The 72089-nt window shown below is 40.1% G+C and overlaps 1 protein-coding gene and 1 long non-coding RNA gene across 3 annotated transcripts; one reads left to right on the forward strand and one right to left on the reverse strand.

Annotated features, from left to right (window-relative positions):
• Window positions 1-22377: 22377 nt before the first annotated feature.
• Window positions 22378-28481, reverse strand: LOC109241650. 2 transcript variants are annotated; one of them, XR_002070265.1, is made up of 3 exons: window positions 28174-28481; window positions 26841-26950; window positions 22378-22579 (listed from the first exon to the last, which is right to left on the reverse strand). It is a non-coding gene; the product is annotated as an uncharacterized LOC109241650 (long non-coding RNA). The 2 variants fall into 2 exon arrangements; XR_002070266.1 differs by lacking the exon at window positions 22378-22579 and adding an exon at window positions 26371-26455 and having other exon boundaries at window positions 26871-26950.
• Window positions 28482-53846: 25365 nt separating this feature from the next.
• Window positions 53847-54541, forward strand: LOC109241651 (auxin-responsive protein SAUR50-like). Its single transcript, XM_019408408.1, has one exon. It carries the CDS (start codon window positions 53953-53955, stop codon window positions 54277-54279), a length of 327 nt encoding a protein of 108 aa, XP_019263953.1. The 5' UTR covers window positions 53847-53952; the 3' UTR covers window positions 54280-54541.
• The last annotated feature ends 17548 nt before the right edge of the window (window positions 54542-72089 follow it).

Consider the following 72089-nt stretch of genomic DNA (forward strand, 5'->3'; position numbering starts at 1 on the left):
CGCTTCCACTTCCACTCAGGAATCTCAATCTTGTAGAACAAACCATCGGGCCTCTGATGCTCGTACTTAACCTGCTGACAATTCAAACACCGAGCCACGTATGCAACGATATCCTTTTTCATTCTCCTCCACCAATAATGTTGCCGCAAATCCTAATACATCTTAGCGGCGCCCGGATGAATAGAGTACCGCGAGCTATGGGCCTCCTCTAAAATCAACTCTCGAAGACCATCCACATTAGGCACACAAACTCGACCCTGCAATCTCAAAACTCCATCATCACCTAAGGTAACCTGCTTGGCACCTCCGTGCTGCTCCGTGTCTCTAAGGACACACAAATGGGGATCATCATACTACCGATCTCGGATACGCTCCAACAATGAAGAACGAGCGATTATGCAAGCTAACACACGGCTGGGCTCAGAAACATCCAACCTCACAAACTGATTGGCCAAAGCCTGAACGTCCAAAGCAAGCGGTCTCTCACCGACCGGAATATAAGCAAGACTGCCCATACTGGCTAACTTCCTACTCAAAGCATCAGCCACCACATTGGCCTTTCCCGGATGATATAAGATGGTGATATCATAGTCTTTCAACAGCTCCAACCATATTCTCTGCCTCAAATTCAACTCCTTTTGCTTGAACAAATACTGCAGACTCTTGTGATCCGTGAACACCTCACATGCCACGCTATACGGATAATGCCTCCAAATCTTCAACGCGTGGACAATGGCTGCTAACTCCAAATCATGTACTGGATAGTTCTTCTCATGAATCTTCAACTGCTGCGAAGCATGGCAATGACCTTGCCATCCTGCATCAACACCGCACCAAGCCTAATACGAGATGCATCACAATAAACTGTATAAGGCCCTGAACCTATGGGCAAAACCAACACCGGTGTCGTAGTTAGAGCTGTCTTGAGCCTCTGAAAGCTCGCCTCACACTCGTCCGACCATCTGAACTGGGCACCCTTCTGGGTCAACCTGGTCATCGGGACTGCGATAGACGAAAACCCCTCTACAAACCGACGATAGTAGCCTGCCGAACCCAAGAAACTCCGGATCTCTGTAGCTGATGCTGGTCTAGGCCAGTTCTTGACTGCTTCAATCTTCTTCGGATCAACTTGAATACCCTTTGCTGACACAACATGACCCAGGAATGCAACTGAACTCAACCAGAACTCACACTTCGAAAACTTGGCTTACAATTGTCTGTCCCTCAAAGTCTGAAGAACCACTCTAAGATGCTGCTCATGCTCCTCCCGGCTGCGGGAATATATCAAAATATCATCAATGAAGACTATCACGAACGAATCCAAGTAAGGCCTGAACACTCGGTTCATCAAATCCATAAAAGTTGTTGGGGCATTTGTCAACCCAAATGACATCACCAAGAGCTCATAATGCCTGTACCGAGTGCGGAAAGCTGTCTTAGGGACATCGGATGCCCTAATCCTCAACTGATGGTAGCTAGATCTCAAGTCAATCTTTGAAAATACCTTGGCACCCTGAAGCTGATCGAACAAATCATCAATCCTCGGCAGCGGATACTTGTTCTTAATTGTAACCTTGTTCAATTGCCGGTAATCTGTACACATCCGCATCAATCTATCCTTCTTCTTTACGAACAACACCGGCGCACCCCAAGGCGACACACTAGGTCTAATGAAACCCTTTCCAATCAAGTCTTGCAACTGCTCCTTCAACTCTTTCAACTTCGGCGGGCCCATACGATACGACGGGATAGAAATGGGCTGAGTGCCCGGAGCCAAATCAATGCAAAAGTCGATATCCCTGTCGGGTGGCATACCCGGCAGGTCTGAAGGGAATACCTCAGGAAACTCACGAACAATGGGCACAAAATCAATAGAAGGAACCTCAGCACCAGAATCACGAACATAGGCCAAAAAGGCCAAACACCCCTTCTCAACCATACGCCGAGCCTTCATATAAGAGATAACACTACAGGTAGAATGACCAGGAGTCCCTCTCCACTCCAAACGAGGTAAACCCGGTAAGGCTAAGGTCACACTCTTGGCACGACAGTCCAAGATAGCGCGGTAAGGTGATAACCAGTCCATCCCCAATATGACATCGAAATCAACCATGTCCAGAAGAAGCAAATCTACACGAGTCTCAAGACCTCCAATCACAACTATACAAGAACGATGGACTCGATCTACCACAATAGAATCACCCACCGGTGTAGACACATAAACAGGAACATTCAAAGAATTACTAGGCATGACCAGGTACAGTGCAAAATAAGATGACACATACGAGTATGTAGACCCTGGATCAAATAACACTGAAGCATCTCTATCACAAACCAGAACAGTACCTGTAATAACTGCATCGAAAGCCTCAGCCTCGCCTGGCTGGAAGAGCATAACATCGGGGCTGGGCCCCACCACCCTGAACCACATCTCGGGGATGGCCGGCTGCTGGCTGGCCTCCACCTCTAGCGGCCTGAGCTCCACCTCTAATACCTCTACCTCTACCTCTACCTCCACCTCTAGCACCTCTACCCCCACCTCTAGCTGGCTGGGCGGGCTGTGGAACACTCGGTGCCTAAACCATGGCACGGGCACCCTGATGCTGAGAGCTACTCGGTGCTCGAGGGCAATACCTAGCAATGTGCTTTGTGTCGCCACAAGTAAAACAAGTCCTCGACTGCTGGGGCTGACGACCCTGAAAACTTTGAAGCGGTGGTGCACTAATAGGAGCTGGTGGTGCACTGTAGGACTACTGATCAGAATACTGCATATGGGGCCACGGTCACCTGAAGCGTTGTGAGAAACTTGAAGTGCTGACTGAAAAGGCCTAGGAGGATGGCCTCTACCATGCGAATCCCTACCTCCAGATGAGGTACCACTGAATCGGCTTGGATGATGGGGCCTCTTGTCCGACACATGACCACCTCCCTGCGATAGAACCATCTCAACTCTCCGGGCCACATTGGCCGCCTCCTGGAAAGATATCTCACTCCCAGTCTCCCTAGTCATCTGAAGACGAATCGGCTGAATAAGTCCATCAATGAACCTCCTCACCCCCTCTCTCTCTCTCTCTCTCGGTAGGAAGTATGATAAGAGCATGACGAGCCAAGTCGATGAATCTGGTCTCATACTGAGTAACGGTCATAGAACCCTGCTGGAGACACTCAAACTGCCTCCTATGGGCCTCTCTCTGAGTGATAGGGAGAAACTTCTCCAAAAATAGCCGTGTAAACTGCTCCCAAGTCAAGGCTGGTGATCCGGCTGGTCTAGCCAAACAATAATCTCTCCACCAAGTCTTGGCGGATCCAGACAAGCGAAAAGTAGCAAAATCAACCCCATTGGTCTCAACTATCCCCATGTTCCTGAGAACCTCATGACAGCTGTCTAGATAATCTTGGGGATCCTTAGAAGATGCACCGCTAAACGTAGTAGTGAAGAGCATGGTGAAATTGTCCAATCTCCACAAAGCATTGGCAGACATAGCTGCTCCATCACCGGTCTGTGTGGCTGCTCGGCTGAAGAAGCGATACGTGACCTCGCCATTCGCGAAAGAATAAGAGTAGAGGTTTCAATTTAGTAGTGGGAGAATAAAATCGCACGATAAGAAAGAATAGATGTGAAGTTTTTCCTAACTCTGTAGCCTCTAGGATAAATACAAACGTCTCTGTACCGATCCCTCAGACTCTACTAAGCTTGTCTGTGGACTGTGAGACCCATGTAACCTAGAGCTCTGATACCAACTTGTCACGACCCGGATTTTCTGCCCTCGGGAGTCGTGATGGCGCCTACTAATGTGAGCTAGGCAAGCCAATTATTGAACAAATTACCTTTATCAATTTTTATACCTTTTAGCAATTAAAAATAATAATGTGAATACAGCGGAAAGTTTTAAATAAGCGGAAGGGATGCAACAAAATATTTGAACATGTATCCAAAACAATTTGTTTGAGCCTCTACTACCCAGAACTGGTGTCACAGTTTCACAAACGATCGAAGAATACTACATACAAGGTCCGAAAGAAATAATACAATGCACTATTTCTGAATTAAGGAAATGAAACAGGAATAAAGGGGCAGAGGGAGACGCCAGGGCCTGCGGACGCCTGCAGGTCTACCTTGGATCTGCGCGTGGACTGAAGGTAACCACTCAATCTACGGTCCGAAGTCTACAGCACTGGGATCTGCAAAAAGAGTGCAGAGTGTAGTATCAGCACAACCGATCCCATGTGCTGGTAAGTGCCTAGCCTAACCTCGGCGAAGTAGTGACGAGGCTAGGACGAGACTACCAAATAAACCTGTGCAGTTATATAATATATAGCGGAAAGTAAAACAGAAATAAACAAGTAAAGATGGGAGGGGGAAAGCATGCTTCGGGGAATAACAGGTAAAACAGAATATCAAGAGAATTATAAAGGAAACCAAATCCAACTACTAACAATGATAAGGAAAACAAAGACAGAATTCACTTTCATTTCTCATCTTGTTGCAGGCGTGCAACCCGTTCCCATTTCATGTATCTCGTTGCAGGCGTGCAACCCGCTCTTGTTTCATATATCTCGTGGCAAGCGTGCCACCCGCTCCCATTTCATTTATCTCGTGGAAGGCGTACCACCCGCTCCCATTTCATTTATCTTGTGGCAGGCGTGTCACCCGCTCCCATTTCATTTATCTCGTGGCAGGCGTGCCACCCGCTCCCATTTCATATATCTCCTAGCAGGCGTGCCACCCGCTCCCATTTCATATATCTCGTGGCAGGCGGCCACCTGCTCCCATTTCATATATCTCGTGGCAGGCGTGCCACCTGCTCCCATTTCATATATCTCGTGGCAGGCGTGCCACCCGCTCCTATTTCAGATATCTCGTGGCAGGCATGCCACCCGCTCCCATTTCATTTATCTTGTGGCAGGCGTGCCACCCGCTCCCATTTCATATATCTCGTGGCAGGCGTGCCACCCGATCCCAATTACAATTCAACAACAACCACAAAGAATCCCGGCAAGGGAATAAGAGCAATATAACAACATCCCGGCAAGGGAAAGAGCAATATAACAACATCCCGGCAAGGGAACAATAATATTTCAACAACATCCTGACAAGGGAACAATAATATCAAAACAAACATCCCGACAAGGGAACAATGATGATAGTAACATGTGAGGCACAATAAACCATAACGGAGTCATAACAATTATAATACAAGACTCACGGGCATGCTTGACACTGACGTATAGATACTCGTCACCATGCCTATACGTCGTACTCCACAATTAACACGTAGAAATTAAGACACGACTCCTAATTCCTCAAGCTAAGGTTAGACCAAACACCTACCTCGATGCCACGAACACAATTCACGATTCAATTATAGCTTTACCCCTTGATTCCACCACCAATTCGCTCGTATAATTGATTTGGAGGAGAAGAAACCTTTGAAAAATTGCCTTAGTGTGTTTATGTTTTGAGAGGATATGAAAATAGGTTAAAAATTTGGCTAAGTATAAAAGTTGCACGTCTCAGATGTGGGAATTGCGAACCCCGACCTCTGCTAGCTTGGGAATTGCGAAACAGGGCTCCCATTTGCGAACCCTTCGGGAAAATTGGACTTTCGCATTTGCGAAAGGGACCCTCGCATTTGTGAGGTCGGAATTGCGAAGAACAACTCGCATTTGCGAGATAAGGCAGCCCTGGGCTGGTTCGCATTTGCGACCAGGCTCTCGCATTTGCGATATCGCATTTGCGAGCCAGACTTCGCAAATGCGAAGCCTGCAGGCCTGATCATACCAGCAATGAAACCTGCAATTTTCTAAGTTCAAAATGCACCCCGTGGCCTATCCAAAACTCACCCGAGCCCTCGGGGCTCCAAACCAAATATACACCCAACCTCAAAACATCCTACTGACTTATTCGTGTACTCCAATCACCAAAATAACATCATGAACATCGAATTAAACCTCAAGATCAATAAAATTTCTCAAAACTTCTCTAAACATCAAATTTGCATTTAAGGTCCGAATCACGTCAAAGGGACTCCGTTTCTTACCAAACTTTACCGACAACACATATAAATCATATTAAACCCGTACCGGGCTCCGGAACCATAATACGGGCCCGATACCACAGGTCTCACATAACATTTCACTTTCAAAACCCTTTATATTTTTCAGAAAATAATTTTCTTTAAAAATTTATTTCTCGGGCTTGGGACCTCGGAATTCGATTCCAGGCATACGCCCAAGTCCCATATTTTCCTAGGACCCTCCGGGACCGTCAAATCATGGGTCCGGGTCCGCTTACCCAAAATGTTGACCGATGTCAAATTAATTTATTTTATAGTCAAAATTTATCATTTTTCACAGATTTTTACATATAGGCTTTCCGGCTACGCGCTCGGACTATGCATGCAAATCGAGGTGATGCTAAAAGAGGTTTTTAAGGCCTTGAAATGCAGAATTCAATTTAAAAACAAGTGATGACCTTTTGGGTCATCACAATATAGCACTGTTAAGATAGAGAATGCTCAGTTCATACCAATTGAAAAACCCACACCAAAATTTTTTCAAGATTGCGAGTTACTTGGGACGCCCATGGAAGGCATGCATGGTCTACCACAGTGTTCATGGTCGTATCCCTAACGGATGAAACAAAGCCTACAAGAAGCTACACGTCCTTAGCCCATGAAGCAACTAAATACATCGTTGCCACTTGAATGAGATACTGGTGCACCTACTTTTCAATATCTCTATGTATATATGTGATTCGTCTCTATTGGAGAAGAATGTATAGTATATTTTGAATATATGGGAAAAAATCTTTCATTTATTTTGGTTAATGTATAATGGATAGAAACACAATAGTTTAATTATTATTTTTTGTTTAATATTATTTACATATTTCATTGTCCTTCTATCTCCCTATTCTTTTTAATTGCGTGTCAAAAGTCATCGAATGACATCGAAAAATAAATAAAATAATAGCTACTATATATGTAACCACTTATTTTTTTATTGGTGATTGAGATGATCACGACAAGAATAAAAATTTGAAAACTTAAAAGAAAAAGAAAGATAATATCAACAAGATAAAGAGTTAGAATTAATGCATAGAAAGCAATTAAAATAAATAATAATATGGTAAGGAACTAACAGAAAAGTTTATATGCATTAAGATGCAAGTAAATATCAATCATTAAAAATATGCATTTGGAAAGAAAAAATATATATTGATATGTCGGAGTTACAAAGGAAAAGGTTGTGTATGTATATAACCGATATAGAATTTATAGGAAGGGAAAGGTTTAAAATGTAAGGTAATCTTTTATCTTTGCAGAAAGAAGGTTTTGAGATGATGTAAAAAGCAGAACATTTAAGTCTATGCCACATTGTAAGTTTTAAAATTATTTACAAATATGTAATCTATCTTTTGTTGCTTATTTTAGTATTTTACATGTACCCTCAAAGAAAAAGATTTCATCGTGCAAGTTCTAAATTTTTGTGTTGCAAAGGGCAAGAGGTGATCATCCTAACGATGTCTTATCAATAATTGAAAAGTTTGTATTTCATCTTCTCAAGTTTCTGGAAAAAAGTCTTCTCAAAGTTTCATTTAAATAAACTTTCATCTTCTTGGTATATAACTAATTATAACTTAAGAGTCTTTTCGTATAAGTTTTAAGATGAAAGTTATGTAATATTAATTTTAATTTTTGGTTTTAATATTATTTTATTTAATCTTCCTTAATTAAACAAAGCTTAAATAAGCTTCCGTCGTAACATATGATATATTATAATTTATATTGAAGTATATATTCTAACTAAACCAAAATTATGAATTAATCCAAAAGTATGTTATTTATACTCCTAAGTGTTATCTTTTTCATAAAAAGAGATATATTGTAGTACATAAATTCATTATACTCTCTACTAATCTTTCTTGAAATTTACTATGCATTGTAAACCGCGCGAAGCGCAGATAAATTTACTAGTTAATATCTAAAGTTCCCACTTCTAGACCTACTCTACTACTCATATCGAAACTAAATTAGTTCCAATATTTTTTAGTAGCAAGTCACAAGGTATTCCAGCAATCTTCAATAGCAAGCCACAAGGTACTTTCCTCTCGTTTGATGTAGATTTCTCTTGTTGGATACTAATCTTCTAATAAGCTATACTTTTTAGCCCCAAGTGATTAGTATTTTTCCACTAATATGATTTATATTTTGTTTGTCGTTGCTTATTTGTTTTACGCTACCATAATAGTGGGATAAATCTCTATTCTGAATATCTTTCATATTCCTTTGATCATCACTTTTAAAAAATTAAAAATATAGAGAGTTTTTCCGAAAGTCCTGTGCAAGTATACATTTGTCGCATTCTAACTTTGACTAGAGACTCTTGCATGACATATTTTAAAAAATACCGAAAAATTACCGAACTGTACCGATACCGAAAAGAAACCGAGATGATTGGGAAGCTTTTGAAAAGTCTAATTTTTGTTATACAAAGTAGAATAACCGAAAAATTGATATGATACAAATTTTAAAAATAACCGACCAAACCGAACCATTTACACCCCTAGATATTGACACGACCCAAAATCACAGATCTTGATGACACCTAACTCAACCCGCTAGGTAAGCCAACTAACAGAAAATACAATTCAATTGAGATTATAAGAGAAAAGAGAATAGATAACTGAATATTTACAAGTTTATCCAAGATCTGGTAGTACGAATCACGAGCTTCTAAGATTTTGAAATTTCAAAACTGATACAAATAAATACACGTTCTGTTTGAAGGTTACATAAACAGATTAGCCATAACCTAAGCTACCAAGGACAAGTGGCAGCTACAACCAAACGCACGAACATCTTCCAAATCAACACCCGACGTCACCAGCAGCTCCGCTCAAAAAATTTGCACGCAATGTGCAGAAGTGCAACATCAGTACAATCGACTCCATGTACTGGTAAGTATTTTGTCTAACCTCGTCGAAGTAGTGACGAGGCTTTTAGTTAAAAGATGCTTATTATTATAACATGTACAATGGACTAACAGTAAAGCAGTCCAAAGCATAACAGATAAAGTATCATATACAACTCGGCGAGACAGTCAATAATTACTTAAAGGAACCACAGTAGAATATTTACGATCTCTCCCGGTATGAGAAGTATGCCCAAAATGTCAAAATGACAAATCACATGGCACGGTAACACCCTTCGTGCTTTTATCTCATTCTCACCATGTATAAATAAATTGTTGTACAATTCAATTAGCACGGCAACACCCTTCGTGCGTTCATCTCATTCTTCCAAATGAACGTATAACAGAACCAAACATATGACATAAACACAATAATAGGAATTACAAAGTAGGAAATACGCAAGTAACAACAATGGACAAGGGTATACATGTGGGCCATAGTAAAGTAATAAACGGAAGCACGTGAGTAATAACAACAATTGGAAAGCAAGGGATATCAGCGTCAATTAACTAATATATATTGGGGCCTAAGTACAAATATGACAGATAAGGGGGAAACACATGATCTGTACAAGTTAGCAAGTAAGGGCATGAATAACTAACATGATGGAATGCTTAACTAGAGTGCGACTGAATAGGTATGACATGAGTATAATTTCAAAAGCAGGAAGTAGGCATGGCATATGCAAATTAAGCAAGTAAAAGGCATGGAAAACGCAACAACAATTGAGATAGAGGTCAGTACGGGACAATAACAACATATCACTCAGAATATTTAATTGCGACAATAACAGCTCAAGATAAAGGCGAAAATATATACACGGAAAATATATATTACATCATAATGCATGTCCCTCGTCCTCACTTGCATGGAAATACCCTTCGTTCCACGACCTCACAATATTAAAAGCATAACAATATAAATGAAATGGCACGACATCACCCTTTGTGCTTTACATTCTTTCTCACATGATAATGTATATGAAATGGCACGGCATCACCCTTCGTGCTTTACACTCTTCCTCACATGATAATGTATATGAAATGGCACGGCATCACCCTTCGTGCTTTATACTCTTCCTTACCAAGAATATGATATCAATAAAATGACAAGGCAGGAAGTATAAATAACATCGAGGAAAGTGTTCAAACGAATATTCCAACAAATTCTCAATCACAGAATTTCCAAGCCAACAATGATTCAATGAGCCCTCAAGGGCCGTACAATTTAAGTACTTCCACAAATCTCATAGTTTATCAGCAACACAAGTATATAATCCAGCATTTCAAAACATCGACCGTAGCAACGTAGTAGTGATTACGCCTAGAGATGACCAAACTAGACCCATCAATATATTCCGAGAATTCTATCAAATTTGATCAAGTTATATTAGGTTAAGTCTTGATTACTATCATGTTATTCTACGTTCTTAATATCGGTACATCAAGTGGAGCATAAAGCAAGGAAGCTACGTAATTCTACAAGACACAATTATAGCTTAATCAACCCCCGGACATGATTAACCCCGGCACATACATATACGCTCATCACCTCATATATGTATCACCCCTAATTGTAGCAAACAATGACAAATAGGAGGAAAAATTCCCTCAACAAAGTTAGGCAAAACACTTACCTCAATTCGGCTAACTCAACACTCACTCTAGCCTTTTCCTCTACAAATTCACCTCCGCTAAGCTCAATCTAGCCAAAGACGACTTGAATGCATCACATAATGCAAGAGAAAACAATTTCAATTAATAAAGCTGTGATTTTTATCCAATTTCTAAAAAGTCAACAAAAGTTAACTCCAGGCCCGCCCAGTCAAAACCCGGGTCCAAGGGTAGGTCTTGACTACCCATAACCTCACGAGTCCAAATATGTGCCTGGTTTTCAAATCCGAGTCCTATTCGACTCTCAAATCTCAAATTTTCATGTTTCAAAACTTTGACAAAATTCCCAAAATTTTCCATAGATTTCTCATGAATTTGATGTAAAATCTTGTATAAAATCATGAAATATAGTTGGAAATTGATTAAAGATACTTACCCAATATTTTGGTATGAAAACCCCCTCTCAAAATCGCCTCATCTCGAAGCTAGGGTTCAAAACTATGAAAAATGAAGCAAAAACTCGGAATTTTCAGCATTTAACAGGTCGCGGATGTCGCATTTGTGACAGGGGGTTTGCAAATGCGAATCCCGCAAATGCAAAGGATTCATCGCATTTGCGAACCTGAAGAATTTCTGCTGAGGTCGTATTTGCGATAAAGACTTCGCAAATGCGAAGACCAGCCTTCGCAAATGCGAAGACCAGCCTTCGCAAATGCGACTGAGCAATCGCAAATACGAAAAGCTGCCCAGGCATCGCAAATGCGAGGCTTCATCGCAAATGCGATGGCCGCATTTGCGACCAGAACATTGCAAATGCGAATATACCAGAACCAGAAATCAAAGTTCATGAAAACCATCCCGAAACCAATTCGAAACTCACCAGAGCCCTCGGAGCTCCAAACCAAACATGCACACAAGTCTAAAACACAACATGAACTCGCTCGCGTGCTCAAATCATCAAAATAACTTCTAAACCCATGAATTGGACGCCAAAACGCATGAAAATCAAACTAATCTTCAAGAACTTATAGAATCGCAACCATGCATCCGAACCATATCAAATCAACTCTGAATGGCGCCAAATTTTACAGACAAGTTCTATATGACAAAACGAACCTACTCAAAACTTCAAATCACGCATCACAACCTCGAACGACGGATCACACCTCAAGTCAAAATCAATGAACTTTGAAACTTCAATTCCTACTACTGATGCCGAAACCTATCAAATCCTCTCCGAGTGACCTCAAAACTTGCACACAAGTCACATTTGCCATTACGGACTTATTCCAACTTCTGAAATCCGAATTCAACCCCGATACCAAAAAGTCCACTCCTGGTCAAACTTCCCAAAAATCCAACTTTTGCCATTTCAAGACCAATCCAACTACGGACCTCCAAATTACAATTCGGACGCGCTCCTAAGTCCAAAATCACCCAATGGAGATAATGCAACTGACGAAACTTCGTTCCGAGGTCAAATGCTAAAAAGTCAAACTTAGTCAATTTTTCCAAATTAGAACTCAAATCTTGAAGTTCATTCTTTCAAATCGATTCCGGATAACTTGAAAACCAACATTGACGATTTACGCAAGTCATAATACCTCATGCAGAGATACTCGAGCCCTCCAAATACTGAGCGAAGTGCAGATTCCCAAAACGACCAGCCGAGTCATTACATATATACATTCATATTCCTTACTTAAAATGGAAACGTACTTGACTATAAGTCAAGAATATAAGCCCTTTTGTTGACAGTTGAGGAGTTTAACTTATGTGAGTGTGTAAAAGCTCCATCATTTCTTTCATTATTTGTTAAAGTGTAATATTGAGAAGTATATGATATTGTTTTGTGTTCCGCTATGGTGTGTGATTATGTAATTTTTTGGCCGAGTTGCACTTGGTTTAAATGGAAGGAGAAATTTTTCTAGCGATTTGGATGGAATATATTATCAAAACTTTTCAAGATTTTATTTGTCCAAATAAATGAATATAAAGACTAGTCATAAATAAAACATACAAACCAAAACAATGCACAAAACTCCATTGTTCTATATATTTGATTATAATAATTACTAGCGAAACTCAATATTGGGTTTATAAACTCCTCAAGTCTTGTGCAAATTTTTCTAAAAGCAAAGGGTTGCATAATTTTGGGATGAGAGATAGTATGCTTCTTATATAGCTTAATGCTCAACTATCTTTGCATATGTTCTTCTATGTTATTTGGTTGATTTGTTATTTTATGATAATAGCTTATTATTCATTTTACAAGTGGATGTTCTATATCACTTATGTCACTTACAAGGGTTGCATAATTTAGGGATGAGAGATAGCACCTCTATTATTCAGAAGAAGACTTGAAACCTAAACTTGTACTGCGACGACCCAAAGGGTCATCACCTGTTTTCTCTTTCATTCCGTGCTTCTGAGGCTTTGAAAACCTCACTTTTACTTGCCTTGATTTGCGTGCGCAGTCCGGGCGCGTAGCCGAAAAGCTTAAATACGAATTCTGTGTAAAAATTGATGAATTTTGATACTAATATGATTAAAGTTGACTTTGGTCAACATTTTGGGTAAACGGATCCGGACCCGTGATTTGACGGTCCCGAAGGGTCCGTAGGAAAATATGTGACTTGGGCGTATGCCCGGAATCGAATTCCGAGGTCCCAAGCCCGAGAAATGAATTTTTGTGTGAAATTTTTTTCTGAAATTAATTAAGGAAAATGGAAAGGAAATTTGATCAGAAGACAACGGTATCGAGCTCCTATTTTGGTTCCGACGCCCGGTACAAGTCTTACATGTGATTTAAGCGCTTTCTGTAAAGTTTGATTGAAAACGGACGTCATTTGACGTGTTTCGGACTTAAAAATGGAAAATTTGTGTTTTATGAAAAGTTGGCAGAAATCATGCGATTTGAGGCTTGATTCTATGTAAATGATGTTATTTTGGCGATTTGATCGCACGCATAAGTCCGTAGGATGTTTTTGAGATTGTGTGTATATTTGGTTTGGAGCCCCGAGGGCCCGGGTGAGTTTTGGATAGGCCACGAGGTGAAATTTTGGACTTAAGGAATTGCAGGTGTGCAGGTTTCGCATTTCCCAAACATTTTTCGCAATTACCAAGACTGCTCGCATTTCCCAAACTTTCTTCGCAATTCCCAGGTTCGCATTTCCCAAACATTTTTCGCAATTCCCAAGCCTGTTCGCATTTCCCAAACTTTCTTCGCAATTCCCAGGTTCGCAATTCCCAAACCATTTTCGCAATTCCCAAGCCTGCTGGGTTCGCAATTGCGAACCCATATTCGCATTTCCCACATATGAGACCTGCAATTTTTCATACTTAGACAAATTTTAACCCTCTTTTCTTCATTCTTTCAAAACCCAAACTCCATAGGCGATTTTCCAAGAAACCTATCTTCTCCAAATCATTTGTAAGTCAATTTTTACTTAACTTCTTCAATCTTTAACATCATTAGACATGTTTTCAGCTTAAAATCAAGGATTTCCATGGGTGAAAATGGGGATTTTGGGTAGAACTTAGGTTTTCTTAAAATTGGGGATTTGGACCTCCATTTGAGGTCCGATTTCAAAATAAAATATAGATATGAACTCGTGGGGGAATGGGTAACCAGGTTTTGGTTCGAACCTCGGGTTTTGACCACGTGGGCCCGAGGGCGTTTTGGGAATTTTTGAGCAAAACTATGGGAAAGTCATTTTCATGCATTCAAATTGATTCAATTAGCATTTGTTGATACATTCAAGTAATTTGTGACTAGATTCGAGCGGTTTGGTGGTGAATTCGAGGGGTAAAGCTATACTAGAGGTTTGAGTTGAGTTTGGAGCATTCGAGGTAAGTGCTTGGTCTAACTTTGGCTTGAGGGAATAGGAGTAGAGTCTTATTTGCTAATTGCTATTTGTCGGGTACGGTGTATAGGCATGGTGACGAGTATCTATACACTAGTGTCTAGCATGACCGTGTGTCCTTATATTGAGATTATCCTGAATTGTTGTGACTCTTCCATGCTTATTTGATGATTTCTATATTTTGTAAAGAGCATGAGACAGAGATTATGAAATAACTCTTGGAGCGATGGCTCGAATGTTAAAGTGAATTATAAGTGAGAAGTGCAAGAAAGTGAAAGAGTTGATTTTCTCCCTTGCCGGGACGTGTTATTAGTTTTGTTGATTTTCTCCCTTGCCGGGATTTAGTTGTGTTGTTATATTTCCCCTTGCCGGGATTGCTGTCACTAGTTGTTACCCCCCTACCCCTTACTTGTGATTGTTGATTGGGTGAGGTTTTGTTACTTATGTATGGATCGGGTTGCACGCCGCAACAGTGATAATCGTGGATCGGATTTCACGCCGCAACAACACTATACATTGTGGATCGGGTTGCACGCCGCAACAACACTATATAATTGTGGATCGGGTTGCACGCCGCAACAACACTATATAATTATGGATCGGGTTGCACGCCGCAACACTATATAATTGTGGATCGGGTTGCACGCCGCAACAACACTGTATATTTATGGTTCGGGTTGCACGCCGTAACAGTGATGATTGAGGAACGGGTTGCACGCTGCAACAGTATTATATGTGATCGGATCGGGTTGCGCGCCGCAACAAATTATAGCTTAAGTGTGTTTACTCCGGATTTAAGTTTCTGTTGGATGTTCTATCCTTAAGTTTAGACTTCTTGTTTTAATTGTTGCCTCCCCACAGCATGATTCCCCCTCCTTGTATAAACTGCTTATTTCCTGTTTATTTTCCGTAATATATTTCATAACTGCACAGGTTTATCTAGTAGTCTGGTCTAGCCTCGTCACTACTTCGCCGAGGTTAGGCTAGGCACTTACCAGCACATGGGGTTGGTTGTGCTGATGCTACACTCTGTGCATCTTTTTGCACAGATCACAGCGCCGGAGCAGCAGCTTTTGGACAGCAGTAGGAGCGTTGGGCGTTGACTTCAGTCCAGAGATTCCGAGGTAGCCTTGTTGACGTCCGCATAGCCCGGAGTCTCTTCTATCCTTATTTCATTTGTTGTCCTTGTACCGGAACAAACAGTATTGTATTTTATTCAGACTCTGTTTTTAGTATTCTATAGACGTTCGTGAGTTAGTGACTCCAGTCTTGGGTAGAGGTTGTAATTGAATTTCCGCACTTGTTTTCCGTTTATTTATATTTAGAACTTCCGCTTTTATATTAAATGTCTCATTGCCTTAATATTGTCGAGGTTTGCCTAAAAAGTTAATGATTAATTGGCTTGCCTAGCTCCTATTAGTAGGCGCCATCACGACTCCCGATGGTGGAAAATCCGGGTCGTGACAAGTTGGTATCAGAGCACTAGGTTACATAGGTCTCACAACTCACGGACAAACTCGGCAGAGTCTGAGGGATCGGTACGGAGACGTCTGTATTTATCCCCCAAAGGCTACAGAGTTAGGAAAATTTCACTTTTGTTCTTTCTTATCGTGCGATTCCGTTTCTCAAATACTGCTTGTCTTTCTACTCTGTTCTTTCGCAGATGGCGAGAACACGTGCTTTTCTTCTACCGCGCAGCAGCCCGAGCCCCCAGCAGCAGCTCCTACGAGGGGCAGAGGGCGAGGCCGAGGCCGTGCCAGAGGCCGAGGCAGGGGCAGAGCTCAACCCCGAACAGCAGCCCCAGAGGTGGAGCCTCAGATTGGTTATGACGAGGAGATCCCAGCTCCAGCAGCTCCGGTGGGCCCAGATCAGGTCCCAGAGGGATTCATAGCCACCCCAGTTCTCCAGGACGCTTTGGTCATATTGGTAAGCTTTGTGGAGAGCGTCATTCGAGCGGGTTTGCTTCCAGGAGTTCAGCCAGCGGTGGCAGGTCAGCCGGGTACAGTGGCTCAGGCCGGGAGTGAGATCACTTTTCAGGAGGCGGCCAATATGGGCCGTAGAGTTGAGAGGGTTCTGCCACAGAGAGGTGGTCATGGGTCGGGTAAGAGGCCCCGTCATGCAGGCAGATTCAGTGGTACCTCGTCTGGAGGTAGAGGTTCTTATGGTAGAGGCCATCCTCCTAGGCCCTTTCAGTCAGCTCTCCTGGTCACTCATGGTACTTCAGGTGGTCATTCAGGTCGACAGGGTCAGCCTCAGTTTCTTCAGCTGCAGCGTTCGTGTAGATGTTATGAGTGTGGTGAGTATGGTCACAACAGGAGGCTTTGCCCGAGGTTGAGGGGTGCTCAGCCGCAGCAGACGAGGTCTTGCCATGCTTATGGTGATCCGAGGCACATTGTCAGATATTGCCCTCTAGTTTATGGCAGCTCTCCGCATCAGAGTTCTCGTGCTATGGTTCAGGCACCAGAGGTTCCACAGCCTGCCCAGCCAGCTAGGGGTGGTGACAGAGGTGTTAGAGGTGGAGGTAGAAGTCATAGAGGTGGAGTTCAGGCCGCCAGAGGTAGAGGCCAACCAGCAGCCAGGCCAGAGGCTGAGTCTTCAGGTGCAGACATTACAGGTACTATTCTGATTTGTGATAGAGATGCCTCAGTTCTATTTGACCCTGGGTCTATGTATTCGTATGTGTCATCCTATTTTGCACCCTACCTGGTTATGCCTAGTGATTCTTTGGGTATTCTTGTTTATGTATCTACACCGGTGGGTGATTCTATAGTGGTCGACCGAGTTCATCGTTCTTGTGTGGTAGTGTTTGAGGGTCTTGAGACCCGTGTTGATTTATTGCTCTTAGACATGGTGGATTTTGACGTTATATTAGGGATGGATTGGTTGTCCCCGTATCATGCTATCTTAGACTGTCACGCAAAGACCGTGACCTTGGCTTTGCCAGATTTGCCCGTTTGGAGTGGAGAGGGACCCCAGGGCATACCACCCGCAGAGTGATTTCATATGTGAAGACTCGACGCATGGTCGAGAAGGGGTGTTTAGCTTATCTGGCGTATGTTCGTGATTCCAGCGCAGAGGTCCCTTCTATTGATTCTGTTCCTATTGTTCGGGAGTTTCCCGAGGTTTTCCCTTCAGACCTGCCGGGTATGCCGCCCGACAGGAATATTGATATTTGTATTGATCTGGCTCCGGGCACTCAGCCCATTTCTATCCCGCCGTATCGCATGGCCCCGCCAGAGCTGAAGGAGTTAAAGGACCAGTTGCAGGATTTGCTAGAGAAGGGTTTTATCAGACCTAGTATTTCTCCTTGGGGTGCGTCGGTGTTATTTGTGAAGAAAAAGGATGGTTCGATGAGGATGTGCATTGATTACCGACAGTTGAACAAGGTAACAATTAAGAACAAGTATCCACTGCCGAGGATTGACGATTTGTTCGACCAGCTTCAGGGTGCGAAGGTGTTTTCAAAGATAGACTTGAGATCTGGCTACCATCAGCTGAGGATTAGGGCGTCTGATGTCCCTAAGACAGCATTCCACACTCGGTATGGGCATTATGAGTTTTTGGTCATGTCATTTGGGTTGACCAATGCCCCAGCAGCATTTATGGAGTTGATGAACCGAGTGTTCAGNNCCAGCCGCTAGAACTAATATCAGCCGCTAGCCACAAATTACAGCATGATTTATAGCCAAACTATTAAAAGGCTAGCTACCGATTCAACTATCATGGAAACACACTGTCGCTGCCATCAACCCTTCTCTCTCTCTCTCTCTCTCTCACACTCACTCACACACACATTCTCTCTCTATTTTCCTTCCTTTCTCTTTCAACCTAGCTCTATATATCTATATGTGCATGGATTGAATCAAATTGATACATGTATAGAGATTTGGGGGGTTTGAAATTAGGGATTGGGAGAAAGGGGGAAGAAAAATGGGTCCGCGATCGAAGTGAGAGGGGGAAAGATGGGAGAAAGAGGACTCGAATTTCATCAATGGTTATGAGTTTTCTTCATTTGAAGCCCCTTTTATTTTCTTCCAAAATTTTCATTTGCTGGCTGAAAATGAAATTGGAGATACTTTGAAGCTAAGAAATCCTAGATTTTGAGAGAAGAGCAAGGAACTATGTGTGTGTGTGTGTATAGAGAGAGAGAATCGGGTAGACGAAGATAATTAGGGTTTCGGCTATAATAGAGAAAGAGGAAAGTGGGAGAGAGGACACAAAGAGAAGGTTTTGTTATTGTTAGATCTTTTCTTTGTCATCCTTGTTCTTGTTTTCTTAAAAGTCAATTAGTTTTCTTTGGCAGTTAATTATACTCCATTATTTACCTCTTTAATTATTCACTAGAGTAAAAACTTAAAATGAGAAGAAGAGGAGATGAAAACAAGTGATCTGCATTTTTTTCCCTCTCAATATTACTATATTAGCAATAAACAGTTTATATTTTCATCTTGTTGGGTTGTGTTTGATGCAAAATAGACTGTCACTGTACAAAATAGACTGTCATTATACAAAAATATACTAAATAGACTGTCACTATACAAAATATATATAAAATAGACAATCACTATACAAAATAGATTGTCATTATACAATTTATATACAATAGACTGTCACTATACAAAAAATATACAAAATAGACTATCACTATACAACAAATATACAAAATAGACTGTCTCTATACAAAAAATATACAAAATAGACTTTCACTGTACAATTTATATACAATAGAGTGTCACTATACAAAAATTATACAAAATAGACTATGACTATACAAAAATATACTAAATAGACTGTCATTATACAACATTATATAAAAATAGATTGTCACTATACAAAAAATATATAAAATAGACTGTCACTATACAAAAAATATACAAAATAGACATTTCGGGCTATTAGATGTAATATGTTTGGGCCGAAGGGCCATTTTGTGTAAGTGGAAAAAAATGGGCTATTAAAATTTTGAGGGGCTATAGAGGGTAGTTTTCTCTTCTTTAGAAGCTACCTTTAAGTTTCCAGCCCAAAATACTATAAACGTTGGGCGAAAAGATCCTGCTAACAGCTCGTTTGGATGGTTGTTACATATCGTTTCATAATGTATCGTATTGTATTGTATTGTACTGTATCGTTTGATGAATACAATGTTTGGATGGATTATGTCGTTTTGTTGTCGTTTCATGGTATCACGCACTAGTAATATGATAAATAAACTTGGAATATTATTAAAAAAAAAATTATAATACGGTATATAAAAAGGTAGGGTAAATGGTAAAATAAAATTATTTAATAATAGTGAAGGGTGAGATTGAGAGAAAAAGACAAGGTAACGACGCGACCACACCAAATCGGTCGTTACATAAAGTGGTACATTTCATCATTACGTAATAACGGTTTTAACGATACGATACAATAAAATTTAAGTAACAATCAAAACAAACATTGTATTTAAAGTAACAATACTATACAATACAATAGGCAACAATCACCCAAACAAGCTGTAATGGTATACAGTTAGACCTATGTATAACAATAGAGGCAGAAGTAGAGTATTGAGTATAGGTTCGGCCGAACCCAATATCTTTTGTTTAAATCCTGTATTTGTATTAAAAAATTCATCAAATAAGTATAATATCTAATTGTGAATCCAGTAACTAAGACGAGCTATGTGTTTAATATCTAATTGTATTTGTATTAAAAAATTCATCAAATAAGTGCAATATCTAATTGTAAACCCAATAACTAATACAGGGCTTTGTGTTTAGTGGCTAGTTCAGAACCCATAAACTTCAAATTCCGACTCCGCCGTTGTATAACGACATCACTATATAACAATCATTCACTGCAAAAGGCAAGTGTTTATGGAACCAATTTTTATGCTATGTTACAATATATGTTCTTTATGACAACACTTCACTATAATAACAAAAAAAATTCGGAACAAATGAAACTAGTATAAAGAGGTTTGACTGTAGCATACTTAGTAGAAATAACTGTTTTTGTTGGGTAATTAATAATTGCATCAAGCAAAATAAACCAAAAATTAACTCGGATTAATAGTTTACTGTTAGAACTTATAACTAATGATGGACACCATTAGCCATAAAGGGGTAAATTGAATGCTTCAAATACATTATGCATCATATTATAACAAGTTTTTTTTTTTGATAATAACGGGACATATATTATAAAAAATAGAGAACGTTCAGTTTGTTACAGATAGTAGGAAAATTACCACACATTGGTGGATTGTCACATGCAATATTTTGATTGCCTAAAGTTCTAAGCATATTACAAGCATCGGTTGCTAAAGTTTTTACAAAAAGACAGGTTCCATTTTCTTCCATAGTCAGTTGTTGCTTCACAAAAAGAGGAGGTGTTGCATGGAGTTTTGGATTATGAGGAGAAAGCTACTTGTAGTTTTTTTGGTGGCTTCTTTTACAAGGAGATGCGCCACTTGGTTGCCTTCACGAAAGTTATGTCGAAGTAGAGGTCCTTCTAGTGGTGCATTAATGATCTGCATGCATAAATAAGGTTAGAATAAACTAAATGGCCCTGCTGTATTGCATTGATTGCTTCAGTTGAGTCAGTCTCCACTTCAAGAGGAAAGAGTTGGAATTTTTTTGCAATTTGGAGACCCTCGTGAATTGACTGTAACTCCGTATGAAGTGGAGAAATCGTCGTGTGCTGCATTTGGAAGCCAATGATCCACTTACCCATGTGAGTTCTGATCACTCCACCTAAACCTGATATTTTTGCACCAACTTTGCATGCACCATCAGTGTTTAGTTTATACCAATGTTTTTGAGGTGTATGTCAAGTTATATTAACAGTCATTTTTGATTGAGGTGGGCCACCCTTTGTGTTTAGGAAATTGAATTCTCTGGCTTGACCCATTAAGGTTTTCAGTATTGGAGGGAAGTTGGTGTTGTTGTAATTGTTTTTGTTCCTGTTAGTCCTAACACCCCATAAAGGAAAGGAAATAGATTACCCCATTCGACTATTGGAGACTTAGTTATGATGTTCAATTCTTTTAAATTGATCAGCCAATAGTTATATCCAATGATGTTTTGGACGCTGATGCCTAAAGATTTCCAAATATTTTCAATTTAGGGCATGTCAGGAAGATGTGTGTAATATTTTTATCTCTACGGCATATAGTACATTGTGGATCAATATTAATACCAATGTGATAAAGATACTGACGGCTAGGGACTCTACCATGGAGACATTGCCAAAGGAAGAATTTTATTTTCTTTGGGCAGTGTAACTTCCATATCCAGTCGAAGTCATGAGCCACCGGATTGGTGTTATTGATTAACTGGTAGCAACTTTTGGTGGTGAAGTGCCCGTTGTTATTAAGGCTCCAAAGAGGTTTGTCAGAATTCCCATCACTACAACATTTTAGGTCTTTAACTACACCTGAAAAGCGTGACTTAAACTACCAAAAGTGTGGCATTTGACCAAATGCCACACTTTCGGACCTAAGGCAACGCTGTTTGAGGGGTGGCCTAAATGAGCGTAACCTTTTCCCTAAGACAACGCTTTTTTAGTGTTGCTTTAGAAGCCACACTTGAAAAATGTGGCTAAAATTAATAAAGGCCACGCCTGTAGTTCCCTCTATGGTAACACTTTTCGGCACTATAACAACACATGAAAAATGTGGCCTTTGTTACTCTTTAGATCACGCTTGAAAGCGTTGCTTTTGCTAGTATATAAGCCACAAATTTTCCATTCCCTTGCTAGTATATAAGCCACAAATTTTCCAATCCCTATGGCCACACATTTGAAGTGTGGCAATTGTGTCTAAGCTATGAAGTAATTAGTTTTCAATAAAATATATTTTTGTATATATCCCATAATCACGTACGAAGATTTCAAACACTCAATTATGTACAAAAAAATAACAAAAGAATAATTCCAATGCATATACTTGCAATGAAATTCCAAAAAAAAAAATTAAATCTTGTGTAATACAATGAAGAAAATTAGTTCAAGGTTCATGCTTGTAACTTTACAAAATCAATTGTAGTATCAGGAATTACAAAAATCGTAATTGTCATCGTTAAATTCCAATAGATCAAATAGTCTTTTGGCACCATTTTTAATTATCCACCAGAACTTTCCTACAAAATAAAATTAGTAATTAGATAGAAATCCATAGTATGTAACTGCAAACTCAGAGTAGTGTGGTAGAGTTGGCCCCTTAGGGACTCAGGACAATACCATCACATATAAGTAAGAGATATACATATACACGACTTAAACAAATGACAAAAGTGGAGGAAAATCTATATATGTTGTAGTGTTGAGATGAAAATATAATCGGATGATTCGAGTAACAGAACATATGGACAAAAATCATGCTTTATTGGCCTTCCTCATTTGTTTTCTTAACATCTAGTTATATTCTCTCTGTAGTATGATTATGTTGCTTCCTTTCGTTTAATTCATATATGCGGATGGAAAAACTAGATTAGTGGATTTCTTTTTCAAAAGGAACATTAACTTTAGCATATAGCATATACTCAATCAGATCACTTTCAATTAAGCTAGGAATAACTAAATACAAACACCTTACCCAAGTCAAGGATGTTGTTAGCTAGAATTTGATATTTCCAGTCTGCTATCTAATTAATAGTTTTTGAGATAGAAATGTAATCTACTAGTGAGTACCTCTTACAGGTGACTATAATCACTTAGCTATCATTGATATCTTAGAATCTTGCAAGAAATTAAAAACTGTATAGAGAGATAATTAAAAACTTCCATCAGACAATTTGCTAACTCAATTTTACCCTCAAGCAATATCGGTCTCGACATTTTAAATACCTATCATAACAAAATCATATAGCTCTCTATTCACTTAAAAGCCGAGCTAAACAAAGGGAAGGGAGGGCATTTAAATTGTTTTGTGTGATTCAAAGTGAGTGAAAAAGATATACTTGTTGGGAAGTGAATACCTTTATTCACTTGAGATCCTCTTTCAATTCATAATTGTTGGGGTTACCAGAAAAAAACTCATTTTGAGATATCTGAAATTAACTCTCAAACAACAAGATTTGTATTTGTGATGACCCAAAAGGTCATCACTTGATTTACGAGTCAATTCTGTGTTCCGAGGCCTCAAAAATCTCCTTTTATCTCACCATGATTTGCGTGCGCAGTCCGGGCGCATTTTCGAAAAGCTTTTCTGTGAAATTTTAGAAAAATAATGAAATTGGCCTTTAAAATTGATTAAAGTTGACTTTGGTCAATATTTTTGGTAAACGGACCCGAACCCGTGATCCGACGGTCCCGTATGGTTCGTAGTAAAATATGGGACTTGGGCGTATGCCCGGAATCGAATTTCGAGGTCCCAAGCCCGATAAAAGAATTTTTAAAGAAAATTGTTTGCTGGAAAATATAAAGGCTTTTTAGAAGTGAATTGATGAAATTCTTGATGGTATCGGGCCCGTACCTTGGTTCCGGAGCCCGGTACAAGTTTAAAATAATAATTAAGTTGAATCTGTGAAATTTGGTAAAGATCAGAATTGATTTGGTATAAATCGGACGTATAGATGAGAAAATAGAAATTTTGATGTTCTTGAGTAATTTTATGAATTTGAGGTTTAATTTATGGTTGTCGATGTTATTTTGATGATTTGATCACACGAGCAAGTCTGTATGATGTTTTTGGACTTGCGTGCATGTTTGGTTTGGAGCCCCGAGGGCTCGGGTGAGTTTCGGATAGGCCACAGAGTGAAATTGGACTTAGGAAAGATTGCTGGTATCTGGTATTTTTGCCCAGGCCTGTGATATCGCAATTGTGAGACCAGGCTTCGCAATTGCGAAGTTCTTAGGCTTGGGAATTGCGACCCATGCGTCGCAAATGCGAACCAATCCTGGGCAGGCCTTGATCGCAAATGCGACCCTTTTGATCGCAAATGCGAAAGGGGAAGAGTCGCAAATGCGACTAGTTCTTCGCAAATGCGAAGACAACAGGTTCCAAAGGGGTTCACAATTGCGAACCTTGATCACAATTGCGACAATGAGACCTGCTAAATGAAATTTTGACGGGATTTTCCCTATTTTCCAAACTCTTCAAACCCTAAAACATCTTGGGCGATTTTTCAAAGGCACATACTCTTCCAAATCATTAGTAAGTCATTTCTAACTCATTTCTTTCAATCTAATCCATATTTTTACATGATTTCATTTCAAAATCAAGGGTAATTCATGGGAAATTGGGTGATTTTGGGTAGAACTTAGGATTTTCAAATTTTGGGGATTTGGACCTCGATTTGAGGTTCGATTTCAAAACAAATTATATATTTGAGTTCGTGGGTGAATGGGTAATCAGGTTTGGTTCGAACCTCGTTTTGACCAAGTGGGCCGGGGTCGTTTTTTGATTTTTTTTTTTTGGGGAAATTGATAGAAAACCTATAATTTAGTATTGGGATTGAATTCTTTAGCATTTGTTGATGTTGTTAAATCAATTTGGGTAAGATACAAGTAAATTGGAGGCGAATTCTAAAGGAAAAGCGGTGTTTGAGGCTTGAGTTGGCCGTGGAAGTTCGAGGTAAGTGTTTGGTCTAACCTTAGCTTGAGGGAATAGGTGTTGTGCTTTATTTGCTATGTGCTAGTGTAGTGTACGGCGTATAGGTATGGTGACGAGTATCTATACGTTGGTGTCAAACATGCCCGTGAGTCTTAAATTGTGATCGTTGCGTTTCTTAATAAGTACTACGTATGCCTAAATTGTTGATTATCCACGTTGAGTAAGATTTATGATTTTCTTCTTGGTATTTGGTTATGGTTGAGCATTGGCTCTAGTTGAAGTTCACTTGTGAAGTTGATTATTGGTACAAGTTTGGTTATAGCTGATTCCCTTGCCGGGACGTATTTAATTCTTATTGTTGATTCCCTTGCTGGGACGTATTTATACTTATTGTTGAATCCCGACAAGGATATTGTTGTTGCCATTGTTTGGGTGAGGAAAGAGAGATAAAGCACGGAGGGTGATGCCGTGCACATTTATACTTATGCATATGGTGAGGAAAGAGTGATAAAGCACGAAGGGTGATGCCGTGTACATTTACATTGATATTGATCATATGATGAGGAAGAGTGATAAAGCACGAAGGGTGATGCCGTGCACATTTCTAATATTTATATGGTGAGGAAGAGAGATAAAGCACGAAGGGTGATGTCGTGCACATTTTCATTACTTGATTGCATTGGTGAGGATTGAGAGTAAAAGCACGAAGGGTGATGCCGTGCACTTAATGCCTATTTGTTATGATTTCTTGCCGTTTTTGGTTCAAATACCTTAATTGTCTTATTCCACTATTACTGTCATTCTTATGTTGGTCTTTCCCCCATAGCAAGTTACCCCTCCCCCGTTACTTTTGAATTACTTCTGTTACTGTTATTCTGTTAGATACTGTGTACTGCAGGTTAATTATTTGTTCTGTCCTAGCCTCGTCACTACTTCGCCGAGGTTAGGCTCGACACTTACCAGCACATGGGGTCAGTTGTGCTGATACTATACTTTGCACTCTTTTGTGCAGATCCCGGTACTGGAGCATACAGACCTTAGCTAGGGGTTGCTGCCTTCAGTCCATCGGAGACCCGAGGTAGTCCTGCAGGCGTCCGCAGGCCTTGGCGTCCCCTTCATATCTAGTTTATTTATGTTCTTTTCTATTTCAGAGACAGACATGTACTTTCTTGTTCAGACCCTATTTGTAGTATTCTTAGATAGTCCGTGAGATTGTGACACCAGTTCTGGGTGGTTTATGTTTATAGATTCGTATTGGTATTAGCTAAACTGTTAAATTTCGTTCTGCCGCATCATTATTTCCGCTGCTTATTATATGCTAACTTGAAATTGTTAAGAGATTAAAAATGAAAAGGGTAAATTAACCGGAATAGTTGGCTTGCCTAGCTTTCTCTAGTAGGCGCCATCACGACTCTCGAGGGTGAAAAATCCGGGTCGTGACTGTATTTGTGTACTTCCCATTCTAGCAAACAGAAAATAAGATAGTAAGTCAAAGAAGACAAATCTAAATTTAACTCCTCAGTTGAACTTAAAGGAAGATCTTAAGCGGAGATAATACACAATATAGACCAAATCAACAATAGAAATATGCAAGTTTCATATGTCAAGAGATAAAGAATTAAGGAGAAAGATGACAAATTGTGTATTATGCTTAACTAATCGATATACTGCAGAACATTTCCTTTCGAAAAATGGCACGCCCAAAGTTTGATTACATGGTCAATATATATTTTCTATTAACTAATTCTCCTACAACATTTTTAAGGAGAGCAGGAAGTTAATAGCTAAAAAGTCAGTTTACCCAGCTTTACCTACCAAACATGCCAGTGAATAATGCCTTAACATACCTCTGAAGTACCTCTATCCTTTTTCTTTACCTTCCTCATTTTTGCTCTACGTTGATCTTATTTGAGAACATGAAGAATCCTTCGTTCACTCCAGTGTCCACATGTATAACCTATACCAAAGCAAGCAAGAACTGCATTGATGCAAACTACAATACAGTCACAAGTAGGACAATATCTTTAAAATTTGATATTTCAACCACAAAGTTAAAGTCTTAATAACATCAGAACTAAATATTGTGTTAGCATAAAAAAATAAATAGTATGTGTCGATTGATATGCCAAATTGATCTACCTAACTCACATATTGCCATGTTTATTCAATATCAAACTAGAGCCTCAGTCTTAGCTTCAGTAGCTATACAATTAATAATAAGAGAGAGAGAACAAGAATTAATTACTGGACAATAGAATGTCAGAACAAGAATTTGTACCCAGATTGTATAAACGTAAAAAGTTATCTCCTCCGAAAATACAAGTGAAGGTCATCCCTCCCCCTTATGGGCTAGAGAACGTCATATAACTAAATCCCATTTACAATAAAGAAAACCAAATCCCATTGTAATTGAAGTATATCTTCATCACTATCTCGTATTTTCATCACTAATGCATAAAGCTTCATGAAAAAAGTACCATATCTTCTTGAACATCTTTTAATTATCAAACCGTATAAATAGCAAAATATTTTAGTTTCAACTACCAAGACTCAATGTATGCGATTAAGTCATAAGCATTTATACGTTTATGCTACAAAAATTTTATGTCAAACTTAAGTAGAAAACTTAGACTAACATTTTGAACTCCACAACTGGGAAGTAACACTATAATGCTTCAATTGCAAAACAAAAACATACAAAGCACTGAAGAAAGTAATTTGACAACAAAAGAACATAATAATAATTGTACTATGGAATGAAGAAACTAGCAAGATGTGGCGGACATGAAAATTGTGGCGCACGTACAAACTAACAAGTTATGAAAACATATAAGCATATAAGAAAAGGCAAACCAAATAGGTCCAGATATTTTCATCTCATGAAAATACCTTCTTAATGCTCCAGTTCCTTTTCAAACACTTATTATTGCTTTCTGTCCATCAATATTTGATACTAAATTTATGCTTCCTACTAAGTCTTTCAAATTCTTACTATTTATCCAACTAATTTCACTTCGTTAATTGGCTTCAAAACCAAAATGATTTCAACCGTAAGGATAGGTCAGACAAACATTCCATCAAACACAAAAGAAATTATGCAAATAGGCAAAGCTAGTATAGAAATGTTTAAGATCTAAACACAAGTACGTTTAAACTTAAGACTAGTACTATGAAACAAACCCGAATGAAATATGTATTTGAACTTTGATACTATTGAAATTTTCTTTTTCCTCGTTGAATTTCACTTAAGCAAATATTGGCATATATAAGAGCACATTTCAGAAAGAAAATGAGACGTCGCTGCAAATTTTAGGGTGGAGGGAAATTCGGCACAGGATATGGTAGTTTCTATGGAGATTACGGCGGAGGTGGGCAAAACAGAAAACCTAATGAACTGATGTCATTAGGAGAGAAACTGTTTGCACTTTCAAAATGGGGGGAAATGAATTTGACGGGAAATTTTAAAGGCAGGGGGAATTTTATTGAATTTCTTTAGCGCACACTTGTGAAGTGTTGCTTTTAGAATTACGAATACAGCTCACTTTAAAAGCGTCGCAATATAAATGAATAAGTGTTGCCAATTAATTTATGTTTGGCAACACTTAAGTTGCGTTGTCTTTCAATTTTAAAAAAAAACGCTTTGCCAGCGTGGCCATAAAATGTGTTGCCGAAAGCTATCAGCAAAGGCCACCCTTGAAAAGTGTTCCCACGTATTATAGTTTTGGAAATACTTTTTAAACGTTGTCAAAAGTTAGTGTGCCCTTGGTCCAGATTTGTTGTAGTGCATGTTTAAAGGGTTAAGGAATGCCTTTAATATTATATTGTTTACCACTGTAGACGGCAGTTGGAAGGAAATTCTTGAAAAAGACCATTTGCCATTGTGGTAGATATTTTTAACTTGAACATTGTTCATATTCTTGGAGGAGGCCCTCAATACAATTTCTTAAGGAGTTTTTTCCTACGTTTATAATTGTTTACAAGTTAACTTGGTCCGTTGTCTATGCGGACGCCATGCAGCTCATATATATAACAAAAAAATTTCAATTATTGTGTGGATTGGAATGACAATACCACCTTAGTACTTTGTTTGGTTAGTAGACCAGGTATAAGTTATCCCGATGTTAATTTTGACACTGGGATAACTTATATCTTATAGAAGGTGGGGTAATTAGCACCGGTATAACTTATACCTTCTTCTTAGAAATTATGCAATTGTCATTCTTAATACAACATACCAAACAATGAATAAAGAACAATCCGAGCATAACTAATTCCAGCATAATTTATCCCAATATAACTTATACCGGCATAACTTATACCGGTATAAATCATATTCCAACCAAACTGACCCCTAAGTCCATAACTAATGCATTGCATGCAATAAGTTTTGTGTAGCTGATATTGTTTCATGATCTTCGATAGGAATATTTAGCCGAGTTCTTATACATGCAGTGACTAATATATATGAAGAAAACAAGAAACATTGATGCATTCAGAAAAATTAGTTGGCCATGGACCCTTTGGTCGACTTGGGCAGCGGGAGAGTAGAAGCTATGGGTTCGGCTGAACCTAGTAGTTTTATTCTAAATTATGTAGTTGTTTTAAGAAATTTATTAAACATGTACAAATTACGAATTTAGAATCCAATAACTTAAAAAGATTTAGAATTTGAATCCATAAGCTTCAAATTCTGACCCCGACTCCGTTTGTCGAGACCATGCTCCTCGTTCTTACTTTCTTGAGTTGCAATGCTTGTTGTCTCATCCCCTAAATTCTTTTGTTTTGCCAAGTACTGTTGCTTGGTTTACAGCATTAACAAAAATAATTTCTGTATCATTCAGCATATAGTTGTACAATGTCTGGATTTGTTGTATAACAAAAAATAATCTCGTAACTCATAAATGCACCTCTTGGTTGGTCATTAAACCCTACAATATGTTAATATCCACATTAGTTATGTGATTGTGTGTTATTTTATGTATGATAAAAGTGAAATAAGACTAGCTAATACATGTATTGTTGCAATACATGGCAAGAATAACAGAACACTAGAAAACAAAAGATATAGCATTCCTCACTGTATAACTATCGTCACATTCTTATTTACCACATGAACATCACCACATTATTTATTATTCTTCGAAAGAAAACTCACTACATTTTTATTCATCGTATAAATAATATTACTATACGTCAACCAAATCATCTCTGAGTACTGGTGGCAAAATGGTTAAAAAAAAATAGTTATCTACCCATATTATTCATTAAAAAAGACTTGGATAATGAACTTTTTAAAAACAGGTCAAATATGTATAAAAACCATAGTATCCACTTAGAAAATGGATAACTAATGGGTTTAATTTTTACATTTGTAAAACATCAAATTAGGAATTCCTCAAGTTTGTAAGTTTAGAAATTCTCCAAAAAGTGATCATATTCAAGAAATTATGGATAATATAGATATCTATATTATCCGCCGGTTAACCCGTTTTTTATCCATATTAAATATGAACCTGGTCAGATAGTTTATCCATTTTTTGCATGATTCATTTACGGTCCGCTCATATCCGACCCGTTTGACACCCTATCTCTGAGTACGAACAAGTAGTTAATTAGGTAGCAGCATGATAATTTTTTTTATTTTTTTATTTTGCATGATGATAGCTGTTAGAGTATTAAAGTTTCTATATGATAAGGTTGGAGTACGTCCGTGAAATCCTTTGGTTCTCCGTATTCCAAGGACTTTGCTGGTTTTTGAATCTATTACCCTATTTACTACTACTTCCTACTTCCTTTTCTATCTCCTTTCTTGATTGATTACTTTTCTTCACTTCACTACTTTGTCTCTTTGTTTTATCATTTCTTTTTAAACTTTTGCTATCTATTTTTTGTATTTTTCACATGTTGCTTTTCAATTGTGATAATCCCATGAAACTTCTTACCAATTGGTGCCTTACTTATTCTTAACGATTCTGATTTAATACACTCTAACTTCTCTATAATATTGTCGTTCGTCCGTATATTTTTTTAGTTGTTATAGCGTAATGCTCTTATAGAAAAACATTTATTATATAGTATAATATAAGATGAAAAATCAGTTTAATAAAAAACTTAATAGTTACGTGAAATGTTCTTGTAAAGAATGATTATTATAGAAATTTTTTACTGTATTTTGACGCTCACGTTGGTTGTCACGCTATTAATTAACTATGTTGAATTCCAAGCTGGTCTAATCTCCCAAGGTTACATGAAGAATAGTGCTAGTGCCTAGTGCAGTGAAGCAACTCTACTTAGAGAAAACTATTTACATCACCAGAAAAATATATATATTTTTAGTTTGGTTATTATAATATATTTCAAGAGTTCGGTGCCAAGCTACCCTTTTTTAGCAAAATTGAAACACATCCAACAACTTTAATTCTTTTGTGTTGGAACAACATTATTAGTTAATCTTTATGTTGCATTAAACATGTTACCAAAACTCCATGTGATTTAAACGTGGGATTTTATTTAGTATTTCCTTGGAGGGATAGAGGAAAATGTCATCGACAAAAGCAACATACTATCTACTATGTGGTTTCATTACCTTACCATTTTTATACTATCGAAGTTTCTTAACACATGCACAGCTGCCCCACAAACCTGATTAAAAGAAACATTTTTTAAAGAAGAAATGGTTAAGTTGTCTTTAAAAGAGCTAGGTAGGCAAAAGTAACATGGCATTAGCAAAAAACATGACTTTCATGTGTATCAAAAAATATAAATATACCTTACGAAGCTTCGTTTTTATTTATTTAATGAAGGTTTGTATCTAAATCATTCAAATTAAATAAATTAAATACCTTTATTATTTTCTTTACAATCAAGTATTTTACACTTAATAAGTTTGAATGATTATATCTTATGCATGTGGAGGTGGTTATTACCACTAATCTATCCATCATATAAACACACAACTACAACTACTAATCTCCAATGCACAACCACCACCACCACCACCACCAGCCATTTTCATCGCCAATCACCACTAAGTACATGCATAATCACCACCTCTGATCGCCATCACGCAATTAAGCACTAGTTATGTCCATCATTATCAACCACCATCACTAACTGGTTACCATCATATAACCACCAAATCTCGTTGCACAACCACCACCTCCACCAACTGCAATCATCACAACGACCACCTCACAACTAATCATCGCTGATAACCGCCATTTATGGGTGAAGGTACATTGCAGATCACCCTTCGTCGAAAAATTTGTATTAGGTTTAGAGGTATAATATATATCGAACACCCTTTGTTGGAGAATTATTTTTACTTTTTCAAGTTTGAACACTCTTGAAAAAATTTCTGCCTTCATCACTGTCGCCATTGCTAGCAAACGTGCTTAATCAAACATATAGTTTTAGCATCACCATATTAGTGTTTTAATTGAAAGATATCATCTTAACAATCAAATATGTATTCAAGTGCAAGTATCTAACTCTTAATAAACACAACTGCAGGCCTAAAACATTGAGCAGTGGTAGCTTTGTCATTTCACCCGAAACTGGAAATTGCCAAAGAGCTAAACTGCTAACTGTCTTTCGGCGAGAAGAGTGGGGCCTATTTTCTCATTTTCTTGTATGTTTATATCCCATATTCTCTAACCAATTTCTTTATCAGAACATGGGCTTGCCTTCCACAAAGAGGCCATTTCCTGGCCCACTTCTATTTCTTTTTCTAATCTTTCTTTCTTTTCAAATTGTTAATGACAAAATATTACTAATGAAAATTAAAAAAAAAACAAAACAAAGTACACTACTCTTAGAACTTTAAGTACCTAAGAATGAGCTAGCAAATTTAGCAACCAAAAAAAAAGAGCTAGAGAGGAAAGAAAAAAAGTTAGAGAACAACGATAAAATTGTCTTCGTGTGACCTATATAAGCCACAGGTTCGACTAGGGGTGTTCATAAAAATCCGAAAAACCGAACCAAACCGAAAACCAAACCAAACCAACAAAAAAAACTGATACTTTTTGGTTTGGTTTGGTTTTGGTTTTAATCAGAAAAAAACCGAAAAAACCGAACCAAACCGACTATAGGAGTAGCTATTTCAAATTTATTATTACACCTATATATATNTTACCTTGAACTGGCCAAATAGGGGTAGTTCGTAAAAATACCGAAAAACCGAACCAAATCGAAATACAACTAAACCGACCCAAAAACGATACTTTTGGTTGGTTTGGTTTTGGTTTTGAATTTTAAAAATCGATCAAGTTTGGTTTGGTTTTGGTTTTAATCAGAAAAACACCGAAAAAAATCGAACCAAACCGACAATAGGAGTAGCTATTTCAAATTTATTATTATATCTATATATATGTATATTTTTATACAAAGTTTCAAAATTCTTATGGTAAATGTTAATAGTTTGCACTTTTAGTATAGTTCTTTACCTTTACATTCTAGTTTGATTGGTAGTTTTCTTTTGTTAAGTGTAAGAATCCATTTCGTGTTAAAAATAATATATTTTTAGTTGAGTCCTTAAATTATTCATCACTATTTGATTCAATTATCATTAATATATCTTGGTAAATAATAGATTTCTCAAAGGGCAATTGATTTGATAGTGTTACGTTGAAAATGTGGTCGCCGAAATATGTGTTTGGTAGTGTATGCTCTATATTTAAGAAAAAACTGACAAATAACCGAAAATACCGAAAAACCGACAAAACCCAACATAAATCGAATCGAGAAAAAACCGACTTAATTGGTTTGGTTTGGTTCTAATATTTGAAAAACCGACTTACTTGGTTTGGTTTCTTTTTAGGGAAAACCCGATCCAAACCGAACCATGAACACCCCTAGGTTCGACCATGAAAGAACCCATTAATGCTTGCATCAGAATAGACTGTCTATATCATACCTTTTGAAGTACGGCCTTTCCCCCGGACCCTGTGTGAATTTCGAATGCTTTGTGCACTAGACTGCTTTTCTTTTTTAGAGATTAAATTAAAAAAAAAAAATGGTGTTCACAATGATGTAGACATAACTTATAAATGTATAACCGATGATTTAATCTCCTTAATTATGATTTATGAGACTGGCGACATAACATTCAAGTTCGTAACTAATTGCACTTAAATTGGTGTATACATAGAGAAAACCCTCCACAAAGAGATATTCAAATCGACCTAAATATGTGAATATAATAATAGTATAATACAGTAGAGAACGATATTCTATCATCCAAATAATTAATAGAAATAACCGTTAGTTGGCAAGTAATATTTCCAAGGGATTTAGTGCACATGGCAATGAGATACGTACTAGATCATACAAGTGTCGAAAAAAAGTTAATTGCAGTAATAGTAATTGTAGTACATATATTTATAATTTAGCTCGAAATAAATGGAAATGAAAGTGACAGATAAAGAGATAGAGAGAGAGGACAGAAAAAGGTGTACACAAGGACAAAATGGCCGGACTAGAGCCGTATGAAATAAATTCCTGTTTTTCTTTTTTTTTTTGGTCATAAGAAAAAAAGGAAATAAATACAACCCCAGAGACCCAGAAATTTATTTCATGAGAGATGATTGCTTTCTCTGAGCTTGGGAACATGGTAGGTTGCTAAGAAAGGGATTGATGATCTTGTGGTAGTGGTGGTTGGTCAAAGAAGATTTGGTTGCCCGTTTGTGAAGTCTGAGGTGGTGGTGGATTTGACATTGCGTGGGCTCTTTGGTCTCTTAGGATTTGTATTAGGCGATATATCCTTCGTTTAGTTATCGGAATTCTTGGAATTTTTGATGGAAATGTGTTGATTTATATTGAAGCGATCAAGGGAATTTTTCGGGATAGATAATGGGTTACTAGAGGGTTTAGGTAGCTCTCCAATTATTAGCTCTATTTACATGTCCTCTTTATTACTTGTGGAGATGGTTTTAAAGGAATTTTGTAAATATTTCTCCTTAGCACGTGGTTATCCTATTGGCCATTTGTGGAGTATGGCATGTCCTAAGGCAAGTGTTGTAGGTGTTTATGGNTTTAGCAATTATCTCGTAGCATAATCTAGTTTCAATTAGGAGTTTGATAATAGTAGTTTATAATTGACAAACCCAAAAATGTTAGAAGTGACATTTAGAACAATTACACGACTCTAGTCTAGATAGATACCCAGCTCCAATGTCTAGCTCTCTGAGGAATTCGATCCCGACCCTCATATCGGGTAAAAGCTATTGCGACCCTCTCTTCCTAGTTTATAGTAGTGTGGAGTTGATAGCGATCAGCGTGGCATGTGAGGTGTTCACGGATCACAAGAGTCTTCAGTATTTGTTCAAGCAAAAGGAGTTGAATTTGAGGCAGAGAAGGTAGTTGGAGTTGTTGAAGGATTATGATATAACCAATTTATATCATCCGGGAAAAGCTAATGTGGTGGCCGATGCTTTGAGTAGGAAGTCAGCGCATTTCATTCCTATGGCAGCCTCCTATTCATCCGAGAGGTTAGCTGAGATCTACATTCGGGAGATTGTTCGTCTTCATGGTGTGCCTATCTATCATTTTGGACCGGGGTACGCAGTTTACCTCGCGCTTCTGGAGAGCAGTTCAGCGAGAGTTGGGCACGCGAGTTGGGTTGAGCACAACATTCCATCCCCAGACGGACGGTCAATCCGAGCGGACTATTCAGATTTTGGAGGATATGCTCCGAGCTTGTGGTATTGACGTTGGAGGTTCGTGGGACCAGTTCTTGCCTTTAGCGGAGTTTGCCTACAACAACAGCTACCAGTCGAGCATCCAGATGGCTCCTTATGAGGCCTTATATGGTAGGCGGTGTCGGTCTCCGGTAGGATGGTTTGAGCCGGGAGAGGCTCGGTTGTTGGGTACGGATCTGGCTCAGGAGGCCTTGGACAAGGTCAGGATCATTCAGGATAGGCTTCGTTCAGCTCAGTCCAGCCAAAAGAGCTATGTAGACCGCTAGGTTCAAGATGTGGATTTTATGGTTGGTGAGCGGGTATTGCTCCGAGTGTCGCCTTTGAAGGGCGTGATGAGATTTGGGAAGAAGGTCAAACTTAGCCCTAGGTTCATTGGTCCGTTTGAGATTCTTGATCGAGTGGGAGAGGTGGCTTATAGACTTGCTTTGCCGCCGAGCTTCTTATCAGCCGTGCATCCAGTGTTTCATGTGTCCATGCTTCGGAGGTATCACGGCGGTCCATCCCACGTGCTAGATTTCAGCACTGTCCAGTTGGACAAGGACTTGTCTTATGAGGAGGAGCCGGTAGCTATTCTAGACCGGCAGGTTCGTCAGTTGAGATCCAAGAGTTTCCCTTCTATTCGTATCCAGTGGAAAGGTCAGCCTCCGAGTCAAATATGCCGAGCCGTTATCCTCATCTTTTCCCCGACTCAGGTACTTCCTTCTTCGGTCCGTTCGAGGACGAACGGTTGTTTTAGAGGTGGAGAATGGGACGACCCAAAGGGGTCATCACCTGCTTTTAATTGAATTCTGTGTCTCCGAGGCCTTGAAAACCTCATTTAGAGTCGTCTCGATTTGCGTGAGCAGTCCGGGCGCGTAGCCGGAAAGCTTAAATATGAAATTCTGTGAAAAATGCTAAGCTTTGATGTTAAAATGAATAAATATGACCTTGGTCAACGTTTTGGGTAAACAGACCCAGACCCGTGATTTGACGGTCCCGGAGGGTCCGTAGAAAAATATGGGACTTGGGCGTATGCCTGGAATCGAATTCCGAGGTCCCAAGCCCGAGAAATGAATATCTGAAAGAAATTATTTTCTGAAATTGTTTTAAGGAGATTGGAAATGAAATTTGATTAGAACATGTTAGTATCGGGCCCGTATTTTGGTTCCGGCGCCCGGTACAGGTCTTATATATGATTTAAGATGTTTCTGTGAAATTTGGTGAAAAACGGACATCGTTTGACATGATTCGGACCTAAATTATAAAATTTGATGTTTTATGAAGTTTGAAAGAATTCATGGATTTTGAGGTTTAATTCGATGTTTATGATGTTATTTTGGCGATTTGATCGCACGAATAAGTCCGTGGGATGTTCTTGAGGTTGTGTGTATATTTGGTTTGGAGCCCCGAGGGCTCGGGTGAGTTTTGGTTAGGCCACGGGCTGCATTTTTGAACTTAAAAATTTCTGGTATTAACTGACCTACAGGCTTCGCATTTGCGAAGCCAGGCTCGCAATTGCGAGCCCGCAAATGCGACAAACCAGTCGCAAATGCAAAGGAGGGAACTGTGCAGCCTGATCGCAAATGCGACCAGGTGGTTCGCAAATGCGAAAATTGGCCAGTCGCAAATGTGACATTGTTGATCGCAAATGCGATGCCCGAGAATTTTTAAAGTGTTCGCAAATGCGAAGTTTATTTCTCAATTCCCACATCAGCAGGTCGGGGTTCGCAATTGCGAACCCCTGTTCGCATTTCCCATAACTGAGACCTGCAATTTTTACACTTAAACGATTTTGAGCTTCATTTTTCATATTTTCTCAAACCCAAACACACTTAGGCGATTTTCCAAGAACAAGTCTTCTTCCAAATCAATTGTAAGTTAGTTTTTACTCATTTCTTTCAATCATTAACATCTTTTAACATGATTTCAACCTAAAATCAAAGATTTTCCTGGGGAAATTGGGTGTTTTGGGTAGAATCTAGGTTTTTCAAAAATTGGGGATTTGGACCTCAATTTGAGGTCCGATTTCAAAACAAATTATATATTTGAGTTCGTGGGGGAATGGGTAATCGGGTTTTGGTTCGAACCTCGGGTTTTGACCACGTGGGCCCGGGGGCGATTTTTGACTTTTTGGATAAAACTTTGGAAAACTCATTTTCATGCATTGGGGTTGATTCATTTAGCACTTATTGATGTAATTAAGTAATTTGTGATTAGATACGAGCGAATTGGCGGTGGAATCAAGGGGTAAAGCTATAATTGAGGCTTGAGTTGTGTTCAAGGCATCGAGGTAAGTGTTTGGTCTAACCTTAGCTTGAGGGATTAGGAGTTGAGTCCTATTTGCTATGTGATAATTGTTGAGTACGACGTATAGGCATGGTGACGAGTATCTATACGTTGGTGTCAAGTATGACCGTGAGTATTATATTGTGATTTTCATGGTTTCGTTGTATTCTTCATGCTTTGGTGATGATTCCTAGTTATTGTTAAAAGTTTGTGGAAGGAATTGAGACCTTTGAACATTTTGGATTATTAGCTAGAGTTATATTATGAATTGTGAAAGTATATGAGATGATTGAACCCTTTGGAGCATTGGCTCAAGTGGTAAAGTGAGTTATGAAGTACAAGTGAAAGATAGAGAAAGAGTTATTGAAATGTTCCCTTGCCGGGATTGAATTATTTAATTGTTGTTTCCTTGCTGGGATTTGATTATTTACTTCTTGCTCCCTTGCCGGGATTTAATTGTTAAATCGTTGNATAATTATTCGGTGTTTAAAATCCATTAATCTGCCTAATTCGGATTAAAACCCAAAACCTTTAATTAAAGCCGAATGATCTTTTATCATTTCATAATTAACTATATATAGTCGGGGTGAGTCATGTGAAAAGGGGGTAAATAACATGTAGTTGTTCAAAATGTATCCAGCGTGATTTTTATTGGAAAAGTTGGATTATTATTCTTTAGGGTTAGACACTTTTACACCCCTGTCGATTAAGTGCTAATCAGTTTTCTAGGTGAGAAGTCATTATAATTTATTAATTAGATCAAGTTGTAACAGTGCTAACAGAAGCTAATCATATGGTTTTGAAACAGACTTATGAAGAGATTGCATGTAGTCAAATAGTCTCTTAAAAATTTAACCGCGCTAAGGGCAGCTCGGTGCACTAAGCTCTCGTTATGCATGGGGTCTGGAAAAGGGTTGGACCACAAGGGTCTATAGTACGCAGTCTTACCTTGTAGTTCTGCAAGATGCTATTTTCACGTCTTGAACCCGTTACCTCCTGGTTACATGACAACAACGTAATTTTACTGGCAACTTTACACGCACTAAATGTTTAAATTAAACTAATGAATGCCATGTAAAATATTGTATTTCATGCACATATTTATAATAACTTAATTATGATTAAGTGAAAAGAGGACGAAAATGAATTTGGAAAAAAAATTTAGAAGATATATATACGGATAGCATTGTATGAGAAGTACGTGAAGAAAAGACCTGCAAAGTTGAAACCATATATAAACACATGCATGTGAATTCCTGATACTTTTTCTGTCCATTCTAATTCGTATATAGAGAATCACAAGCGTAACAATAATAAATACTACTCCACCTAAAGCTCTCTCTCCTGTACTCCTGTTCCCACTTTTTCTGGTGTCTAACATCATATTGACGAATTTAAAATTTAGATGTTGTAAATGCAGAGTTGAAAGAGCGGGTTCTTGAATATATTCCACCACGTACATACATACAGAATGGTTTCCGACGCATTAGGTTCTATTGAACCCTCGACTTAATTAACTCTTGAATTCGCCACTAACATGAAAAATATTTCTAAGGTTGTATACGGTTAAAAAAGGGCTTGCCCGATTTTGCCATTTAATCGAGACCAGGGAATCACGTCGAGCGTCAGTCTCGTAATGGATTAGGTCAGAGCACGAAGATAAGGTATCGTGCTCGAGAATCGAGGTGCTCTTCGAGATCGAGGCCAACAACGGTCGAGACCATATATGGCAGACTTCGAACGAAGCGCAATAGTGGAAAGACGAGATATCCGTAACCGGTCGAAGATCACGGCGAAAATCCCAGAACAGATCAAATCAAGGGCGGTTGTTTAGGCTAATAATGGGATTTACTTCTATAATTAGAGTTATACCGTAATTAGGATTCCTCTATTATACAAAGAGGAGTCCCCATTATTTGTAAGCACCTTACATGGACACAGATCAGAGCAATACAATATTCACTATTTAATTTACATTCTCTTGTTTATCAGCTTGTTGCATTTTAACTGTCATTGCACAACTAGCTCGAGGGCTTTGTCCAAACATTGGTTTGCTTTACATTACTGTCAATCTTCACCACTTATCTTTACGTTTATCAATTGGTATTAGGTGAAATCACGTATCCTTAAAATCACATTATAAGTTTATAATTGTTATCCAGTTTTTAAGGTAAACAGTTTGGCGCGTGGGGCTAAGGATAATAGTGATTGCTTAGCATTAATCATCATAACACACACTGCTTTTACGCTTGTTCTCGTAAGTGTTTTTGATTTCAGGAATCAACATGTCAAATTCTCAAGTAGCACCCACACATACAGACAACAACGTTGGTCTTTAGGGCGAGAACAAGAATGTAGCTGCCTCGAGAAACGGAGTACCTCCAGTCAACCTCGATGGACCACGAGCCGTTAACCCAATTGACGTCGGTTCCCATGTTGCCATTAATGGAAATTTGGGTGTCGATCCCGAAAATAGCGTCCGCAGAAATGCCCGAGCGGCGGATCAAAACGCACAGAGCGGTGAAGAAGGCAAAATTAGCCTTCGAGTGATATTCGAAATGCTGCAGACTCAGCAAGCTGCTATAGCACAACTCAAAAATCAAAATCGAGCACCAAGCAGAATTGAGCTTGAAACATCACAAGAGGTTGTTAATAGAGTTGAACCTGTACCGGAGAAACCGAATGCTAATGAATCGGGGAATGACCCCGCCATTATGAAGATGCTTGAAGAGCTCACTAAACGGATGGAATCAGGTGAAAAGAAAATCGAGGATAATGACAAAAAGGTAGAAACATACAACTCGCGAGTGGACAAATACAGGGGGCACCTCCGATCCTAAAGGGTTTGAATTCGAAGAAGTTCGTGCAAAAGCCTTTCCCTCAAAGTGCGGCTCTGAGGCCCATTCCTAAGAAATTCTGTATGCCAGACATCCCCAAATACTATGAGACCACCGATCATAATGAGCACGTCACTTCGTACACATGCGGAATAAAGGGAAATGACTTAGAAGATGATGAGATTGAACCCGTTCTATTGAAGAAATTTGCAGAAACTTTATCGAAAGGTGCCATGATATGGTATCATAACTTACCACCCAACTCTATTGATTCATTTGCTATGCTCGCGGATTCTTCTGTAAAAGCCCACACCGGAGCCATTAAAGTTACAATAAGGAAATCGGACCTCTTCAAAGTAAGATAAAAGGATAACGAGATGCTCAGGGAATTCATATCTTGGTTCCAAACGGAACAAATGGATTTGCCTCCTGTCACTGACGACTGGGCTGTTCAAGCTTTTACACAAGGTCTCAACACTCGAAGCTCCATAGCTTCACAACAGTTAAAGCAAAATTTAATCGAATATCCAGCTATCACTTGGGCCGATGTACACAATCGGTATCAGTCGAAGATTAGGGTCGAAGATGATCAATTGGGAACTCTAGTTGGTTCGATTTATCCCAACAGATCTGTGGACAGAGTTAAAAGGGATTTCGATCGGGAACCATGGTCAAATAGAGACAGGTACCAGCCATACAGTGGAGATCGGAGAAATAACGGGCCCAGACACAACCCATTACAGAGTGATAGAATAAATGACTGGACAGAGTTCCTGAGGACTTATGAGCAAGAGCGGTTTCGATAGGGATGCCGGATCCAGGGAAGTACCTCGACTTTTAGAATAATCCTTCAGTGTCGATGCATCAGGTATTGTATCAGCCATCAGTCGAATTAAGGACACTAAATGGCCCAGACCCTTACAGACCGATCCATCTCAAAGGAACCCAAATCAAATGTGAAAATACCACGAAACCCATGGTTACAAAGCCGAAGACTGTAGGCAATTAAGGGAGGAGGTAGCTCGTTTATTCAACGAAGTCCATCTTTGAGAGTTCTTGAGCGATCGAGCTAAAAATCACTTCAGAGACAGGGCAGAAAATAGGAAAAACGAATAGGAGAAACCATAGCACGTGATTCATATGATCGTTAATGGGGTCAATATTCCTTAGGGCCCGACATTCAAACGCACCAAAGTTACAATCACAAGGGAGAAGCGTACTGGGACTACTTACTAGAAGATACCTTATCTTTCAACGATGAGGATGCAGAAGGGATCGAACAACCTCACAACGATGCACTGGTAATATCTATCCTTATGAATAAAATTCAAGTTAAACGTGTGTTGGTTGATCCAGGTAGCTCGGCAAATATTATTCGATCGGGGGTCATAGAGCAACTCGGCCTCCAAGATCAAATTGTGTCTGCGGCTCGAGTACACAACGGTTTCCACATGGCGAGTGAAACCACCAATGGGGAAATCATTTTGCCAGTAAACGTGGATGGAATTGTCCATGAAATGAAGTTCCATGTAATTGATGGTGATATGAGATATAACGCACTGCTCGGAAGACCTTGGATTCATAATATGAGGGCAGTACCTTCAACGCTTCATCAAGTCTTGAAATTCCCAACACCGGAAGGAACAAAATTGGTGTACGACGAACAATCTGCAGCCAATGAGATGTTTGCAATTGATGAGGTAATACCAGTATCGGCGCTATCATCAACGAAGGGACCTGAATCGAAGGGAAAGCAGGAAGTCAAATAGCAACCACAGTCACCGGCCTTGACCAGATCGGAGCAGTAGGAAACTTTCGAGGATGATGATTATATGATACCTCGAACCTTCGTAATCCCTGATGATTCCGATGCCACAAAGTCAACGGTTTAAGAGCTGGAACAAGTCATATTGATCGAGCATCTGCCCGATTAAAAGGTATACCTGGGCACGGGGTTAACTCCCGAGCTCAGGGAAAGACTCATTAAGTTCCTTATTAAAAATATGGATTGTTTTGCTTGGTCCCACCTTGACATGACAGGGATCCCACCGGAGATTACCACTCATCGATTGAGCTTGGACCCAAAGTTCAGACTGGTAAAGCAAAAGAGAAGGCCACAGTCCGAGGTTAAGCATGCATTCATCAAGGATGAGGTAACCAAACTTCTCAAAATAGGGTCCATTCGGGAATTAAAATATCCCGAATGGCTAGCAAACATAGTCGTAGTCCCTAAAAAGGGGAATAAACTCAGAATGTGCGTAGACTATAAAGACTTAAACAAAGCATGCCTAAAGATTCCTTTCCTTTGCCGAATATCGATCGCATGATTGATGCCACGGGTGGCCACGAGATCCTCAGCTTTCTCGATGCCTACTCTGGGTACAATCAAATACAAATGAACCCAGAGGATCAGGGTAAGACTTCGTTCATTACTAAGTACTTATTGCTATAATGTAATGTCGTTTGGGCTAAAAATGTTGGTACTACTTATCAACGCCTAGTAAATCGAATGTTCAAAGAACAAATAGGTAAATCAATGGAGGTTTATATTGATGACATGGTCATTAAGTCCCTGCACACAGAGGACCATTTGACACATTTGCAGGAAACCTTCAACATATTGAAAAAATACAACATGAAGCTCAATCCTAATAAATGTGCATTCGGGTCGGTTAGGGCAAACTCCTCAGCTTTATGGTGTCAAATCGGGGAATAGATCAACCCCGATAAAATCAAGGCAATTGAAGACATCACAGTTGTGGACATCGTTAAAGCCGTACAAAGATTAACAGGGTGGATAGCCGCCTTAGGCCGGTTCATCTCGAGGTCTTCGGATCAAAGTCACAGTTTTTTCTCACTGCTCAAAAAGAAGAACAATTTTGCTTGGATCCCGGAATGCCAATAGGCGTTGGAAGAGTTAAAGCGGTATCTTCGAGCCCCCTATTGCTTCATACTCCAAAAGCGGACGAGCAACTCTACTTATATTTGGCAGCCTCGGAAGTTGCAGTAAGTGGTGTCCGAGTTCGAGAAGAGCAAGGTACAGAATTTCCTATTTACTATGTTAGTCGGACCTTAGGTGAAGCCGAGACCCGATACCCACACTTAGAAAAATTAGCGTTTGCTTTAATAAGCGCCTTTAGGAAATTAAAACCATATTTTCAATGTCACCCAATTTGTGTTGTAATCACTTACCCCCTTCGCAATATTTTTCACAAGCCCGAACTCTCGGGCCGATTGTCGAAATGGGCCGTCGAGATTAGCGGATACGACATCGAGTATCAACCCCGGATGGCCATCAAGTCTCAAATCTTGGCGGACTTCGTGGCCGACTTCACGCCAGCCCTCGTACCCGATGTCGAAAAGGAACTATTGTTAAAATCGGGTACATCTTCGGGGATGTGGACCCTCTTCATGGACGGTGCTTCGAATGTGAATGGGTTTGGGCTGGGCATCATTTTGAAGCCGCCCACAGGAAATATAATTAGACAGTCTATTAAAACTTTGAAATTGACTAACAAGGAGGCCGAGTATGAGGCCATGATTGCAGGTCTCGAGCAAGCTAAGAGCTTGGGAGCAAAGGTCATCGAGGCCAAGTGTGACTCCCAACTTGTGGTAAATCAGGTCAATAAAACTTTCGAGGTTCGGGAAGATCGGATGCAGAGATACTTAGACAAATTACAAGTGTCTCTACATCGATTTAGAGAATGGATGCTACAACACATACCTCGGGAACAAAATAGCAAGGCCGATGCCCTTGCAAATTTGGGGTCATCGATCGAAGATGATGAACTTAGCTCGGGGACTGTCGTACAACTTTCAAGGTAAGTGATCGAAGAAGGGCACGCCGAGATAAACTCCATAAGTTTAAATTGGGATTGGAGGAATAAGTACATCGAATACGTAAAGAACAGGAAGCTTCCATCCGATCCTAAAGAATCATGTACTCTACGCACTAAGGATGCCCGATTCACTTTGGCCGATGATGGAACACTATATAGGAGAACGTTCGATGGGCCATTAGTAAAATGCTTAGGGCCAGGAGACATCGATTATGTTCTGCGAGAAATCCACGAGGGCACTGCGGAAACCATTCCGGTGCTGAGTCATTGGTTCACAAAATCATCAGAGCAGGATACTATTGGACCGATATGGAAAACACACTAAAGAATTTGTTCGAAAATGCGACAAATATCAAAGGTATGCGCCGATGATCCACCAGCCGAGGGAACAACTTCACTCAGTCCTATCCCCATGGCCGTTCATGAAATGGGGGATGGATATCGTTGGCCCTTTACCATCGGCCCCAGGTAAAGCTAAATTCATTATGTTTATGACTGACTATTTTTCTAAATGGGTTGAAGCACAAGACTTCAAAAAAGTCAGAGAAAAAGAAGTCATAGACTTCATCTGGTATCACATCATATGCCGATTCGGGATATCCGCCGAGATCGTATGCGACAATGGAAAACAATTCATCGCAGCAAAATAACAAAACCTCGAAGATCACAAAATAAAAAGGATCTTGTCGACGCCATATCATCCTAGTGGGAACGGACATGCCGAATCGACAAACAAGACCATCATTCAGAATCTAAAGAAAAGGTTGAACGATGCTAAGGGAAAATGGAGAGAAATTTTGCCCGAAGTTCTTTGGGCGTATCGAACAACGACAAAATCCAGTAGGGGGAAACACCGTTCTCCTTAATATATGGCGCTGAAGCTTTGATACCGGTCGAAGTCGGGCAACCTAGCGTCAGATTTGGATACACAACAGAAGAGTCGAATCACGAGGCTATGAGTACAAGCCTCGATTGCTTGATGAAAAATGGGAAGCCGCCCAGAAATAGCGAATCGAAAGATACTACAATCGAAGAGCGAATCTTCGACAGTTTAAAATTGGGGACTTAGTTCTGAGAAAAGTCACCATCAACACTCGAGACCCAAACGAGGGAAAACTCGATCCAAACTGGGAAGGACCGTATCAGGTCCTCAACATTATCGGAAAGGGATCTTACAAACTTGGCAATAAACGGCGAACAATTGCCAAATAATTGGAACATATCACTCCTCAAACGATATTATTGCTAAGGTATGACCTTCTCCTTTTTCATTTGTGTTTTATACTAACTTGTTGCAGGTGTTCGATCGAAGGCACCGAAGTATCTCCAAAAACGAAGTCATTAGTCTGAAAGCATGCGCTGCACTCTTTTTCCCTTCGACCATTTTTTATCCCAAATGGGTTTTTCCGGCAAGGTTTTTAACGAGGCAACCGTTGTTCGTGCTAAATTAGAGCAACTCAACAGTATCCGAGGCTTTTTTACAATCAACCTCGAATACTAGGGGCGTTACCCTCGGATGTTATGAAAAATACTTCGTATCAATGGGGTCTCGATAGGTAAATTTTAAAAAGGCCAAACGGCCAAATGAACCGTGCCCATATAGATTACTCGAGCCCTAATGGCAAAACATGTACGCATGAATGATCTATTGAAAGAAGTATCTTTTCCTTATTAGATGTCCCATGCGTTGGTGAAATTTCTACTTTACAATTTCGTACTTATGTTCTATTGCGAAAACTGGCTCAGGCGCCGATCGCAACTAAAGCTCGAGCAATCAACCCCTTACTCGGGGACTGACGTCAGAAAATTGACATGTTCGAATTATTAAACTTCGGGACCATAAGACCTTAAAAAGGCAATCCTTGGTTTTATAGGCCACGACCATCCCACTCAGAGAATGACACTTTGAACAAGTTCGAAGTGTAATTGAGAAACAAGACCAAAGGGCAAGTCTTAAGTTAAAGGCTAAGACCAAGCTAACACGGTTCGGAGACGTCCGAATTCTGTAATGAAACAGGCCTTCAAATATCTTCATAAAACCAGTTAAAAAAGGCTACCCTCGAAAAAATTACAAAATTATAAAGTGTTTCAATAACATCAACCCTCAAAAACCTTAAGGGGTACAAAATTGTTCTAACTCTCGAACAAGCTTATGTTCATAACAAAGTAAAGGGTTTCGATAACACTAACCCCTGAAAACCCTAACAGATTTATCTAGTGCTAAGGCGCAAACAAATTTTTATGACTAACTTTTTATGCCGAAAAGGGAGAAAAGCCATTCCTTTTAAGGCCATATCGGCCTAATTCAAGAGCCTTAGGGCCATTTTTGAGTTCGAGAAATCATCCTCACTTAAATAAAACCTAAGGGTCAACCTACTTCGAGTTCGAGCAGATACTCACTCGGTTATAAGGACTACACTAGTCCGATTTCGATCAAACTGCCCAAGCCTCATGAAAATTTTCAAGACATGGTCAAAACGGAATTTGTACGGGGCAAAAATTGAAATGAAGACAAATCAAAGAGAAGAAAGATCTTTTATATATGAAAATATTTACAAGGATCGGTTAGGATCCTACACAAAAAATTCAAAGAAGAAAAAATTCTAAGTGCCTAATCCTTCTCGGGAGCCTCATCTTCGTCTTCACCGCCCTCGAAACCACTCAAGCTCCCAGAATCATCATCGTCGGAAGAGAGCAACACTTTAGCTTCATCCTCAAGCTCTTTTGCACTCTCGATCTCGACAGCAAGGTTAAAACCACGAGCATGAATCTCCTCAAGAATCTCTCTCCGAGACTGGCATTTGGCATGCTCGGCAACGCAGAATGCTCGAGCCTGAGCAGCATCAAAAATCTCTTTTCCTCGAGCTCGAGCGGCTTCGACATTGGATTGGTAGACAGCTGCGATCGCCTCAACATTGACTTTAGCCGTCTCAACCTCGGATTTGGCTTTTGCCAGTTCGGTGACCAACCGAGCCTCAAGCTCCTCCATTTTCTTGGTCTGAGCTGAGCTTTCCTCCTTCATGCTTTGGAACTGACGTTCGGCCGATGACAGTTGAGCTCGAGCAGTCTCTTTTTTCGAGGCAAGGCGATCCATGTTTTATTTCCACCCTAAAGTCTCCGCTCTCATCATATTGGCCTCTTTACGGAGCTGTTCGATCTTCTCAGCCTTTTGCTTAACCTGCAGGATCGAAGTAGTAGTCTTCATCCCCGAACTGATACATCACACTTCTAAAAAAATTTCATTACTTGCTCAATCAGGTCGGTTTGCTCTTTATGGGCCGTGGCCAATTCGGCTCGGAGGACCTTGATCTCCTCTTGTTTTTGCCCACTAAGAAGTTTGAGGGCATCTCTCTCCTCCATGAGCCTCTTCAGTGCCTCGCATCCGTTCAGCTCTGCTCGGGATTTAGAAAACGCTTCCCGATAAAACTTCAAGGCCTATGAAGAAAGAAAGGAAATCAGGCAAGAGGAAACAAAGCAAAAGTAGTATTGATAAAGGGAGCTAAGGCTTACCTGACTCAAGAGTTGATGAGCCTCATCGAAGATACTTGATGCATCACCCAGATCGGAAGCATCTTCGACTCCCGTGAAGCAACCGTGAAAAAGGTCCTCCCCTTCATGGGCCATTCCTATATCGGGGGTCTCCATGTCCAGGGCCTCCTGAATTTGCCCCTCGGAAAATATAGGGAGAGGCGGCTAATAATCAACGTCTATTGCCCCAAGCAAGTCGCTTGGGGCGTTCTTTTCATTTCGAAGGGCCTCAGAACCGTCCCCTTCAGGTAAATCCGCCAATTGCTCATCACGGCGGGAGGCATCTTCAACCTCCAAGGACTCAGGGACTTTGCTCGGGCCACCCTCCGAGATCCCTTCGGTTTGAGGCTGAACCTCTTCTATCCTCACTGAGTCAGCGGCCTTTGGGGCCTCGACACCCTTCTTCATTCGAGCTACTAGCTCGAATTCAGCATTTTCATTTTCCTCTTCTTCCTCCCTTAGACGCTGAGCAATATCAGCAGGTAGGGCGACGATGTCCTTTTTTGACCAGCGAGCCTTGCTCTTCTTGGGCTTTGGAGAATCGGAGGGTCAGACCTTTTTCCTCTTCTTATCCTTTGCCGGCTTCGGGGCCTCCTCCTCCCCAGATGGGGGCCTCATGACGGAAATGTCTCCGAGGCCTGTATAAAAAGAAATCAAGTGAATGAGAAAGGAAACATTTCAGAAAAGACCATCAACTACATGAAAAGAAGCTTACCATGATTTTTGGCCTCCCGTCGGCCCCTTGCCAAATCGCGCCACGAGCGCTCGGCATATGAAGAGGTCGATGCCAGTTTTCGAACCCAGCCCTCAAGGTTCGGAATTGCACCACGCATCCAAGAAACCGCTGCATCATAGGGAGGAATATCGATGAGAAAAAGCAAAGGAAACAAGATAGTAAATGGAGGCCATGGGTGAGGTTTGTACTTACGCTTCATGTTCCATTCCTCGGGGAATGACATCTTCTCGGCCGGGATTATGTAGGAAGTCCTCACTCAGACGAACCAACCCATCCATCATCGATCCTTGACCTCGTCTATGCTCGAGAACAACACCTTGGTAGCCCGACGCTGAAGCCTTATTCACCCGCCTCGATAGAGACGGGGGGCTATACATTCTGATGAGATGGTCGAGGGTGAAAGTCATCCCTTCGACCTTGCTCACAAAGAATCGGAGCAGAATAATGATCCGCCAAAAGGAGGGATGGATTTGACCTTGGGTTACTCGGTATTGGCAGCAAAAGTCGATGATGACGGGATCGACAGGGCCAGCGTGAAAGGGTAAGTGTAAACACTTAGAAACCCTTTCACGTAAGTAGTGATGTACTTTTCAGGGGTCGGAATCACCACCTCTTTGTCTCCCTAGTTGCAATCCTTCTTCACCTGCTCGAGGTCATCCTCAGTTATCGAGCACATATATCTCGACATTGGCTCACATCGGCCAGGGACCGATGAAGTTTTCTCTACTTTGAAGTCGGAAGCAAGATCACACCCCCAAGGAACACACTCCTCGAGGCGTGGCTCCACCGGCGTTTTATCACCGGCCTGTCGCAATGAAGAAGCTTTTTCCTTTTGAGGAACAGTTTTAGATATTTTTCCATTTTTATATGGATTGAGAGAAAGAAGAAGATGAGATTTGTTGTTTTGAGAAAAGGTTGAAGAAGTAGAGTGCTTTGAAGATTAAGGGACATTTTGAAAGTAAAGTTTGAGAAAATTATGATGATGACCTATTTATAATGTTTGCTATGACGGTTCAAAGACACTGGTGGCCGACCATCAACTAACGCTCATTAATGATTTTGGGAACTGTACACTTCGGTCGCTTACGTCACAAGGGTGACGTCATAACTGGTCGAGGTATAAAATCGAAGGCTCAACTCGTTTCTTCTCATTACACTCTGAGAATCGAGGGACTATTTGTATAAGGTTAAAATAGGACTTGCCCGATTTTTCCATTTAATTGAGACCAGGGAATCACGTCGAGCGTCAGTCTCGTAATAGATTAGGTCAGAGCACGAAGATAAGATATCGAGCTCGAGAATCGAGGTGCTCGTCGAGATCGAGGCCAACAGCGGTCGAGACCATATATGGCAGACTTCAGACGAAGCGCAATAACGGAAATGCAAGATATTCGTAACCGATCGATGATCACGGCGGAATTCCGGAACAAATCAAATCAAGGGCGGTTGTTTAGGCTAATCATGAGATTTACTTCTGTAATTAGAGTTATACCATAATTAGGATTCCTCTACTATATAAAGAGGAGTCCTCATCATTTGTAAGCACCTTACATGGACGCAGATTAAAGCAATACAATATTCACTCTTTAAGTTACATTATCTTGTTTATCAGCTTGTTGCGTTTTAACTATCATTGCACAACTAGCTCGAGGGTGTACTAGCTCGAGGGCTCTGTCCAAACATTAATTTGTTTTACATTATTGTCAATTTCCATCACTTATCTTTACGTTTATCAATTGGTATTAGGTGAAATCACGTATCCTTAAAATCACATTATAAGTTTAATTGTTATCCATTTTTTAGGGTAAACAAAGGTAAGTAATTAGTAAGTGATGGATTATTAATTATTTCTGGTTTTACAAGGTTAATGAGTCGATTTATCATGGGAGTGTCTTGCTATATCTCGTAATGTGGCCATTGTTCAAGTGCGGCCCCATTGGACAAGGTTTAGGTTTAGGTTTATTATGTATGCGGCAGTTTCATATATAACAGAGATGGCTGCAATGAAATGGACATAACAGGGGAAGAGAGATCCAAAATGTCAGAAATCTTTATCTCTTAGGATTACAATATTTCTCCTAGAATGGAAGCTTTTAGATAAAACATTACACTTTCGGCTCTGCAACCAACTTTGTCAACTTGTTATCTCTAGCATTATGCTTGAATAAATATTTAAATTGTATACCCTGATAGTTCTAGAAAAATGTACGTTATATTAGTGCAATTTAACAGGTTATAATTACTCTATTGGTCATGTTAGCATATCAGACTTGCTACATAGGAAGTCACATGTTAATGTATATTAACTTAATCTGATGATATAAAAACGCATATGTTGTCAATGCACATAGAGGAGGAATCTCGGAGCAATGATCAAGTTGTTTCTATGTGACCAATAGGTCATGAGTTCGAGCCGTGAAATCAGCCACTGATGCTCGCATCAGGGTAGACTACCTACATCACACCCCATGGGGGGAGGCCCTTCAGCGGGTCATGCATAAATGTGGAATACTTTGTACACCGAGTCAATGCTCGATAATTAAATCTTTGGTATGGAAACCAACACTTTCTCTTCTTTTTCCTTTTTTCATTTTCCTTAATACCAAACAGACTGCAAATTATCTTAGCCATTTCTTTGTTCATCAAATGCAGCTTAATGTATTAGGTAATCTTTTTGAATAAGTTACCTCCTATAGCAAAGGTTGGTATCTTATTTATTTTAAATAAATATCCTTTTAAAAAATTATATTCCATAGCTACCTTTTGATTTTTTATAGCCAATATTTATTTATGGTCACCTCCTACCCTTAAGCCATAAAATAAGCTTTGTATTATTTTTCTCTCTCATATCCCCTCAAATTTCTCCTATCCCCTACCCCATATCTATTCTCCCTCTCTCTCTCTCTACTTCCCGATGTCTTCTCCTCCGTCGGATCAAGGCTGAAGATGAGGCACTGGACTTCGGCTTCTGTTGCTTCTACTTTTGATAAGCGGCGGAGAACACGACTTCTCCTCCGAAGATGGAGAAGAATCCGTCGATGGAGGCAGTCTATTAAACCGGCTTCTAAATTTCTTCTTCTCCCCTTCATCACATGCTTTGTCTTCAATCCGGTAATTACGTGCTAATCGTCGGCAACCGGAGGCAACGGTGACGGCGAGCGAGGACTGGATACTGATGCTGCTTCAACGAGACGACATTAGGGTTGTTCTTGAACAAAGACGACGGAGTTGGGGGCTGAGCAACTTGAATTTTGTGTTAATATATTTCAATGTATTTCAATGTATCTCATTGTATTCATTGTCTTTTTTTCATTGTATTTCAATGTATCTCGCTGTATTCTATGTATTTCATTGTATTTATTGTCTTTTTTTTAATTGTATTTCAATGTATCCCGCTGTATTCTATGTATTTCATTGTATTCACTGTCTAGCTATATTCCATGAATGTATTCATATGTTTTTTTTTAATTAATATAATTTATGTATTCAGATGTATTATATAATTTCTTTGAAGATTGCTATGCTTTTGCGGTGTTTTAGGTTGAGAATATTTTTTATAACTGGAAATACAAAATTTGTGTGTTATAATTGAGTTTGTTGAGTTATATTAGGAGTCTATTATATTAATTGATTCACTTTCTGTTTAAAAACAGTGTAATCCCCTGTTTCACGCCGTGAATACAGTCGAATACAATAATCTGTCCAGCTGTAATCCCATGTTTCACGCCATGAATACAGTCGAAAACACTCGAATACAAAAATCCGTCTAGCTGTAATCCCCTGTTTCCCGCCTAGAAATGCTACTGTATTCATGAATACAGTAGCTTAAATACATCAAATACACTCTAAAGAATCTGAAAACATAGCTATAGAAAGTAATATAGTAAATGGTAGCTATAACTAGCTAATAACCACTAAAACATAGTGGTTTCTCAAAGTTTCTGAATCTTTTTTACGTCAAATTAGCAAGTCCAATGACGTCCAATTTTCTACCCTTGTAATGATAATATCGGGCTTAGTAAAAAAAATTCTAATTACTTCCATTTAAGCTCCATCGTATGAATTTGGTCTGTCGTACATATGAAACTTGATTATTTAGTTGTCCTAAGTAACACGTTAGGCATTTGTTGACTTTGATAAGTTAATTTAGATGCTTAATTTTGAAAACAAATAGCCAGATTTTGTTACAGCCAATATATTTTTATATTAAGAAAGGAAAGTATTCGAACTGAAATTTCAAATCAATTATTTTGTGTAGTCAAGTCAACAACAAAATTAAATAGGCAAGTTAGGGATAATAGTATTAGTCTCTGCTCCATTTTCTATTCTAACACAAGACAAAGAATGTGATTGGAAAAAAGGAATTGCATTATAATCAGTTGAAACAGGACAATGTCTTTTCCCAACAAAGTGATTGGAATTTTTTATTATAATTTTTTTCTTCATTATTTTCCAATTTTTTATTTTTTGGGAAAGAAAAAAAATATATTTTGATATTATAAAAAACAGAGTTAAAGGGACCAATATGTTTTGATGCAAGGCTACAACAGGTAATAAAACCAAGGCATTTGCTTCCAACATGAACATTTGCATTTGAGCCTTTCATCCCTCCGAAAACACCCCAAACCCACATGGTTTTGTTTCTCTCTCCCCTTTAATTTTCTTTACTTTTATTTTATAAAATTTATTTTATATATATAGACAGTGCTAAGAACTTTTACACCATATCAAATCAATTTATTCGGTTGAAGTATGTTATCACTGTCTATATAGGTCAACTTTGACATAATAATATAAATATTTTATATTCTATCAATATTAAGAATTTAAACTTTTCATTTATTCTTTTTCTCTAGTTCAAATTCTCCTCTCACCTCCCCTGGTGGGGGGTGGGGGGGGGGGATATAGGGGGATGGTGTTAGTTCAAAACTTCTCTAATTAAATACCTCTCAAACTCCTTTCATTTCCACAACACTCAATTTCCCAAGTCTTATAAATCCTTCTTTTTTCTCTCCTTTCTCTTCCAAAAGGTTTCTAAACTTTCTTTCCCTCAAACAATGGCCATTAGGAAATCAAACAAGTTGTCACAAACAGCAATGTTGAAGCAAATCTTGAAAAGGTGTTCAAGTTTGGGAAAGAAAAATGGCTCATATAATGACGAACAATTAGGGCTTCCATTAGACGTACCAAAAGGGCATTTTGTAGTTTACGTTGGAGAAAACAGAACAAGACATATTGTTCCAATTTCCATTTTGTCAAGACCTGAATTTCGTAGCCTCCTTCAACGTGCAGAAGAAGAATTTGGTTTTGATCATGACATGGGTCTTACAATTCCTTGTGATGAAGATGTTTTCGAATCTCTAACTTCGTCAATACTAAGGTAAAAACGAGACAGTAGGTTGTGAATATAAGTCTAGGCGGAGCTAGCTAGCTAGATTGTCTGAAGTAAATTTTTATACAGAAGTTCAGGAATCTTGGAATCGTTTTTTTTTTTGTGTGGATCATAACCTGGTGACGTGTAATAGGTTTCTGTGTTTGTAAATCTCAGAACTCTATAATTGTAATTTTCCTCGCAGTGGCGTTAGGTAATATTTGTGCCCTGTAAGAGGTAACTAATTATATATAAAATTGTAATATTTGGTGCTATTTTATTGTGTTTATCAGATTTATCTATCTTTGCAACTGTCCTTTAATCTGAGTTTCGATGATCTCAAGATGTCCTTGATTTTTTTGGATTTGTTGTTGTTGTTGTTGTTGTGTCTAGGGTATTTAATGAATAAAGGTGAAATAAAAGAAGAAATATGCATGCCAACTCCTATTGGCTTTTGCTATCAAATATCAATGTTTTGTTTGACTCGTCTTCTTAGGGAAAGATGCGAATAAAGCTAAAGATATCAAGTATAGTAACTACGAATTTAAACTGATCTTAAATGGTGTATATAGTTGTATTTAATGAGTTTTTTTATTGATTATTTGTTCAGTATCCAAAATTTATTAACCTGATGACTTATTTCGATCCAACTCGATTAAAGTCCGTAGAGGACAAAACACTTTCTTCCCACCACACTCTAGGGTGATCTTAATGAGTTACTTAAAGTGTACATTTTCTGAAGTACTACTACATCTTCCCCGTTTCAATTTAGATTACACATTTCGCTTATCGAGAGTCAAATTGTGTGAAGTTTGATCATGTTTACCTCGAAAAATACAAGTAGTAATTAAATTTTTTTATGATTTTAAAAGTATGTGATTTAGCCAATACTAATTAATAACCAAGAAATCTTACGTATAAATGAAAGAAGTAAGTAACATCAAACCAGTGTGCAAGCCAGTCTTGACCTCGAGCTAAGGTGGCCTCGAGGTAGGTCAAGAACAATAAAATAAGAACAATAAAGTTAGAGGACAATTCTGGTGAACAATGAGCAAGAAAAGTAAGAGAGTATATTCGTTTGTCAATAATTGATGATGTTACAAATGATTGGGGTCCCCTTTATATAATAGGAGAACCCTAAATAAGGTACATTTCTATTTACAGTGAAGAATCTTATTGGGACAGCTGTATAACCGCCTAGTACGGATTCGTACTACCTCGTACGAATCTATTCCAGAATTTACGCATGATTTTGGGGACGTAGCGAGAATCTTGCTCTTTCTGTTACAAACCCATAACGACACCATCTCGGGGTTGGTCATATTCTGCTTCGATCTCATCGTGCACTTCGCTCTTCGAGCCTTGTGTTCTGCCCTCGAACTCGGTCCATACTGAGTCTATCCCTCGATGCGAGCCCTTTGTTTCTCGATGTGAGCCCTCGAGCCCACAAAATCGTGGGCACATGATTTTACCGTATACAGATAGTCCTCGCATTTCTTAGGGTAAAATGATAAGAAACGATTTGAACCTCGATTTTCCGGAGCCCTTGATGATGACGCCATTCCCGTGACGTAGGCACTCGAAGTGACCGAAACATCCCGGCGGTTCGCTTTCCCAAAACATTAAATGCTTCTCCAGTGGTGGTCGGCCACTAGCGACGTTGAACCGTCACCGCTCACCTATAAATACAAGGTTTAATTTCGGAGAGAGCTTTACTTCAATCTCCAAACCACCTCTGAACTTCTTCTATATCTCCTTCTCTTCATCTCTGTTCTCTCATTATCCGTTACTCTCGTTCCTTTTAGTGTCAGAAAATACCCAACTCCGCCTATCTCCATTCACTACAAAAAAACTGGATTAAGCTGCGAACGTCGTCGCTAAATTGCCCGTAGCCAGCAGAATTTCTTGATAATCCGTCGCTAATCCGTCGCTAAATAAGATTAGCGATGAATTTTTCTGTTTAGCTACAAAATTTGCCCGTCGCTAAAACCAGATTTTTTAGTAGTGATTTCCTCTAACTCAAATTAATGGCGAAAACTTCAAAGACAGTACCTCAAAAAGAGAAAGCTTCCTCCTCCTCTTCCCGGCCCTTCACGAGATTATTCCCGGCCCCTGCGTGTTAAAGAAAGACTTCAACGTTGAAAATCCCCTTGCAATCCCAGGCCGATGCGAGCATGTATCCCAATATATTAGTTCGATAACGAAGAAGCATCTCAAGGCCATGAAGAAAGACTGTGGCTGGGGGGACGAGGTCACGGTACAGATCCCCAACCCCGAGGAGAGCATTACTATTCATGTGGAGGGGTTCTTAAGTGTTTACACTTACTCCTTCATACTGGGTCCCCTTGATCCAGTCGTGATTGACTTCTGCAAAAGATATGAAGTTACCCTCGGCCAGATCCGTCCCTCTTTCTGGCGTATCGTGATTATGCTCCGTTCCAGCAAGGCCGAGGGATTAGAGTTTACCCTCAATCACCTCATTTGACTGTATCGGCCTCAGCTTTTTTGAGGGTTGATCAAGCTACAACGTCGATCAAGCAAAGCCTTCTTTGCTAGTAATGACGAGGATAAGGACAGAGGCTGGATGAGCCGGTTCGTCCCAGTGAGGACCTCGGACGTCATCCCTAAGGGAAAAATGCCGTTCCCGAAGATATGGAATCCCAATCGTAAGTGAAGTTCCTTTCCCAGTATCTTCTTATACTCCATTCCTGCCTTTTGTAATGCCTTTACCTTTTTTGCAGCTGTCTCTACGATGCCCGTGCGATCCCTAACCTCGAAGGTTGGGTCCGAAAACTAGCCGCGACCTCCTCGTATGACGAGCGCAAATGGCGTGACTTATCGAAGGGCAAATGGGAAGCCAAGCACCACAGTTAGTTCTTCCCCTGAGTTTTTGATGCTTTTCCTTTTATTGGAGATGTTATCTCACTTATGCTTATTTTTCACTTATGCAGGCATTGGAGATGTCTCTGAGATGAGGCCAGCCCCGTCCGGGGAAGAGACTAAGTCCCCAGTCCCAAAATCGAGGAAAGATAACAAGAGAAAAAGGGCTTCGAAGCCTGAAGACCCCCATGATAAGAGAGCCCCTGCTCGAAGGCAAAGGAGGAAACTCATTCAAGTGGACATAGACTCGATCCACCAACTGAATGAAGAAGAAGAGGACGAGGGCGAAGATTCGGTGTTGGTGACCCGAACTAGGAAGCCAACTGAGGCAGTCAAGTCTTCTGAACCGAAAACCCTGCCTCGTGAAGAGGAGGTCCCAAAGAAAGATGCGAGCAAGGCCCCCGACTCTCTTGAGATCGGGATTATTCCCCTGCCTTCAACAGGTACACCGAAGGGGGCAAGTACCGAGAACCCCGAAGTTGAACAGAGCACCCCGAGCGACCTGCTCGGGGCCACGACAATAGGTCACTCCCTCCCCTACCATCTTATTCTGAGGAGGCAATAGAGGACGCTCGAGCTCTGTGAACGCCCGACCCAAACAGGGTCCTTAAAGAAGATCCTTTCCGGGATTGCTTTACTAGGGTCGAAGATGCCGCCGACCTCAATGACGCATCTATCCTCTTTGAAGAGGTTCATCGTCTCTTCTCTCGGGTAAGCACTAACTCTTATTGTTGCAAATTTTTTCTTCTCCTTCTGCATTAACTAACATCTCTTTTTTCCGTGTAGGCTATTGCCAAGTTTAGGGCCGAGCTGAGCCAATGTGAGGCCGAGCTCAAGAGATCCTCATATGAAGAGAAGGCTCTGAGGCTCCTTTGCAGCCAAAAGGAGGAGGAGCTCAAGGACCTCCGGGCAGATTTGTCCAAAGCTCGTCAAAATGAGGCCGAGCTAGACAAGCAGGTAACCATCATTTTGCAGAAGTATGGTCTAGTTGACCCAAATGTGGAGGCTAACACTTCAGTGTCTCAGCTGCAGCAAAAATTGAATATGATCGGGCAGCTTCGAGGAGAGGTCGATCAAGTTAAGGCCGACTGCAACCACTGGAAGGGAAACATGGATCGACTTGCTGGTGAGAAAGAGGATGCCTTAGCAAACCTGGAATCGGCTGAGACTCAGCTCCGAGGAATCAAAGTAAAATATCTGGCCCAGGCCAAGATCGAAGAGCTCGAGGCCGAACTTGCCGTAGCTGGGGCTGAGGTTGCTGAAGCCAGGGCCGAGGTCGAGAAGACGAAGGCCACGACTGACAAGATAGTCGCTGTGTATCTAAAGGACACTGAGGCTGCTCAAATGGAACTAAGGGAAACCTCCAACCGGGAGAAACAAGTCAGTGATTTGGCTAAGTGTCAATCCCGGAGGGAGACCCTCGAAGAGATCCATGCTCGAGGTTTCGAACTATCCGAGGAGATAGCCCAAGCAAAAGCACTCGAGACCGATGCTAAGTACCTTGTTTCCTTCGATGACGATGACGCTGATGAAGGCAGCCAGAGCGGGTCCGATGATGAGGCTGGGCCCGAAGGGGAAGCTACTCCCGAAGGAGAGACCAACCCTGGGCGTAGATAGGATTTTCCTTCCTTATTGTATCGTTATTTTTTGTAAGACCTGTTATCGGTCCTTTGTATATATCTTTTTCAACATATATAAAATAAGAATTTCGATATTTCTTGCCTTGTGAAATTTTTGCAGTGACTTCATCCTCTTTAACTGTGTGTTAGATATTTTACCTCAGGTGTTTTCTTCGAAACTGTTATGATCGAGTTCGCATAAGTTCGAGCTTTTGGGCATAGACCTTTACGGGCTCATACCGGGTAATGGTGAGTCCCCGAGCCATGATCAAACCATTACTTGTTTAGGTTTGGGGTAATCGAACCCTTGGGTTCGAATTGAGTGAGAGCGAGGTCTCGAACTCTAATTGTATTGACCTTTTAGGCTTACCAAATCGGCCCTTAGGCTCTTTTATATCAGCCCTTAGGCTCTTTTAGGTTGGCCCTTAGGCTCTTTAAGTTGGGCCAATTCGGCCTCTATGGCGGCTATAATTTTCCCCACTTTTCGGCTAAAGGACTTAGTGAAAATTTCTTTATGCCTTAGCATGTGTTTTTGTACCCGTTGGGTTTTTCGAGGGTTCAATCGATCGGAACCCTAGATGCAATCGATTTGTGTTACGATAATTTAATACCTCTTGAGGTTTTTTCGAAGGCTGATATTATCGAAGCCTTTAAATTATTCGAGGGGCTGATTTTATCGAAGCCCTTCTTTGTTTGCTTTGCCGAGGGTAGCCTTATTTAACCGGTTTTTTAAATTATTAGAAGGCCTTTAACTTATGGCGGAAGTCGTACATCTCCGAGCCGTATCATTTTCAGCCGTAGCCTTTTTATATGACCGTAGTCTTTAATATGGCCGTAGCCTTCGGGTGCGTCTCTTAGACTTGTTTCCCGATAACCTTTCGAACTTGTCCAAAAGGTTAGTCCCCGAGTATGATGGCCTTGTCTTTTGCATCGGGGGATGCCTCTTTGAGGTCTTATAAATTCAAGTTTTAGATATTCGAATGTGTTGACTGTCGATGACAGTCCCCGAGTATTCGAGGTGTATTTGCATTTTGGCCCTTGAGCCGTTTCTCACAGAATTAATAGAATTCTTTGAGACACAAAGTGTTTCGATATAGAAAGAATGCTACTTTGAATAATTTTATACATGCGTACATGTTTTTCCATCAGGGCTCGACTATTCTATATGGACACGGTTCATCTGACCGTTTGGCCCATTACAAAGTTTTCCTATCGACGCCCTCTTTGGCCTGAAGTATTTTCCGAGGGTGATGCACCGTAGTATTCGAGGTTGATTGAAAAGAAGCCTTGGATACTGTTGAATTCTCCTTAGGTGGCACATAGTTGTTGCCTCGTTAAAAACCTCGCCGGAAAAACCCATTTGGGACAAAATCCGATCTAAGGGAAAAAGAGTGCAACGCGTGCTTTAAAACCTAAGGTCTTCGTGTAGAAAGGTACCCTTGACGTCTTCGATCGAACGCCTGCAATGAGTTAGTTTTAAATTCAAATGGAAAAAGGGAGAAGGTCATACCTTAGCAGTAATATCGTTTGAGTAGTGATACATTCCAATTGTTCGGCAGTTGTTCGTCTTCCATCGTGCCATGTTTGTAAGATCCTTTACCGACAATTCCGATGACTCGGTACGGTCCTTCCCAATTCGGGCCTAGTTTCCCTTTCTTCGGGTCTCGAGTATTGAGGGTGACTTTCCATAGAACTAAGTCCCCGATTCCGAAGTGTCGAAGGTTAGTCCTTTTATTATAATGTCACTCGATGCTTTGTTTCTGCGCCGCCATCCTAACAAGTGCAGCTTCTCGTTTTTCATCTAGTAGCTTGAGGCTAGTATTCATAGCCTCGTGATTTGACTCCTTCAATGCATGTCGAAATCTGGCGTTGGGTTTCCCGCCCTCGAACGGAATCAAGGCCTCGGAGCCGTATACTAACGAGAACGGGGTCGCCCCCGTGCTGGACTTCGATGTTGTTCAATACGCCCAAAGAACCTAAGGTAGAACTTCTCTCCATTTTTCTTTTGCATCGTCCAACCTCTTCTTTAAGTTTTGAATGATAGTTTTGTTTGTGACTCGGCCTGTCCGTTCCCACTCGGGTGGTACGGTGTTGATAAGATCCTCTTTATTTTATGTGCTTCGATGAACACCGTTACCTTGTTGCCGACGAATTGCTTCCCATTGTCACATACGATTTCGGCGGGTATCCAAAATCGACATACAATGTGATCCCAGATAAAGTCAACAACTTTCTTTTCTCCGACCTTCTCGGAGGCCTGTGCTTCCACCCATTTAGAAACGTAATCAGTCATAAACAAAATGAATTTAGCTTTACCTGTGGTCGTTGGTAGAGGGCCAACGATGTCCATTCCCCATTTCATGAAAGGCCAGGGGAACAAAACTGAGTGAAGTTGCTCTCCGGGCTGGTGAATCATCGGTGCAAACTGTTGGCACTTATCACACCTTTTAACAAACTCCTTAGTGTCTTTTTCCATGCTATCCTAGTACCCTGTTCTAATAATTTTGCTAATCAAAGACTCGGTGCAGGTGTGATTCCCACAAGTACCTTCGTGGATTTCTCGTAGAACATAATCGGTGTCCCCCGGCCCCAAACATACTGCTAATGGTCCATAGCATCCTCCTGTACAATGCTCCATCTTCATCTAGTGTGAAGCTAGCAGCCTTAGTTCGTAGAGCCCTCGACTCTTTATGATCCTATAGGAGTTTTCCATTTTTCAAATATTCGATATACTTATTCCTCCAATACCAAGTCAAACTTGTAGAATTTATCTCGGCATGACCCTCTTCAACCACAGACCTTGATAATTGGATGACAGTCCCCGGGACGATATCATCTTCTTCAACCGATGACCCCAAGTTAGCAAGTGCATCGACCTTACTGTTTTGTTCTCGAGGCACATGATCTAGAGTCTACTCCTTGAAGCGGTGCAAAGTTACCTGCAGCTTGTCCAAATATCTTTGCATCCTATCCTCCCGAACTTCGAAGCTTTTGTTTACTTGGTTTACGACCAATAAGGAATCGCACTTGGCTTCAATGACTTCTGCCCCCAGGCTTTTGCCTAGCTCAAGACCTGCAATCATGGCCTCATACTCGGCCTCATTATAAGTCAACCTTGAAGTTTTGATAGATTGTCTAATAGTACTACCTGTTGGTAGCTTCAAAACAATGGCAAGCCCGGAGCCTTTCACATTCGAGGCACCGTTCGTAAAAAGGGTCCATACCCCGATGATGTACCCAATTTTAGCAGAAGTTCTTTGTGACGTCCCAAAGGGGTCATCACCTGCTTTAATTGAATTTTGTGTCTCCAAGGCCTTGAAAACCTCATTCAGAGTTGTCTCAATTTACGTGCGCAGTCCGAGCGCGTAGCCGGAAAGCTTAAATATGAAATTCTGTGAAAAATGCTAAGTTTTGATGTTAAAATGAATAAATTTGACCTTGGTAAACGTTTTGGGTAAACGGACCAAGACCCATGATTTGACGGTCCTGGAGGGTCCGTAGGAAAATATGGGACTTGGACGTATGCCCGGAATCGAATTACGAGGTCCCAAGCCCGAGAAATGAATTTTTGAAAGAAATTATTTTCTGAAATTGTTTAAGGAAATTGGAAATGAAATTTGATTAGAACATGTTAGTTTTGGGCCCGTTTTTGGTTCCGGCGCCCGGTACAGGTCTTATATATGATTTAAGATGTTTCTGTGAAATTTGGTGAAAAACGGACGTCGTTTGACGTGATTCGGACCTAAATTGGAAAATTTGATGTTTTATGAACTTTGAAAGAATTCATGGATTTTGAGGTTTAATTCGATATTTATGATGTTATTTTGGCGATTTGATCACATGAATAAGTCCGTAGGATGTTTTTGAGGTTGTGTGTATATTTGGTTTGGAGCCCCGAGGGCTCGGGTGAGTTTTGGTTAGGCCACGGGTTGCATTTTTGAACTTAAAAATTTCTGGTATTAACTGACCTACAGGCTTCGCATTTGCAAAGCCAGGCTCGCAATTGCGAGCCCGCAAATGCGACAAACCAGTCGCAAATGCGAAGGAGGGAACTGTGCAGCCTGATCACAAATGCGACCAGGTGGTTCGCAAATGCGAAAATTGGCCAGTCGCAAATGCGACATTGTTGATCGCAAATGCGATGCCCGGGAATTTATAAAATGTTCGCAAATGCGAAGTTTATTTTGCAATTCCCACATCAGCAGGTCGGGGTTCGCAATTGCGAACCCCTGTTCGCATTTCCCATAACTGAGACCTGCAATTTTTACACTTAAACGATTTTGAGCTTTATTTTTCATATTTTCTCAAACCCAAACACACACAGGCGATTTTCCAAGAACAAGTCTTTTTCAAAATCAATTGTAAGTTAGTTTTTACTCATTGCTTTCAATCATTAACATCTTTTAACATGATTTCAACCTAAAATCAAAGATTTTCATGGGGGAAATTGGGTGTTTTGGGTAGAACCTAGGTTTTTCAAAAATTGGGGATTTGGACCTCAATTTGAGGTCCGATTTCAAAACAAATTATATATTTGAGTTCGTGGGGGAATGGGTAATCGGGTTTTGGTTCGAACCTCGGGTTTTGACCACGTGTGCCCGGGGGCAATTTTTGACTTTTTGGGTAAAACTTTGAAAAACTCATTTTCATGCATTGAGATTGATTCATTTAGCACTTATTGATGTAATTAAGTAATTTATGATTAGATACGAGCGAATTGGTGGTGGAATCAAGGGGTAAAGCTATAATTGAGGCTTGAGTTGTGTTCAAGGCATCGAGGTAAGTGTTTGGTCTAACCTTAGCTTGAGGGATTAGGAGTTGAGTCCTATTTGCTATGTGATAATTGTTGAGTACGACGTATAGGCATGGTGACGAGTATATATACGTTGGTGTCAAGTATGACCGTGAGTATTATATTGTGATTTTCATGGTTTCGTTGTATTCTTCATGCTTTGGTGATGATTCCTAGTTATTGTTAAAAGTTTGTGGAAGGAATTGAGACCTTTGAACATTTTGGATTATTAGCTAGAGTTATATTATGAATTGTGAAAGTATATGAGATGATTGAACCCTTTGGAGCATTGGCTCAAGTGGTAAAGTGAGTTATGAAGTACAAGTGAAAGATAGAGAAAGAGTTATTGAAATGTTCCCTTGCCGGGATTGAATTATTTAATTGTTGTTTCCTTGCTGGGATTTGATTATTTACTTCTTGCTCCCTTGCCGGGATTTAATTGTTAAATCGTTGTTCCCTTGCCGGAATTCCTACACGTTCTTGTTTATTTCCCTTGCCCTTGTTTGTGATTGTTGTTTGGGTGAGGAAGAGTGTTAAAGCACGAAGGGTGATGCCGTGCATTGTTTGCTATTGTGAGGAAAGAGTGTAAAGCACGAAGGGTGATGCCGTGCCGCACGATGTACCATTACGTGCCAATTCTATTGATTATATGTGAGGAAAGAGAGTAAAAGCACGAAGGGTGATGCCGTGCACATTTTATTATTCTAATTGCTTTGGTAAGGAAAGAGAGTAAAAGCACGAAGGGTGATGTCATGCACGTTTTCATTATATTATTGCTTGGTGAGGACGAGAGTAAAAGCACGAAGGGTGATGCCGTGCACTTGTCTTTGATTTTCCTGATTCTTGCTGATAATTGAGTTATGTTGTCCTTTACTTTTATTTACTGATTTTCTTGTTGTTATCGGTTCCAGTGCATTAATTGTCTTATTCCACTATGACTGTGATTATTTATGTTGGCATTTTCCTTTATTGTGTTACTTGTTATTATTGGCTCGAGGTATCCTTGCGCAACATTATGCCTTGAATTTATGCTATAATTGCTACATGTTTATGTGACTTAATTGCTACTTCACATTTAACATACTAAATATTAAATTGCCTATTTGCTCCTTAAAGTCCATAATTAATTGCTACTTGTCATTACTTGTTTTCCTCAGTGAGTCATAATTATTGTGTACTTGTTGTCTTATCAATTCGTATTATTTGTTGCGTTTGTTGGAGTAAATGTCATTTGGAAGAACTGTTGATTTAATGACATGGGAGCGGGTGGTACGCCTACCACGAGATTTAATGAAATGGGAGCGGGTGGTACGCGTACCACGAGATTTAATAAAATGGGAGCGGGTGGCACGCCTACCACGAGATTTAATGAAATGGGAGCGGGTGGTACGCATACCACGAGATTTAATGAAATGGGAGCGGGTGGTACGCCTACCACGAGATTTAATGAAATGGGAGCGAGTGGTACGCCTACCACGAGATTTAATGAAATGGGAGCGGATGGTACGCCTACCACGAGATATAATGAAATGGGATCGGGTTGCACGCCTGCATCAAGGTGTGAAAAGAAAGTGAAATCTGCCTTTGTTTTCCTTATTCTTGCTAGTGGTTGGATTTTGGTTCCTATATGGTTCTCTTGATGTTCTGCTTTACCTGTTATTCCCCGAAGCATGTTTTCCCCCTCCCATCCTTACTTTCTTATACCTGCTTTACTTTCCGCTGTACATTATATAACTGCACAGGTTTATTTGGTAGTCTGGTCCTAGCCTCGTCACTACTTCGCCGAGGTTAGGCTAGGCACTTACCAGCACATGGGGTCGGTTGTGCTGATACTACACTCTGTGCTCTTTTGCACAGATCCAGGTCCCGGACAACAGTAGTAGCTCGGGAGCCAGCCTTCAGTCCATCAAGACTCCGAGGTAGCCTTGCACGCGTCCGCAGGCCCGGCGTCTCCTCTATCTTATATTTTATTCTGTTATCTCATGTTTTCGAGACAAACAGTGTTATATTTCTTTCAAACGATTGTATTTAGTACTCTTAGTAGTCCGTGGATGATGTGACACCGGTTCTTGGGTAGAGGCACATGTTGAATTCCGCATTATTTTTCAGCTTATTTAATTTAAGTCTTCCGCTTTAATTTCATATTCCGCTGTCATTTAAATATTTAACGCTTGTTGTTATGATTGATAAAAGGATTTAAAATAAAGTAGGTAGGAGTTTATGATTTGTGTCTTGCCTAGCTTCTACGAGTAGGCGCCATCACGGCCCCCGAGGGTGGGGAAATCCGGGTCGTGACATTCTTTCTCCACTTCGGGTACGAGGATCGGCGTAAAATTGGCCACGAAGTCAGCTAGGATTTGAGACTTGATGGTCGTTCGGGGTTGACACTCGATATCATACCCGCCAAGTTCGACGACCCATTTGGCCAACCGGCCCGATAGTTCGGGCTTATGCAAAATATTTTGAAGGGGATAAGTGGTCAACACACATATGGGATGACATTGAAAATATGGTTTTAAATTTCTAGATGCGCTTATTAATGCAAGTGCCAATTTTTGTAAGTGTGGATATCTAGTTTCAGCATCTCCTAGAGTTCGACTTACGTAATAGACAAGGAACTGCGTACCTTGATCTTCCCGAACTAGCACCCCACTTACCGCTATCTCGGACACAACCAAATACAAGTAAAGCTTTCCATCTACCTTCGAAGTGTGAAGCAGAGGTGGGCTCGACAAGTATCGCTTCAATTCCTCTAGTGCTTGTTGGCATTCCGTGGTCCACGCGAAATCATTTTTCTTTTTTAGCAAGGAGAAGAACCAGTGGCTTCGATCTGATGACCTCGAAATGAATCGACCCAAGGCGGCTATTCGTCCTGTCAACCTTTGCACGACTTTCACACTATCCATGATTGTGATATCTTCTATGGCCTTGATCATATCGGGGTTGATCTCGATTCCCTGATTAGATACCATGAAAACGAGGAACTTGCCCGAGCCGACTCTGAAGGCACATTTTTTTGGGTTAAGCTTAATGTTATACTTCCTCAAGATTTAGAATGTTTCTTGCAAATGAGTTAAATGGTCCTCTGCGTGCAGGGACTTAACCAACATATCGTCATTATAAACTTCCATTGATTTACCTATCTGTTCCTCGAACATTTTGTTAACTAGGCGTTGGTACGTGACTCCCGCATTCTTAGCCCGAAAGGCATTACATTGTAACATTATGTTCCAAACTTAGTGATAAACGAGGTCTTCTCCTGGTCATCCGGGTTCATCTGAATTTGATTATACCCGTAGTAGGCATCGAGAAAGGTAAGGATCTCGGGGCCGGCCGTGGCATCGATCATGCGATCGATGTTAGGCAGTGGAAAAGAGTCTTTAGGGCATGCCTTGTTTAAATCCTTATAATCTACGCACATTCTAAGTTTGTTCCCCTTTTAAGGGACTACAACTACGTTGGCTAACCATTCGGGGTAATTTACCTCCCAAATAAACCCTATTTTAAGAAGTTTAGTTACCTCATCCTTTATGAATGCATGCTTCACCTCGGACTGGGGCCTCCTTTTTTGCTTTACCGGTTTGAACCTGGAGTCGAGTCTTTGCCGGTGTGTTGTTATTTCCATGGGGATCCCTGTCATGTCTAAATGGGACTAAGCAAAACAATCTATGTTATCGATAAGAAATTGAATGAGTTTTTTCCTGAGTTCGGGGGTTAATCCCGTTCCCCAGGTATGCCTTTTTCTCGGGCATGTACTCGATCGGTATGATTTGTTCCAGCTCATCGACCGTTGACTTGGTTGCATCGGACTCTTCGAGAACAACGAAAGTTCGAGGAGTAAGGAGATCCTCTTCTTCTTTTTCGGTTACCTGCTTCTCCGATTCGGTCGAGGCTGGGGACGATGATTGCTATTTGGCCATCTGCTTATCTTTGGTGCGCGACTTTTCCGAGGTCGAAGGCGTTGGTACCGTCCTCGTCGACTGCAAACTTTTTCTTTGCAGCATGTTGTTCCTCGTAAACTGTTTTTACACCATCCACTGTTGGGAATTTCATCATTTGATGAAGGGTTGAAGGTACTGCCCTCATGTTGTGGATCCATGGCCTCCCGAATAGTGCATTATATCTCATGTTGCCTTCAATGGCATGGAATTTTGTATCTTGGACGGTCCCGGCCACATTCACTGGAAGAATTATCTCCCCCTTCGTTGTTTCACTTGCCATGTTGAAGTCGTTTAAGACTTGAGATGTAGGTATAATTTGGTCCTGCAGGCCGAGCTGCTATACGACCCTCGATCTGATTATGTTTACTGAACTACCTGGATCCACGAGAACACGCTTAACTTTGAATTTCATTTAAAAAAATAGAAATTACCAGGGCGTCGTTGAGCGGCTTGGAAATGCCTTCCGCTTCCTCGTTATTGAATGATAGGATGCCCTCGAGCACATAGCTCCGAGTTCGTTTTTCTCTGGTAATTGACACCTTGGTGCGTTTGAATACATGCCCCTGTGGAACATCGACACCGCTAGCGATTATATGAATTACATGTTGCGGTTCTTCCTGCTCATTCTTTTTGTTGGCGTCTCTTTCCCTGAAGTGGTTCTTAGCTCGATCACTGAGAAATTCTCGAGGATGGCCCTTGTTGAACAATCGAGCTACCTCCTCCCTTAACTGCCTGCAGTCTTCGGTCCTATGGCCATGTGTGCCATGATATTTACACATCAAGTTTGGATTTCTTTGAGAGGGATCGGTTAGTATAGGCCTCGGCCACCTTGTGTCTTTGATCCTTCCAATAGCTGATATGATTCCCAATGCATCAACACTAAAATTATACTCCGATAATCGGGGGGCTTCCGCGGGATCGGTGTGTTTATCAAAACCATTCTTACTCATAAGTCCCCGAGAGCTTTGACCTCGATCATTTCTTTGATCGTTACGAGGAGCGTTACGCCCCGAGCCGTTATTTCTCCGATCGACATATGGCTGATGCCGCTCCCTGTTTGATCTTGGTTCCCCGTCCGTATCCCTCGAGGCTTTAACTGCCAATCTATTAGGATGAACTGAAACCGAGGGGCTCCTAACTGGTCGTCCTCGACCCTGATCTTCGATTGGTAACGATTATGTACGTCTGACCAAGTCACAGCTGGGTACTCGATTAGATTTTGCTTCAATTGTCGTGACGCGATCGAACTCCGCTCGTTCAACCCCTGCATAAAAGCTTGCACCGCCCAATCATCCTAGACCGGTGGTAATTCCATTCGCTCCATTTGAAATCGGGATACGAACTCCCTTAACATCTCATCATTTCTCTGTCTTATCTTAAAAACATCCGATTTCCTTGTCGTAACCTTTATTGCCCCGACATGTGCTTTCACGAAGGCGTCTGCTAACATAGCAAACGAATCGATAGAGTTCGGTGGCAAGTTGTGATACCAAATCATGGCTCCCTTTGACAAAGTTTCCCAAATTTTTTCAACAATACTGACCCGATCTCATCATCATTTAACTCGTTTCCTTTAATCCCGCAAGTGTATGAGGTAATATGTTCATTAGGATCGGTTTTCTCGTTGTATTTGGGTATATCGGGCATGCAGAACTTTTTAGGAATGGGCTTCGGAGCCGCACTCGGAGGGAATGGCTTTTGTATGAATTTTTTGGCATCCAAACTAATTAAGACTGGGGTGCCCCCGGGTATTTGATCAACACGGGAGTTAGAAGTCTTCACTTTTTTGTCATTATCCTCAATCTTTTTCTCCCCGGACTCGATTCTCTTGGTGAGTTCCTCGAGCATCCTCATAATCGTGGGGTCAGTCCCCGAGCCATTACCATTTGATCTTTCTGGCGCCGGCTCAGTACGTCGAGAGTTTTCTGGTTCGACTATACTTGGAGTTCTGTGCTGACTTTGAAGCTGAGCATAACAAACTGTTGTGCTTGAAGCATCCCGAATATTACTTGGAGGCTAACTCCTCCATCTCCTATACCCTGTGTTCCTTGTCCACCAGATCGGGCTTTCCTGCGTACACTTCCTCCCGGGTCTGTGCCAAAATCCACATTCAAAGCAATGTGTGAACTAACATCGACTGGTTCCACATTTGGCACTTCTCCAGGGTTAATCGGTGGTACACCGACCCCTACATTGTTGTTTTCCCCATGGAATCCAAGACCATAGTCACTGTGTACGGGTGCGTTTTGCGAGTTTGATATGTTTTAGCCTAAGAAAAAAATTCTTGACAAGAACAAGTGTGAAAATAACGTGTGTTATCAGAATCAGTACTGAAATAACCACTATTATCTTTAGCCCCACGGTGGACGCCAAACTGTTTACCTCGAAAAATACGAGTAATAATTAAACTTGTTTATGGTTTTAAAGATTTGTGATTTAATCCAACACTAATTAATAACCAAGAAATCTAACGTATAAATGAAAGAAGTAAGTAAAATCAGACCAGTGTGCAAGCCAGTCTTGACCTCGAGCTAAGGTGGCCTCGATGTAGGTCAAGAACAATAAAGTTAGAGGACAATTCTGGTGAGCAATGAGCAAGAAAAGTAAGAGAGTATATTTTTTTGCCAATAATTGATGATGTTACAAATGATTGGGGTCCCCTTTATATAATAGGAAAACCCTAAATAAGGTACATTTCTATTTACAGTAAAGAATCTTATTGGGACAGTTGTATAACCGCCTAGTATAAATTCGTACTAACTCGTACGAATCTATTCCAGAATTTACGCCACGATTTTGGGGACGTAGCGAGAATCTTGCTCTTTCTGTTACAAACCCATAACGACACCATCTCGGGGTTGGTCATATTCTGCTTCGATCTCATCGTGCACTTCGATCTTCGAGCCTTGTGTTATGCCCTCGAACTCGGTCCATACTGAGTCTATCCCTCGATGCGAGCCCTCTGTTTCTCGATGTGAGCCCTCGAGCCCACAAAATCGAGGGCACATGATTTTACAGTATACAGACCAATACTTTAAATATATTTTGTTATCATAATGACATGAGAAAAATTATAACTTATAATACTTTTCGTGCAGTTTTTAAATAGTTTAATTTTAATTTTAAAGTACTAAATTGAACTAATTTAATATAGCTTTAAAATTTAGTCAAATTAACTATCGATAAGCGAAATGTGTCATCTAAATTAAAACAGACGGAGTCCCTCAATTCCTTTCATCAGTGAGTGACTAATTAATTTGGCCGATGAAATAGTGACTTTTCGTGGCACTAGGACAAATTTTTCTCGAAATTATTTTAAGAAGTATTTTTGAGAAAAAAGTTTATCTAAAACCTAAAATATTTGGATACTCAAGGAGTAGTTTTTTGAGAAATTTTCATAAAACACTATCTTTTAGTAGTAATTAGTCATCTATAGATACCATTTGCTATATTACGGATTAAAGATACCTTTTCTGTAGTAATAAGATGTATTTGATACATTTAAGCTATTGTATTCATGAATACAGTAGCAAAAATAGGCGTGAATCAGGGAAGTCCAGCTAATCAGTTGTTGTATTCGAATGTATTCGACTGTATTCATGGAGTGAAACATGGGATTACAGCTGGACAAATTATTGTATTCGACTGTATTCGGCTGTATTCACGGCGTGAAATAGGGGATTAAACTGTTTTTAAAATGGAAAGTGAATCGATTAACATAATATACTCCTAATATAACTCAACAAACTCAATTATAACACACAAATTTTATATTTTTCAGTTATAAAAAAGATTCTCAACCGAAAAATACACAAAAAATATAGCAATCTTCAGAGAAATTATATAATACATCTGAATACATAAATTATATTAATTAAAAAAAATATATGAATACATTCATGGCATATAGCGAGACAGTGAATACAATTAAATACATACAATACAGCGGGATACATTGAAATACAATGAGAAAAAAAGACACTGAATACAATGAAATACATGGAATACAACGAGATACATTGAATTACAATTAAAAAAAGATAGTGAATACAATGAAATACATAGAAATACAGCGAGATACATTGAAATGCTCTTAAAAAAAAGTTAACAGAATCTTCAAATTGCTCAACCCCAAACTTCAGACGACCTATTTTAGTTGATGATTTTCCGACGACCCATCGGATTCCGACCATGATTCCCTAAGCAGCAATGAGAGAAAGAAGAAGAACGAGAAAGATCACTGAAGAAGAAATTGCTAGCACCCGTAACGCATCTGAAGAAGTTAAAGTCCCAGAACTGAATTTGGCTAGCACCCGATGGTAACGAATCAGAAGAAATTGCTAGCACCTACTGAAGAAGAAATTGCCAAGAAGTTAAAGTCCAAAAAAATTCCTTGCCATGGAAAGGAAGAAGAAGAAGAAGAAACATACTGGCAGAAGAAAACAATCAAAATCGGAAAGGAAGAAGAAGAAGAAACATACTGGAATTGGCCATGGAGATTTCGTTGCCTTCATTAGGGTCAAGCCGGAGAGGCAGCGTATTTTATGTGAGAGAGGGCAGCGTATTTTATGGCTTAAGGGTTGGATATGAC

This window comes from Nicotiana attenuata, unplaced genomic scaffold, assembly GCF_001879085.1.
Source record: "Nicotiana attenuata strain UT unplaced genomic scaffold, NIATTr2, whole genome shotgun sequence".
Classification (NCBI taxonomy): domain Eukaryota; kingdom Viridiplantae; phylum Streptophyta; class Magnoliopsida; order Solanales; family Solanaceae; genus Nicotiana; species Nicotiana attenuata.

Coding starts and splice junctions, on each gene's coding strand:
- LOC109241651 (XM_019408408.1), top strand. CDS start 53,953: ATGGCCATTAGGAAATCAAACAAGTTGTCACAAACAGCAATGTTGAAG.